The sequence below is a fragment of the Lingula anatina genome, chromosome 5 (genome assembly GCF_051362555.1).
Source record: "Lingula anatina isolate TDL-2025a chromosome 5, LinAna3.0, whole genome shotgun sequence".
In the NCBI taxonomy this organism is placed as follows: domain Eukaryota; kingdom Metazoa; phylum Brachiopoda; class Lingulata; order Lingulida; family Lingulidae; genus Lingula; species Lingula anatina.
In genome coordinates this window covers 11,869,034-11,936,055 of record NC_141771.1, presented here as the reverse complement: position 1 = coordinate 11,936,055, position 67,022 = coordinate 11,869,034, and the positions used below count along the sequence as shown (strand labels likewise).

General features: G+C 38.2%; 6 protein-coding genes and 1 non-coding gene across 12 annotated transcripts; 1 reads left to right on the top strand and 6 right to left on the bottom strand.

Annotated features, from left to right (window-relative positions):
* Positions 1 to 6,425: 6,425 nt before the first annotated feature.
* LOC106172891 (microfibril-associated glycoprotein 4) lies at positions 6,426 to 13,148 on the bottom strand. Its single transcript, XM_087014243.1, has 7 exons — positions 12,649 to 13,148; positions 12,280 to 12,313; positions 11,373 to 11,549; positions 10,934 to 11,095; positions 10,509 to 10,631; positions 8,976 to 9,059; positions 6,426 to 8,090 (listed from the first exon to the last, which is right to left on the bottom strand). Exons 1-7 carry the CDS (start codon positions 12,982 to 12,984, stop codon positions 7,990 to 7,992), a joined length of 1,017 nt encoding a protein of 338 aa, XP_086870369.1. The 5' UTR covers positions 12,985 to 13,148; the 3' UTR covers positions 6,426 to 7,989.
* A 4,452-nt stretch (positions 13,149 to 17,600) lies between these two features.
* On the top strand, positions 17,601 to 32,595 carry LOC106178971 (uncharacterized). Its single transcript, XM_013562406.2, has 16 exons — positions 17,601 to 18,313; positions 20,669 to 20,804; positions 22,305 to 22,399; positions 23,111 to 23,158; positions 23,607 to 23,645; positions 24,337 to 24,363; positions 24,743 to 24,763; positions 25,065 to 25,091; positions 26,044 to 26,067; positions 26,244 to 26,267; positions 26,469 to 26,522; positions 26,769 to 26,804; positions 28,872 to 28,886; positions 29,973 to 29,990; positions 30,268 to 30,362; positions 31,056 to 32,595. The coding sequence occupies exons 1-16, from the start codon at positions 18,235 to 18,237 to the stop codon at positions 31,176 to 31,178; spliced, it is 861 nt and encodes a 286-aa protein (XP_013417860.2). The 5' UTR covers positions 17,601 to 18,234; the 3' UTR covers positions 31,179 to 32,595.
* Positions 32,596 to 33,690: 1,095 nt separating this feature from the next.
* Positions 33,691 to 33,763, bottom strand: Trnat-cgu (transfer RNA threonine (anticodon CGU)). Its single transcript has one exon. It is a non-coding gene; the product is annotated as a tRNA-Thr (tRNA).
* Positions 33,764 to 34,299: 536 nt separating this feature from the next.
* On the bottom strand, positions 34,300 to 37,284 carry LOC106178989 (glycoprotein-N-acetylgalactosamine 3-beta-galactosyltransferase 1-like). The gene is made up of 3 exons (XM_013562433.3): positions 36,312 to 37,284; positions 34,904 to 35,859; positions 34,300 to 34,629 (listed from the first exon to the last, which is right to left on the bottom strand). Exons 1-3 carry the CDS (start codon positions 36,547 to 36,549, stop codon positions 34,501 to 34,503), a joined length of 1,323 nt encoding a protein of 440 aa, XP_013417887.2. The 5' UTR covers positions 36,550 to 37,284; the 3' UTR covers positions 34,300 to 34,500.
* An 896-nt stretch (positions 37,285 to 38,180) lies between these two features.
* LOC106163685 (uncharacterized) lies at positions 38,181 to 42,631 on the bottom strand. 5 transcript variants are annotated; one of them, XM_013541350.2, is made up of 2 exons: positions 42,508 to 42,631; positions 38,181 to 41,387 (listed from the first exon to the last, which is right to left on the bottom strand). In XM_013541350.2, exon 2 carries the CDS (start codon positions 41,373 to 41,375, stop codon positions 38,580 to 38,582), a length of 2,796 nt encoding a protein of 931 aa, XP_013396804.2. In that variant the 5' UTR covers positions 41,376 to 41,387; positions 42,508 to 42,631; the 3' UTR covers positions 38,181 to 38,579. The 5 variants fall into 5 exon arrangements, with proteins under 5 accessions (XP_013396804.2, XP_013396805.2, XP_013396802.2 ...); XM_013541351.2 differs by lacking the exon at positions 42,508 to 42,631 and adding an exon at positions 42,424 to 42,484; XM_013541348.2 differs by lacking the exon at positions 42,508 to 42,631 and adding an exon at positions 42,082 to 42,417.
* A 2,746-nt stretch (positions 42,632 to 45,377) lies between these two features.
* Positions 45,378 to 52,148, bottom strand: LOC106178968 (uncharacterized). The gene is made up of 2 exons (XM_013562398.2): positions 51,847 to 52,148; positions 45,378 to 49,045 (listed from the first exon to the last, which is right to left on the bottom strand). Exon 2 carries the CDS (start codon positions 48,931 to 48,933, stop codon positions 46,207 to 46,209), a length of 2,727 nt encoding a protein of 908 aa, XP_013417852.2. The 5' UTR covers positions 48,934 to 49,045; positions 51,847 to 52,148; the 3' UTR covers positions 45,378 to 46,206.
* Positions 52,149 to 56,652: 4,504 nt separating this feature from the next.
* Positions 56,653 to 63,007, bottom strand: LOC106178988 (uncharacterized). 2 transcript variants are annotated; one of them, XM_087014256.1, is made up of 13 exons: positions 62,859 to 63,007; positions 61,499 to 61,633; positions 60,843 to 60,980; positions 60,386 to 60,538; positions 59,743 to 59,781; positions 59,383 to 59,517; positions 58,995 to 59,039; positions 58,669 to 58,812; positions 58,339 to 58,480; positions 57,985 to 58,082; positions 57,546 to 57,711; positions 57,150 to 57,238; positions 56,653 to 56,939 (listed from the first exon to the last, which is right to left on the bottom strand). In XM_087014256.1, the coding sequence occupies exons 1-13, from the start codon at positions 62,938 to 62,940 to the stop codon at positions 56,887 to 56,889; spliced, it is 1,419 nt and encodes a 472-aa protein (XP_086870382.1). In that variant the 5' UTR covers positions 62,941 to 63,007; the 3' UTR covers positions 56,653 to 56,886. The 2 variants fall into 2 exon arrangements, with proteins under 2 accessions (XP_086870382.1, XP_086870383.1); XM_087014257.1 differs by lacking the exon at positions 58,995 to 59,039.
* Between the last annotated feature and the right edge of the window lie 4,015 nt (positions 63,008 to 67,022).

The window sequence follows — 67,022 nt, the reverse complement described above, 5'->3', positions numbered from 1 at the left end:
GTTATACTGGGGAATTCTGGATTGTCCCTTGGGGTTATAGTATCAGTATAATTCGGGTACATGAAAATAGGAACACAAGAATATAATAATTTAGACGACCGGATATCCCGAAGAATTTTACTATATGTAGATAGGGTACAATGCATTTACAGGGAAAGATGCTAACATTAAAGATTGCAATAGTAAAGTAGAATTCAAAGAGAGGGTGTTTCCAATTTATATCTTTGGCATTTACATAGACGTTCATTACTATTTTCTTTGAGTGCGATTGTGTTTATTCAGGGTGTTTTTTAATTTTTCCCTCAAGACTCTGCTTTTCAAAATGTCATGTTATTTATGGTGTCAGTACTTTCACGGCTGATTTTATTCATTCATTCATTCACCACACAATGCACAGTTTGTTGCGTAATCTTCTTTTTGTGCACCAAGCTACGACACTGATTGTATATGATATTTTACCTCAATGTCCATCGTGTTTATCATCAAACTAATGTCTGCTCTTCTAATGGAATAAAGATTTTTTTCTCAAATATGGTGTTTTGAACTAAAAAACACACACGTCTGTCTTCAGACGACCAGTGGTGACACGTTCAGACAAGAATTTTATTCGAACGAAAGTCGGACTCGCATTAAAAAAAACAGCAAACGGAGAAAAGAGCGCAGATCTTTTTTGCATTGGGGAGTTACATTCCCGGTGAAACGAAACTGAGGGCCCGCGTAACAGAAAGTCCGCCCTCCATTTAGTTATAATGGTCAGGTTAAGCCTAACCTAAGTGGGTCAAAATCTAGGGCGAGTCTTGCCTGTACAAATGAATGGGAAACGGACTCTCCATCATGGGGCACTCTGTCATGTTAAAATTATGGGAGGTGTATAGATTTTAAGCTCGATTTCGGTAACAGGAAGACCTCGTCTGAACACATAAATATAAACAGGAAGTGGGGTCACCTTTTTTTTTTTTTTTTTTTTGGGGGGGGGGGGGGTCAGATGTTCTAACTTGCCACAGTTCTGAACCTTAGAGAAACAATCCGTAACCAAGAGCCTCTCCTTTTCCTCACAGGGAAGAAGTTACCCGACTGAAGGACATTACAGTAACTGAAACCTGGGAAAAATTCTTAAAAGATCTCTGTTTTGGGCGGACTCCAAACATACACGGTTGTTTGGTTGTAAGGACAGGCCCCTTTAAACACAGGCGATGCGTTTCCCAACTTCGTATTTAAGCACCACTTTCAGATTAAATAAGTTTTAATCATGTTAGGGTTATAGATAGTCAAAACAACGGACAAAGACAAAAAGGATAAAAGACTGGCAAACAGACTGCATGTAACCGTCGGTAAGACGTAGGTAAGCAGGAAATGAATACCACCACTACATGTGCGTATTTCATAATTGCTTTCTTTCATGTTCACAATGAAAGTAACTCGTGTTCATCAAGGCAACATCTCATGATTAAGATGACATGTTCTAAAGGCCACTGGAACATGCAATAAATTATATTTTATCAAACAACACAATATAATGATGATGCAATGCAAAAACGTGTTTTAGCCCCGTTATTGTCGTTGTTGTAGGCGAATGTAGCATACCATATGCTCTTATCAGGCAATATTTAACGCTACGCTGATAGACATATTTTTGAGACCCTATACAGCCTTCGGCCCTTCACTGATACCAAGTATGTGATCATATAATCCCATACTGATACCCTGTTTTCCTAGAGTCCCAAACTGATATCCAGTCTTCCCAGAACCCGATACTAGCACCCCATTTCCATAGATTAGATCGACCTACTTTAGATCGACCTAACTCCCTGGGGGTTCACGCTAAATAGCTGTCAGCCGGGCGGACACGAAAGTTAATTACCCCTTACAGCTTGTAGTAGGCGGGGACGGACACTTAAGGGGGATTATCTGACAGTAATTTAGTGAGACTCCCCGCGGTGATAGATCGATCTAAAGTTGTGGGAATAGACCCTAGTACTGATATCCAGTATTTCTAGAATCCTATACTGGTGCCCTGTGATCCTAGACTCCCGTTCCGGTACCCGATGTCCCAGATTTCCACACTTATACCCAGTGTCTTGTACACAGTGCGATTGGCAACATGTTTAAGTTTTGTCACAGCAATGAAAGGGCAATCAGTCCCTTTGGTTTTAGGGCGTATTCCCAGACATTTAGATAGAGCTATCCCCGTGGGGAGTCTCACTAGATTACTGTCAGATAATCCGGCTTAAATGTCCGTCCCGTCTACTACAAGCTGTAAGGGGGTAATTAACTTTCGTGCCCGCTCGGCTGACAGCTACTTAGCATGAATCCCCAGGGAGTTAGGTCGATCTAGTTTGGATCGATCTAATCTCTGGGAATGGGGTCTTAGTGTCCTGAACGCCGGAACCACCTGACGCGCTAGATGGCATGTCCAGAACACAGTATCACACCGGGCACTCAGCAAAAGTCGAACCTGGATCCCTTTGATGCGAGGGGTGTAGAGGTACCTTAGCAAAACCCAATCAAGAAATTGATATTGTTAACAATCCATTACTAAAGACAATCTTTTTATTCAGCCTTTAGTGCCTTTTTAGTCGGCATACTCTGAAACAGGTTAAGGACCTTCAGGATCAATAAGCAATCTCAATAATCAACAACTATTGGTTTTATGGCATGCATTTAGATTAAAAGGAATAAGCATGCAATTTACGAGGCTTCCAGGGCATTTACCGGGTTATCAAGCACGTGAGGTTCGCATGTTTTGAGTGTGGAAACTATAGAACACGCAGCCTTTATAACATTAATTTGTTAACCAGGCTCCCGCATGTATCTTTAACAGTTATCAGTTCTATACATTTGTCTCCCGTTTCATCAAGACTCGTTTCCTAAAAGGCATGTCAGTTGGAAGCTAATGCCCCGTTTTCTGTTTAATAACCTGATGGTATCCTATGTGTTTAAAATTACGCCACTTTCGGGTACCAGACAGTCACCATTTGTAAGTACACACACACACATGCACACACACATACACACACACAGGCACACACACATACACACACGTACACACACACACACACACACACACACACAGAGGGTAAGAATGAATGGGATTGCATGAAGCTGCGTTCATAACCCAATAAAATTTTGTCGGAATGAGGCACCTGTCCTTCTGGGTATCTTTCTCCGATTTGATTATCCTTTGTACACAATGTGCATTGTTCAGTTTCTAGATATTTGATTGATAGTGCAGCATGTCACAGGAAACAGCAATGCGTTCGACTTCAACGGTTGCAACAGTGTACATTGTGTAATTCGTTACACTTTAATATATATCACTATAATTCAACAATGATTCAGATAAATGAAAGCAGTCTTATCTTCTTACTGGTGTAATGACGGCAACTTATCAGTTCCACAGCTCCATTTCCAAATGTTTGATAAATCGTGCAATTTACCAAACGTCGAAATGAGGGGTCTATTTTTTACTCCTGAAAAGCTGTACGGCGTCTCGTTTATAAATGATTTCTTTAGATGTGCAGCCATTACTTCGTTATGAGAGAGAGAGAGAGAGAGAGAGAAAGAGAGAGAGAGTAGATTATAGCAAATTAAGCTACATTTTGATTTAATTTATAATGAATTAATATACGGAGTTATGTCAAAGCAGCAAAGACAGTACACGCAGATAAAATGAATAAAAATATATATACTCATTAATGTAATGCAGTGTAATAAATATTAATGACTATTTATGTCAAAAGAGCCAGCAGGTCTGTTCAATTGCACAAATACGATAGCCAAGAGAATACTCTTAAAGTACGATGGAAAGGTCGCGAGACATCTTACCCAGCACTGAAACCATGGAATACATGTATCATAGGGGCGCATTCAGAACATGTTGATCCGCGGACTAACAGATCCGCGGATCAAATATGGCAGACCCACTTAAAAACTTGTCGCATAATTCCCTAATAGACACTGAATAGATTCCCCGTGGGGACTACGAGGTAAGCTTTCAACTGGGTCAGCTATATTTCATCCTCGGATCTAAGTCCATGGATCAACTTTGTTTGTGAATGCGGCCATAGCTTTTGTGTTCGTGCTTTCCTTATTAACTGATGAGAAATGAATTTCCTTTCAACCTGAGAGATGGCAGATTCCACTCAAACAAAGAGCTAAATAGCACTATTACTCTTTTAAATTGTTTGTGGCCTGACAGGTAGAAACATTGGATATGGGCATAACAAAGCAAGCACTATTACTCTTTTAAATTGTTTCGTGGCCTGACAGGTAGAAACATTGGATATGGGCATAACAAAGCAAGCACTATTACTCTTTTAAATTGTTTCGTGGCCTGACAGGTAGAAACATTGGAGATGGATATAACAAAGCTATAAACCAAGATATCACACAACTAAAGTAAAAAATATTTATACTCCGACAGATTTAGAAGATTTCGGAGAGGGTACCTTGCTGAGAGAGGTAGCTTGGGAATTGTGATGCATTTTTTTTTTTTTTGGGGGGGGGGGGGTAATATGAAATTGGCCTTATTCGATAGCTGTCGGTTTACTGTAGCCATAATATTCCCTTAACAACGAATGAAGTGATTACCCCAATAGAATGAAAAAAAATGGGGGGGGGGGGGGGGGGGGGGGGCTGAACGCCACCACCTTATCCGCCTATCTGTCTTTCAGTACCAGTGCTATTTATGTGCCACTTTTACTTTCAAGTACATTGTTAATCTAGTGGAAAGGGAGATTTGATGCAAACTAAGGAGCATCCAATTTGAGCAGCGCGTCCAAATTGGTTTTAACGGTGGTTTTAACGGATTAAATCCTAGCTCAAGGAAGTAAACGCTTGATTGCAATCAGACCTACGCAACTGTACTCTTCGTGATCCTTGCGAGGACTGCTTACCCCTGGAATTACAAAGGCAGTGCACAGCAGGTAGTGCAATCCAGCTAAGAATGGTTTTGGCCGACATGGTCTGATATGAAGACGAAATAATTATTCATGGCCTTTCAGTGTTAGACTGGGTTCCCATACCTACTGAGTAGATCGATCCAATAGGATCGATCCATCTCCAAATTGCTTTTAGCTTAAGCGGCTTAGATGTCTGACACGCCTATTGAAGCCGCTAAACGATAGTTAATTATCCCCATTACAGCTTCAGTGAGCGTGCGAAACATCTAAGCCGCTTAACTTGAAAGCAATTTAGTGAGAATCCTCTTGGAGATAGATTGATCCTAATTTAGTACGATAAGCTCTGGCAATAGTCTCTTACTCTCTCTCTCTGACCACAGGGTGCGCCAGTAGTCTGTTACAAAAAAAAAAAAAAAAAAAAAAAAATATATATATATATATATATATATATATATATATATATATGTTTTTTTTTAAATACTAATTTAGAAGGCCCCTATATCAGAGGGTGTTTAGGTGTTGTGCATTTACATATCTTGGGTGACTGTCTAGGGAATTATTCTCTCTGAATAAGGTACATGATGTATAATGTAGGGAAGGTTCCTTGAAAAATGGATGTCTAGAGGTCTGTTTACTAGATGGTGACAATCCTAAACCAAAAACGAACTACTCGTAAAATTGAGTATGCGTCAGAGTTTCTGAAGAACGATGGAGACTCTGTCCTTTTGTCAGATGGAAATTCAGCTTAAGGTGTAAAAAAGGAATACATCAAAGACTTAATGCAAATCCATGTCCTTTATTCAAGTAATTTAATGCGTTCATCTTAAAATGCTCAGGTAAAACGGTTTAACGAGATACAGGAGTTTCTTGGTAATGGAATATTTAATAGGCATTTTTTTGAATGATACAAACTTGTATATAGCTTTAAACTAAACTTGGGGGTCGATACATTAGGAACTATTTTCATATCCGCTTAAATAATACGGAAATAATCATTGTCATGTTATCAGATAATGTTGTCACATAAAAGGGCATCAAGGTGAATTTGCGAAGTTAAGCTGATAACGAAACAGCAGCGTTTTTGCTTTTGGATGAAAACCGTCATATCGATTTCAAACAGGTCTTCATCAACTGAACAGCTGTCAACGCCAATTTCATCACAATATTCCGGTGCCTGGCAATTTACTTGAAAGGTTTGATTTGATCAGTAAAGAGGCGGAATATTATAATGCATTTGTAAAATGAAACACCGTGATTAGGGCTTTTACATCAAGGAAACGAAAAATATAAAATCAAACGCTAGTGAACGTTTGTAGCTCACACCGTAGTTCACATCATGCCAATTTCTATGATAAAAGCTTAATTGGATACAGAGTTACATCGGAAACCGATCACAGCGTCTCACGCTTATTTATAAAGCAGCAAAATTGACGATGAACGCTTGACCACCTTAAGTGCAGAAGCGAGTTGGATGGTGAATACAACAACAGACAAGGGAGTTATTGGTCTAAAGTGTTCATTTATATGACACATATTCCCGGGATTAGATGAATATTTTACACAGAGAAATCAGGGGGAAAATTCAAATGCTGTTCTGCCAAATATAGGTCTGTATATCGCACCACTCCCCTTTAAACAACACAGTATCAATGAGAATTCCCCACAAGTCCATTAATTCAGACGTAAAAGCTTTTATTAGATCTATTATTGAACAATGCAGCATTAATGTTGTTACACATACCATGCCGTGCATGGAGAACGTTTATCAATATGATGTTCATAAATGGTGATTTCAATTACCATATCAACATGTGCTGCGGTCGGATATAGGGGAGACCGGGGCTAGTTGGACCCCGGGGTAAGATGACCCCCATCAATTTATGACAAAGTAACTATGGGGTAAAAAAATTGGTCACATCATTTTGTAAAGTGACCGTATCCAATAGTGCTAAGAAGGCGTCGGCTGTGAGTCAAAATGAAATAATTTAGCATCTTAAAGTAACTTTATTAAATAGACTTGATGGGGGCCATCTTACCCCGGGGTCCAACTAGCCCCGGTCTCCCCTACTAGAAGGGTAAGGAGATGGTAGCAACTTCAGTTATTTTATTCTTCGTTAAATTACAGATAACACTGACAACACTGGGTAATCAACACAAAGCTTCTTCAAGTACAACGCTGAAGTTTGAATCGTCGTGATTAGCAATGATATTTTCATAAAGTGAAATACAGCTATACATGTAATTGTGTGGATTTCAGAGCATAATTTTGGATTCCATCCAAGACACCATTAGTCTACGTATATAGATTGACCCAACTCTTGTTTCTAACCTACTCGTACAATCGCCCGTTTTTCTGTATTCTTCGCCTGGAGAAAGAGTGTCAGTCAGTTAAGCTCATTGCACTCAGCGAGAGTCCCCGTAGAGTTAGGTCGATCCACGTAGCCGATGTCGTCTAAGACTGCATTCCCACAGATTTTTAGATCGACCTATCCCTGTGGGGAGTCTCACTAGATTGGTGTCAGCTTAACCGGCTTAAATATCTGTCCCGCCTACTAGAAGCTGTAAGGGGGTAATTAACTATAGTGCGCGCTCGGCTGACAGCAATTTAGCGTGAACCCCCAGGGAGTTAGGTTGATCCAGATGGATCGATCTAAATCTGTGGGAATGCAGTCTAAGAGAATGGGGCCTTAGTCTACGGGTACTTTGACCCAAGATAAAACAGAAATGGTCTAGTGTTATTTAATGAAATCAGCCAATGTTTTAGAGCAACAGGGACTTTATTTCAGTGGAGTAGGTCTGGTATGGCTTAATCTTAAACTGGTGTAGACCAAGTAATAGTAAAAGTTCGAATGTTTAGACCATCTTTGGAGTGAGAGGATTTTGGTGAAATTGGGGTAAAATTGACATTTAAGTTTATATAAAAAACATGATTTAAATAATATAATTGCAAAATCAACGGCTTCAGGACGGGGACACAAGATCACAAGTAGTCAAAATCAATCATTTGAACACTGCCTTGAATGTTTGAATGTCAAGTCATAAGTAATTGTCTTGAGCCGACTAATTTCACCGGCAGGAAGTGACGTCATTACACATCTCTTCTTATTTTCATGGTACCGGCCTGCAGTCCCACGTAATTGTTGCCATAGAAACCTCTCCAATAGAAGTTTCCATCTACGGCATCAACACCTGGAGGCAAATATTTCAAAGATAATAACGTGCAAATCAAAGATACTTAAAAGTGAATTAAACGCAATGTTTTTGTATTATCATTATAAAAGACGAGTTGGATATGAAAATATAATAGACAGCTGTCATTTGAATGGATAACAACTCTTCAATTTGGCAGGAAAAGCGCCATTAAACGGATTTTTCGGGGTAAAAGACAATTTCACAATGGTTAAAGATTCCGTTTTTACAATTAAAGTTAGTAGATGTGTTTTTTTTTTAATTTGAAAAAGGTATGTTTCTGTAATAATGTCTTTTGATATCTTTACAGAAGGTAGGGGAGCCATCTATGAAGGTCCACGTGGTCCGATGGCGAGCTCAGATTTCAGAATGATTGCGATAACCGCCGTATTTCTAAGTGTTGTTTACACTGCATTTAATGTAGAATTCTGAATTTCATATGAGGAGTTGTTATCCGTTTAATAAATCTAGTAAATGCAGTGAACTATTTATATTGACACTGCCTCTGAATTAATCAATAAAATATGAAACAAAGGCTAGGAGAAAAATCAAAACACCATTCTCATATCCTGTAGTTTTTTTCATACAGTATATCACCACAGCATGGCACCTGATCATGTAGATTTACTTGTTCAGCATATTTAAGGATATTCAATCTGCCTCATTCTACAAATGAACTGGTACGCTGTCTGCCACATTATTCTTAAACAGGTCAGACGGGTAGATGCAATGGATACGAGTAACACAAAAGTTTTTAAAAAATGCACATTGCAGCCATCACAGTCTCCGTTTAGAATCTCAACTACCACAATCACTATATAAATAACGCAATCGCACATGTTCAACGGGAATCTCAACCGCCGCAATACACATTCCTTCGCTCACCTATATTAAATGGACCAAACATGTGCGCCCCGCCACATCCATTCCACCACCAACCTCCCTGTCGCTGGGTGGCACAGTTGCCCCCTAAAAAAGATAAAATGGTCGATACAATGATAAGCTACATGGAAGGGCATCATACATGTCAACTCTCCCGGATAATCTGGTAGTCTTCTGGGTACAGAACGAACCTCGTACGGGTAACCGAATCTCCCGGATAAAAGCGATTTGACAATTTATACCACTCTCAGCTAACGTCCTGTTGATATTTTATATGTAAAACTATTGAAAATCGATTTTTTTCAAAATGATTTTTCTTTTAAAAACGTCATAATTCTCTTCTAATTGTTTTTTTTTTTTTTTTGGGGGGGGGGGGGAGGGGGGAGGGGGGGGAGTGTTCGCTCCCCCAGCGAACAGCGGCAGCGGCCCCCCCTTCCCCCAATATATGTATAATTATACAAATATACAAAAATATAATAAACAATGTAATGTTCTTAGTTACAAATGAAGACGGTTATGTCACCGGTAGACGATATCAATCAGGACGTTGCGCTGTTCAAGGCAAGCAAACATTACGCAAAGTCATAGCCTCATGTTTCCATGGGAAGTTGAAAACATGCTCTGATTCTTTACCTGAAGTTGTCGATTCCATCAACTAATGGATTGCTATTTCTACATTATGACCTTCATTTCTTCGTTTATCACAACAGATAAAGGGCATAATTAATTAAAGTCATTGATTGGTAAAACAACACAAATACTTGACGTTTGGACTTCGTGTTGGTCGATCGGCCTGACAAATAACTGAAAACCCATAGTCAATAACCAGAACAATTCACGTGTTATTCATGATATGGATTATATAGATATATATATAGATCCAGGACACTTGCACTGTTTGATATTGAACATATAATGAATAAGTAAAAACTCACAAAAACAATGGCCTGGGTTGACTGCTAGCTTTATGAACACGTATTCATTGAATCAGAAAATATTTTTTAGAAATCATTTTCTGACGGTAAAAATTAATGTCCAAAAATAATTTTACAGTCATTGGGACAAACAAATATTAAAAATATAGTGGTTTATAAAATCGGAAGAAATATCTTAAATTTTGATCCCGAAGAAAAACAAAAATTTGCTGTTTAAATAAACGATTAAGGGTATTGTAACCCTTTGTTATCATCCGGATACCAAACTTGCAATTATGACGTCACCCATAAGATGACATGTGTGTAAATGTTAATTAATTTAGTCACTGAACACTGAAGATTTACCTACTACCCGAAATAATGTATGTAAGGCAGTAAATAAGAAGTTTTGGGCAAATGGTGACATATCCTTAAACAGGGGCGGATCCAGAATTATTTGAAGGGGGGGTCCGTGGATGCGAAGCCGCCCCTCCCAGTCAAAATTCTAATTTCAAGAGGGGACCATTGGTTTGATTTTTTTTCAGAAATCGAAGGGGGGGGGGTGTCAGGATCCCCTCGACACCCCCTCTAATTCCGCCATTGTTAAAGGACGGGTGCCTACCCCAATTGTCGTTATCACTGTCAGAGGTGGTCCAGCCCATGCCATTGGCCTCGTTCACCAGCTCGTCTTGGACGGTAGACGTGGCCTGATATCCCGAGATGGTCAGCAAGTAATTGGTGTTCTCTGTTAATAGATAAATAAATAAATAAATAAATAAATAAATAAATGTGAGTGTCCCTCTCACCCCCTACACTTTTCAAGCAATCTAATTTACCAATCTTCATATATGGAACATTAAACTCGCATATCATATCGCAGTATATAGTTTGTGATTAATATAAACTTTCAACCTTCAACTTTCAACCCCCTCCCCTTTAATCTTATTTACTCATCTTTTTACAGGGAACATTACACTAACATATCATATAGTAGTACATAGTTTATGATATAGGTTTATTGTCTATTTTATGGAAGTAACGTCTTACCTGCGCCCACGGCAAATGAGCTGTACTCCGCATACTTGAACGCGTTGTTGTTTCCCCACAAATCCACCTTAAGTGTAGTAGTGGCAAGCTGCGTGAGGCCGTGCAGCGTCTCCAAGCCGATGAAGTACTCACCGCTCGCGTCGCCGAAACCCGCTTTGTAGCCTAGACAACGGAACACAGAATATTGATGCTCTCTCTCTCTCTCTCTCTCTCTCTCTCTCACACACACACGCCCACACACAGACACACATATGAAAAACAAAGCAGACTCACCATATACAAAGGCCTATACAAAGAAACAGATGATTTATACATGCATATTTAAATGTGTGTGTGTGTGTGTGTGTGTGTGAGAGAGAGAGAGAGAGAGAGAGAGAGAGAGTTAGAGAGTGAAAAAGGGAAGGAAACTGTAAAGGTGACACAGCACGTTTGCACTCACCCGCCCAGTTGTGTGAGTGAAAATTCACAGAGTCATCGTAACGTTTAAAGAACACCGTCCAGCCTCCCGGGGAGTCTGTCATATCACACCAAACCTTCACCACAGGCTGCGAGGGGTCCGGGCGGATCAAGTATTGCCCGTCCGTGGTGAAACCGCGGGAGTACAACTCACTACAGTCTGAAATGGATTATATTGATAATAAGGTTAAAAGATTACACTCCATCAATGCTGTACGTCGGGTGTATGTTGTGTATGCTGTATGTTGTTAGTCGGGTGAGACAGGGGTGGGGGGTGGGGTATTGTCTGAAATTTTGGTTCAAAGGTCTTGAAAGAACTCTCCACTTTAGGTGTCTTCAATTTTTTGCATTTCCACAAGTGTACAAATTGTAGGCTTTTCCCAGACCTCTCCTCCACTCTTTAAGAGAGTACAAGGTGATATGCTAAAAACGATGACCTCTGACAGCAATTTGGATCATTATTTTTACTATTTTTCTAAAGGTTACGGAGGGCATTGACCCCCCCTCAGCGTGAGCTTTGTAAACTTGTGAAAACGATGATAAAATAGATGACCCCTTACCAACCTTATTATCAAACTGATACTTAATCTCAAATTTCAGTTGTAATCGTGACAAATCAGGATTCTTCTTCGTGCTGAAGAGTCCAAATTGTAATTTTCTTACTTAAAATTCCCGACAACAGGGGTGAATTGTAAATACAAACGCAGTTGAACAGTGATACTTTTCACGGACTAATTTTTTTTGGGGGTCAACAACATCAGATTAGGCCAATTTCAAACGAAATATCTTTGGTGGCCCTTCTGCCGGCCATGTCCAGTAATCATTTTTTGCCTCACCCACTAAAAATAAAAATTGGACGCAGGTTTTAACGAGCACTTGTCTTGACTTACCTAAAGCATAGGACCATTTTGTCAAGGCATCACCCTGGAAAATATTAAACATCGTTTTATGTTTGATGAAAAAGGTATTTGATGCTGTTACATCATAAAATTTAAAATGGTGTTTTGCAAAGTCTGACCAACCCAAAAGAGACTGCCACGGAGAAGTTATTTGTTTCAAACGATTCAATACATTTTAAAAAGTACATAAATACATGTACCTATATGTATACCTATACGTATACTTTGTTTCAACTTGACACATAGAATTATTTGGATGACTGTACCATACAGGTTTTTGTATATAAAGATACATGTATGTATATAGATATATACGTTTGTGTTTCTCTCTCTCTCTCTCTCTCTCTCTCTCTCTCTCACCACATCAGTGAAATTTTCTGCCACAGTCCAGTTTGCCGCCACCTCTCCCACTGTTCCAACCACTCGGGTGTTACTGTAGGTAATACACTGACGAACTCCCTGGCCGCTGGCGATCGCCGAAACCGAACACAGTTCATGGTTTTCAGAACATTGCCGGGTACAGTCAGTCAAACTGGATGCCTCGGAGTCCTTCAGAACAGACAGAGAGGTCCCGCTGGCTAATCCTGTTGCCGAGAAGAGAAAGCGGTTGCTTTTTGCGCTCGAATCGCCAGTTGAGACGACTCGATGAAGCGACAAACCGATGAAGCACACGAGGACGATGACTCGCGCATTCATTGTGCTTAGTTTTACAACAAATATTGGGCGCTGATATCTTGAATTTTTAAAGGTTTAAAATTGAGCACTGTCCAGCAAACATCCAAACGTTCACTCCTCAAGGACCTCACAGGGGAATAAAGCAACGATCGATATCTAACTGCAAATACACTTCGATCTCATTCGAACGCTCCTTAACGTTTTGTTGACATTAATGGAATGAACAGTAAAAAGACGCAATTAATATTCAGATATTACCCAACGCGAACCTAGCGTTCGATATAGAAAAATTGATCAACGCCTTACAATTTGGGGGGCATTTACCTTTAAGACAGACTGACCTCCCTTGGTAAAGTCTTAATGGTCTACCCACAAAGTTTACATGTATCTCGCAATATACAGTATATGCAAGCGAGGTAAATCCACTGAATTACTAGTAATTCCGTTTAAAATAAGGGCGTTGACATGAGTCTTTATAAGAAGGTGGAAAATGCAATTTTAAGGCGATGAGGAGTACATTTTTCTGCAAAACGCGTTTAGGGTCACGTCAGTTGGACGTCAGGCCTTATAAACGGATAAGGCGTTTACTAAGTGCGCATTCTCAACGAATTAAGCCAGGCTTTACAAAGCCGGTGACCTAAAAATGGCGGAGGTACATGAAAGAAAAACCGCCTAATCTTTTAATAGTCTCTCCGCCTCCCCACTTGTCGTCCCTGCGGGGTACAGTAATTAAATCTCGGCTCCGTTCGCCATGCGGAAGCTACCTGAGAAATATTAAGTGCGCATGCTCATCAGTTAAACTCGTGGTGAAGAAAGCATGGCGGCTGAAGGCGATCGAAGGAAAAAAGCTCTTCTGTTCTATTATCTTTGAAAACAGAGACGAAAAAGGAATAATTTGGCCCGTAGAGCAGCAATGAATCGACTATCTACGGAGATAATATCACCAGAGATATTCACGGAAATATTAATGTTCGGAGCCGAGATTTAATTACTGTACCCCGCAGGGACGACGTGTGGGGAGGCGTGTGAGAGGCGGAGAGACTATTAAAAGATTAGGCGGTTTTTCTTTCATGTACGTCCGCCATTTTTAGGTCACCGGCTTTGTAAAGCCTGGCTTAATTCGTTGAGAATGCGCTCTTAGTAACACTACCGCAGATATTTTAGCACCAACACCCATATTAAACAGCACTACCAGAGCGGATGAATGCTAGTTATCGCTTTGTTGGTGCTAAATAATTGAACGGTGTGTTGGTTAATCCGTGGGTTTGGTAGTTAATATGGGCGTTAGTGTTAAATATCTGCGTGTAGTGTTAGTAAACGCCTAATCTATTTATAAGGCCTGGACGTACTGTAAACAAACTTAGATTCTTCGAGCGTTCGAAATACTGTCTTGTAATCAAAAAGATTAAAAGGGTCTATTGACTTGTTTAAGCAAAGGGTAATTTATCCATTTCCACGGGTTCGAACTCACAGCTTTCCGTATGAACAGTATGTACCGGTGCGAGAAAGTAGGGTTGACGACGACCGCTAGTTTTTACTTGCATAGTTACCAGGTCTTGGGGGTAAAGGGTTGAAATATATTTTCTCTTTTTCCTGGATAGAATGAGGTTATACCGTTGTACGAAGCAACAAAAAGTTTTACGAATATACTAAGATAAGAAATATATATGACAAGGCAGATAATAAACACAGATATATTGTAATGGTCAATACCTCCTGGGCCAGCGCGAAGTCACGGGTTAGAAGCATGAGGGTTAGATCTTTATAAAGAAGGCCCTAAACAAAGTTTTTCACCTACGCTTATTTGATCTGTTAGTTCACGGTCATTTTTGATCTGTTAGTCCACGGATGAACTTGTTCTGAATGCGCCCTAATTGGCTAATTAGGTTAGTCCAATGATGAACTTGTTCTGAATGCGCCCTAATTGGCTAATTAGGTTAGTCCAATGATGAACTTGTTCTGAATGCGCCCTAATTGGCTAATTAGGTTAGTCCAATGATGAACTTGTTCTGAATGCGTCCTAATTGGCTAATTAGGTTAGTCCAATGATGAACTTGTTCTGAATGCGTCCTAATTGGCTAATTAGGTTAGTCCAATGATGAACTTGTTCTGAATGCGTCCTAATTGGCTAATTAGGTTAGTCCAATGATGAACTTGTTCTGATTGCGTCCTAATTGGCTAATTAGGTTATACACGTACATCAGGAGGACTGACCAGACTCAATTTTCAGAGATCAATCAAAACTTTGATAACTAAGAAGAAAATAATTTTTATCTTTTAAAGTATTTGACCTGATGCAGTGCATTCTCCGCTGACATGACTATTTCAGTTGTGAATACAACGACCTTGAACTTGAGAATTTGATCTTGTTTCACCGTCATAAAGACCCATATCGAAACTTTATCCATGCAAAGTGCTTATAAATGAGAAGTTAATATGTATTTACATTGTTTAATTAAAATTAACATTTTTCTAACCTGTGTATATTGTTAATGTGCCACTCGACGCTCCGTGATAAAAATTATAATTTTTTTACCGAGGCCGTTTCCGACCGCGCACCAAAGATTCATTATTCAGAACCCATTCCCTTGGGCCGCCGGGCCCTTTTAGACGGCCATAAAAGTCATTGGAATTTGTGAACAATTTAGACTATTTGTCATACAGTAAGGACATACTATGCATAATTCTAATACTTGGATTATCGAGCGGGAAGATGTGATGTCCAGTTAAAAAAAAAAAAAAAAAAAAAAAAAAAAAACCAACAGCACACCACTATGAAGACAGCGGGGTGAATTATTAATCTCCAGAGAATCGAAATAAAATCGCGTTTTGACAACATTACCTTATTGCCCGCCACAAATTTTATCTTCTTCATTCACGCAAACCACTGTACCTGGACTGGTTTACAAGAACCTTGACCATTTCAATGCCAGTGATCCCTGTAGGAATTACCATATTGCTCCATATTGAATTTGGATATCTTTTACAAGCAACGACAAAATAGCTGATTTGAACATTTTATGTTTTAGACACATGTATAATCAGTTGTGTCGGTTGGTTATCAGTTGTGAAGTGTGATTTATAAATTATTATGCTACCTCTTCATTGTGCGGCTGTCATGAGCTAGGATCCTATCTTGGACCCTAGTCATAAGTTTAAAAAAACGCTGTCCAAGATGCTTTTGCACCGGAAATTCACTTATATTGATAGCAGTAGCACACTAAAATACCCTCCGCGCATTTGTAGCAATTTTACTTTAGTGCCTGTTTAATTGCATCTATCAAATCTGTCTAGTAATTAAACACAAGTCATCCGTCTATACGCCGTATACACCATATTCATCTTCAGGCTACCCGAATCTTTAATATAACTAATTCATTAACTAATTTATTATTTATTATTATTATTATTATTACCAAATTTGCAACCCGAGGGTTGGATAATTACAATCATTGCATCACAGTCGGATAAAACCATTAGTAAGTAAGAACAAAGGGATATTAAAAGACATATGTAAGCAAATTTAAAACAAAATATCTAAAATGCAAGGTTAAAAAAAAGAATAAAGGTCTATCAGTTAATTCTGAAACTTGTATATGGCACTTGTTAAAAAGTCACTCATTGATCGTTTGGTTTATTTTTGGTCTTTTAAAAGTTTCCTGTTCCCTCAATGATTAATTTAGCATTGTGTTTTGGTTGCAAGAGATAATACAGTCTATGATCCGGTTCATTTGATATACTAATAAACAATTTTTTGCATGCATTGATCCGTCTTTCACTCAGTAGTTCAAGTTTACTATGTTCACAAGCAGCGTCATATTCAAGTTCAGGATAAATTATCTTAAGAGCTCTTTCTTGAGACTTTTCTACTAAGGCATTCAATTCATTTGTTAATCCAAAGTGCCAGACAGGGGCAGCATATTCCAAAACTGGCCTTATGACCGTCTGGTAATAAGTTACTAGGTCATCAGTTGTAAGGCCTGCACGCTTAAGGTGCTGAAGGAATATAATCATAAGTTAACAATGTAAACCTAAAATTCTGCAGTTTACAAATGTAATTAGATGGATTCGATTTCGACTGACAAAAGGCGTCCGACATCTGGTCATGACGCAGGCGGACATTTCCTGTTTCCTGCGACATGTATGTGAATTAAGTCCAAAGGTGACATGCGTGACCTCTGCGTCTTTTAACTGGTCGAATCGATAAACGAAAATATGAATAAACTTTTCCCCAGATAAATCCAACGGTAAGGTATCTTTACTATAGAATTGTGCTGAGATCACTGCCACGCACATAAAAAGGTAACCAATGTTTATAATGTTTCCCATCAAAATGCAGTACACGTGACTCAAAAGCGTTGTCTTTTTTATGTTGACACTTAAGTCCCCTGAGAGTCACCATAGGCAGAAAAATGAACGAAGAAACACATAGATTCCTATAATAATAATAATAATAATAATAATAATAATTAGGTAAAAGAAAAAGCCATTGGACAAGACACCTAGTGAAAGCTTCTTTTAACATGCCACTGTTTAAAAGATATGTCTTTAAGTCAAATTTGTGACTGGAAACGTAACTAACAGCTAGCTATTTTTAAAATAAACATTCTAAACAAAATAGTATGCTCCAATTGATCCATACGTTGAAGTAACGCATAACCAAGTTGACTTCGACACCTTGTAACAAATACATGTTTGTAGAAGTCGGCCCATAAGCTTTATAAGAAAACCATTAACTTTTTATGAGCTAGTGATTGAAAATGCAAGTCTTGGGTCGCTTCCGTAATTAAAATTTAAGTGTCACCCTGGGCAACTAAGACGTCCTTTTCCATTTACATAGAAAGGAAATAGAACGTGTTACAGTGGACAGAAGTATTGCCCTGAGGTAGCAAAGCAATAACGAAGGGCCTACGACGCTGCCAAGGAACCATAAAAAGAGGCAGAGCTCAAAGGTTTGCAATTAAAAATGGGTAGATATCACCTTAATCAGAAGCATATCCATTACCGGGGCCACACCGTTTTATTATACTAGCCCCGAAATTGAAACGTGAAACTGCATAAAAGTGGGATCGTATCACTTCAAAACACTTTGGGTGCAACGCGAAGATCAGAAGGTTCTTTAGTGTCTGGACCTGCAAGACACAGTCGAACGCTCTCGCGGAGGCCGAGAGGGAACTAAAGGATTAAGAGAAAGAAAGAGACAAAAGGCACATTGTTGTGATTAAGGTGTTTTACCTTCGGTTTTTTGAAGTTTCGGTGATATCTGTGAACATGGCTGCTTATCGTAATTCACTTTGGGCTTTACTTAGCGTCGGGTTGTTGCTCGCTGTGAGGGATGTGACGTCACAAGGTAGGTACAGCGCATTTTTCATGGAATGATGAGAAAGAGAGAGATATTTTAATTGAACAGAGATGTGCGAAGTCAACGAAGAAATAAAACCTTTTAAATGTAAAAATATGGGAAGTAGGGTCGAATAAAAAAAATGAAAGTGTTGTAAAACAAAAAATCATTGATACCAAAATTGAAAGGATTAAGTATAATAGTCAAAAAAGAAAAGTTATGCATCATGAACAGTAAAATAAAAAGTTATTCATGAAAAAATTTAAGTACTTGAAGGATGGCATGAAGTGAATACATAAAAAAAGACAAATGAACATGCCGCCGGAATGTCCCCTTACCAAATGGCCGTATGGTTTCCCAACCCTGCCCCATATGGTCGAACAATAGAGGCCATATGATAATTACAGGGTAGGGAATCCCCAAGCAATCCTTATCGGACACCCAAATTAGTCGGTTCAACGAACACGGTCTGCCCCTTCTTAATTGCCTCACGTAAGGTTTCTATTATAGCTGATGCAAAGAGACTGCTATCGACACGAGCAAACAATACCGGGTTATGTATCAACTGCAACAGAAGACTCGAGTAAAGGCAAGTCGAATATTAGAACAAAACTCTGAAGAACAAATCAGGCTTAGTTTTAAAACACGTATAACAATTTTATTTGATGATAGTAAGTCACGATCAACAAAAGCGTAGTTAAAATGGAAAATTATAAATAGCTAATACATCAAATAAATATCAATGTCTCATTACCTTTATTACATGTGTTGCTAGTTTAGTAGCCTGATGCACGACCTTCTCTTCGTCGTATTTCTTTAACACATAGTAAATGGCTTGTCGCGACACTTTATGGTCTTCATTTTCCATTTGTGCGGTTATGTTTTTAATTCGCACCCCTTGTTCTCGGAGGGCGATGAAACGCAGACGCACGTAATCGCTAAGAGGCATCTTGGAATTCTGGAAAATCTGAGTGTCGATTTATACCGTTCACTTGGCAGGTGGCAGGTGACACGATGGCACAGAAATCAGTGACATAAACATGTCATATTATACAAAACATTTATTGGCCATTTAGGAAGACCAGATACACAAACAATCCTGTTGACACGTGTCAGTTGATTTAGAATTATGTGCAATTGATTAGTTTGGATTGAAGAGCGTCATCGCAATGTTAACATTAATTTTAGACGACGCGTGTCACACAGTAGTGATTATGTAATAGTCAGGGCTTAATCACTGTGTTTACCCAGCATGAATAAAGCTAACCTGAACTGATTGTTAATTAATGTGAAATGACACGTGCCAACCAGTGAAGTTAGCCCGAGAGATTGTAATCCAGCTTTATAAATTAATTTCTTTCGATGCTTTTTGTCCTACAGAATCAAGGAATCAGTCTTTCGGCCGGCCACCCGTCGCCTTGTCAAATAAAGAAATATTCGAAATTCGACAACGGGCCAGTTCCCCAGGCAACTTTTGCGTTCAGTTGATGGGAAGGTTGTTTACGATTGATGAACGAATACGAAAGGACAGAAATGTTACGGGTGTAGATGGGAGAGATCCTATATGCAAATATAGACAGAACTATATTAAAGATATGGCTAACAAAATATTTATCACTGAAACAACTGACAAGTCTTTTTGGAAAAAATGCATTTCGTCTATGAACAAAGCTAATAGAAATATAAGGACATACTATAAAAATAAATTTCAATCTTGTTAATAATATATATATAGCAAAGACAGTTTGAAGCCTAATAAATCAGTGTATTACATGTTCAAGTACGAGTAGTGTTTTATTTGAACTTTAATAAATTCATAAATTCATTTATTAAACTCTATGTAAATTCAATCAATTCATAGCTACAATGTACACGAAAATTGCTGTCACCACCGAATCTTTTTGGTAAAGCAAAATCACTGTTGGCAAGTTCTTATACTTAAAATCTCCGTATCAGAGTAGAGTGATCAAAGTAGAGTGAAGCCACCGCGCATTAAAGGTCAATTAACGCTTGGACGAACACTTAATTGCGACCACGCTCACCTTCGATCTTTATCTCAGCGAGCTAGGGTTAGGCTCTTTTGTTAGCAGAAAGTTTGTCACGATAATTGCACGACGGGCAGGGTATGGAACTATTGTTAACAGAAACCAAACAGCGTATGGATGACAATGTTATTTCCATAGTTACCGAGCCAGGCCGTCCGTACAACCCGCAGCGACCCGGAGGGTAAGTAAGGGGACATTCCGGCGGCACTGTATATAGGAAAGTAAATCGATTCGAAGAAATATGTGTTTCTATCAGTAAATAAAACAGTAAAATTACTAAATAAACCGTCTTTAATCGCTTTTTAAAAATCACAAACAGGTACTGCGGTGGTCTCTACAAACAACGGTATGCAAATATTGGGAGGAACTGAACAACCGGGAGTGACGACTCAGGCGATGTGCACCATGAACTGTGGCGGGAATGGTAACTGTTTTGCCATTGACTTCGACACTGCGTAAGTAAAGTTATAACTTAGTGAAGTATTGTCTTATTGATGATTATAGTGTGGTTTGGAACAATCGATTCCATTAACACTGCGATGTTGCCGTGATTTGTTGATCTGCATGTATAAAGACTGCAGACATAATTTTTTATGGTTGATGTGCCCGTGTAGCACAACGGCGTGGGTTCATATCATAATGCGAGTATCTGTTTGACAAAGAGAACAGTTTTTTCAGCAACATTCTGATACTCACTTAATGTTGTGTTCAATTTGCACCACGATGGGTCAACAAATTCCTTGAATTGTCAAATTGCAAGATCAAGTATATAAATACAGATGTGCTATTCTTTCACCACGTACCCAGCCTCAAGGTATATTTTCAGGCCCGTAGCCGGAGGGAGGGGGGGGGTTCGAAAGAACCGCCCTTTTCGTCAGGAAAAGATCTAATCTGGGTAAATTTTGATCTGTGTGCACTAAGGATTCATTGTAAAAGGTCCACTTTTTCGGAAAAAGAACCCCCCTTTTGAAATTGCAATTGTTGGCTACGGGCCTGATTTTTCTACTTTCAATCGGCAAACCAATTATACCATTTGTCAAATTAGATTATTAGAACAAATAAAGCATTCAATACCTAGGCGGCCGTGGAAAATGCCGTTGTTTGAATCAGTGTTAGGCCGTTGTCTGTTTTGTGGAAACACATCTATTCTTAATCCACCATTTTCTTGTAGAATTGGGGTGGAGTGGGGAAGGGGAGGCGGGTTCCGATTCTTTACCCTTATTTCACCTTTGGCTTGTTTATTCATTCCTCCAATGCATACCGGAAAACAAGACGTATTAATCATATTGTCACCCTTATTTACTGCCTTACATACATTCTTTTGGGTAATAGATAAATCTCCAGTGTTCAGTGACTAAATTAATTAACATTTACACATATTTCATCTTCGTTTCAACGCCTGTTTAATGACACCTTTTACTACCCCAAAACCCTGTCAGCGATTTTTCTTAAAAGTCTTAGTTCAGATTTTATCGTTGATAAAGCAGAATAATGCCTTTGTTTAGCGAAAATCTGTAATTAGGGGCTCATAACTCCATAATAAAAAAATTTAAGCCAAACTGATGGCACGGGATAGTAGCCCATACAACTCTGCTACATTTCGTGATAAAATCTTGTTTAGGGATGCAATTACGCCCCATACCGATTGCTATCTCACCTCAAAATAGAAAGATGTTAAATTGACGATTAAAGCTTTCAATTCCCCACGCTTATACACTGCAATGAGAAATTTAAACGACGATATTTTATATTTTAGAGGGTTTTTTATTGTTTTAAATCAGCACAAAGATGGATGCATTATTCAATAATCAGATGCAGGAAAAACCTATTTTCGGCATCTGGGTGATGATAAAGGGTTAAAATACCCCTTAGGCATTATTTTCGAGCACGGGTCTGTCTCGTCGCTTCTTCATTCATTTCTCATAGATATTATATTTAATCTTATATCCTTTCAGAACGACTACCTGTTACTTCCATACGGCAGCAACTGCGTGTGGCATGCTCGTTGCGAACGCTAATGTCAACCATGTCAAGCTGACCACATGTCCAGGTACGTAAGGATAGCGTTAAGAGGGTTGACTATTTATGCGGAAATAAACACGTGCTTGATAGCACGTGGTTTCATGGATGTGATTCATATCCGGAAAAGCCTATAGAACCTTTTTCATGATCTAAATCCACCTATCTTTTAATACATAATTTATTCAAATAACATAATTCTAGTTATGTCTGTAGGTAGCATAATGTAGGGGATAAGTGTTAGGCTCCTTAGGGAACATTTAGGTAGGTTGTACATGACCTAGTTTATTTAATTGGCTTGTTTTAGTTTTTTAATTACGTAGTTAACTTCCGTGTGCGCTCGGCATAAATACCCCCTGGCTGCAAGAGGAAGCACGTTAGACAATTAAGCTGATTCCACTGATTGCACCTAGCAAAAATCCCCCTCAGAGTTGGAGGGACCCAACTAATACGATATGTCTATCTGAATGGGGTCTTAGGTGCTGGGAATTCTATTCTTCTCGCCCAATCATCGCATAAGCAATTTTATTACAAGTAATGAATTCCGTAGTGAGGTTGTGAAATGGCTTCCAGCTCACTTATGTGTCAGTCTTATACTTTGAAGAAAAATTGAAGCCTCTATGTGTAAATGAGAATGATATAAATAGGCGATGGACGTAAAAGATAACTATTACTAGTTTATATTATTTAATTTTCTTAGCCTAAGAAAATAGTTGATCGAATGTTTTTTTTTTCGTTTAAGTTCCAGGAACTGGAACTGGCGGAACTGTTCTGACAGCCGCTTTGCAAGGTAAGACAAACTATGCTACTGTTATTAAGCTGCATTAGTAAATCCTATTAATATCGGATTAAAATATAACATTTATCGTGAGATATTTCATTAACTTGTATTGTATTTTGAAATACCGGTTTTTCCTTTTAATTTGACAGATAAGACTACGCGTTAATGTATGTGTGTATGTCTATAATTAGGCCTTGCAATAAATCTTTCAGAAGAAATATAACATTTACCATCATATATCATTATCACATATCGCCCTTTGATTTGTACGAGTTCATTAAGACCAATGCTATATTTTTATGTTACCGTTGTAATATTCTATGGGCCATGCTAAGGTTATTCGACCTACTTCATAATTCGAATTTGACATCATATTATTGTAGCCTGCCATTACGATCATCGCCTTGTTATAAAGATTAGGCACTTATTTCTATTTTTTACTTATATTACATTTCAGCCATCCTCAGCCAATTGTTGCAGGCTGCTATTGCTATGCGTATGTATCACTACTCTCTCTCTCTCTCACACACACACACACAAACACAGAAGAATACACTGAATTGTCTCCCCTTTGCACAGGGGTTTTTATCTATCTTTTGCTTCTATTTTCCGGAAAACAATATTGCGTTTTTATGCCTTGATACTTTAAACTGGTTATTTAGTATTTGTTCTTGCATTCGAATGTCTGTTATCGGCGTACACTGAGGAACCGTTGTCAGGTGGTTTTGTTCACAAAAACTGACCCCGACTCTTCTGCTAAACCTTAATCATGTGGACCCTCCGTGATATATGTACGAGAGATTACCCTGTGATATAGCTTGATATGGGGTAGGTTTCCCGTTGATATTGTACAGGTGAGCCTCGTCCTAGATTTCGACCCACCCTCGTTACTCTAACCGTGACCTGTGTGAATCTAATGAAGCTCGAACTCGGTACTCGGTCTCTTTTCACCGGGCTCCTATTCCTGTGACGACCTTTCCGATCACACCTCTTTCACAAAATGCATTGAGAAAATCGAGAGTTGATTTAAAGGCCAAAAAATTGAATCAGTACAGTATATGTACAACAGAATGTTCAAATGAGAACCAAGACTCCATTTTACAATTTTGGATTATGAACATTTTTTAGTCTTATATTTCTTTGGTTTTTATGTCAAATATAATTACTTTTTATTAATTTATTTTCAGCCAACAATCCCATAATAGCGCCTCTCAGTAAGTTGTCCACGTTTTTAAAAATATTATTAGTAAATTCATCAGTTAATACGTTTTTAGAATGGCAAGAAATTTTGTCAGATTCCGTTTCTGTAGTCTTTAGTATTTTGTTTGTATTCAATTATTGGGAATTATTAAAGTACAAGCATATCTCAGCTGAAAGTTTGTTTCAACCCCTTGATTCTTGTGACAAACATTTATAACATATGAAATATTGATGTGGGTATGCTCGCATCAGGGAAAGTGGTGCCCTCCCTTGCTATTCAACATTCGTAATGTACATGTAAGTCATTTAAAGGATTATTACAGCTAGGTCGGTTTCAGTCATTTTTGTGGTTGCCTGATCTGATTTCAAGTGAGTTTTTCCCCTTTATTTCAGTCAACTTGGTGCAAGCGTTGCGTAAGTAGAAACAACGTACAAACCAAGATTATGTTTATTAATGTTAGATAGTGTAATTTATTCTGTTCATGTCTTTTATGTGATAAAATGTATTTTTAATCAAAATTTTCGCTGATATTTCTGTCTCCATTATTCCCGTTTTACGTCCTTCTGGTCGTTTTGATTGTTTTTGAAAATTATCGTTTTATCGCACAATTCAACCGCTTTCATTTGCATTGAGACAGATGAAATATAGGTAGGGCCTACGATCTGCCGAAAAAAATACGTGTTCAATTTGTAACCATAAAACTTTCTTTTCCAGTCACTGGCGGTAACGTAATTGCTCCACGTAAGTAATGATTCAATCAACTTATTATGTTGTATTCAGTCTCACGGGCGCACTGCTCAAGTACTCATCGAAATACTAACTTTTTGAATAGAAAGTTTCTTTAATTTGCACTTTCCTAGTCCAGTTATATTGTTGAGTATCTGTTTTATCATCCAATATATAGAAGGAAGGTTAAAAAACTGAGAGTTTTATTTTTTTTTTGTTGTGGACATCAGTGTCATACCAGCTGGCATAAAATTGTAGATTAAATGTTGAATCAGTGCCCAATTTATCAGACATGGGGAAACTGCCTGTCCGACATTTCATGGCTGTTTGAAATGCCAGAGGACCAGAAAAAAATAGATATCGCTGGTCTTTTGGACCAGCAAGGTTTAGGTGAAATACAATACATAAAAATGAATCACATGTAAACATAGACTAAGGGAACCCTCCAGACCTTCATTATCTCCAAAAGTTTTTCCTTATCTCTACCAGGGCCACAGATAGATTTTGCGCTAGATATTCACACATATGTCTCTAGTTAACTTGTGGACATTTCTCCATTCTTAAAGAGAAAAGTGGACATCATTAATCTGAGGTCTTGGAAGAGGGTATGTTTTTTCCCATGTCTGAATTTATGCTCATTTACGACAGAGGAAACATCTTTTTGGAGCACGTAAAGCAAAATTTTGCCATTCTGCTGGTTTGATGCAAGGTTATGGAATTTAACTCCAGCTTTTGATTATATGTCGGTACTTCAACTTAGTCCCTCTTCAACATTAAATCAACAAAATCTTTTTAATATAAGCTGATCGTGAAATCAGTGTTGGCGCTTTGTGATCTACGTCAGATTTTAGCAAATTAATATGCAACGTTTGGTCAACGTTTTTTGCAACGTTATTGGACAACGCACATTATAATTCCACGTGCAACCATTGTTATTCTTATTTCAATTTTTATTTTCTATTTACAGTAACTGCATTGTCGCAGGCAATAAGTAAGTATCACAATTTCATTAAAATCTGGTAAAACATTAAACAAAAAATAATGATTTCAATATTGTATTTTCTTTAAAAATTAACTTACTCAATAAAGAGGGGTAAATGCTCCAATTTCACGAGACGTTTGTATAACGCATAATTTTAATGCTTTCTGCCTTTCGTTACCTTTTAGTTAACCTCAATATGACGCAACCAGGTAAGTTGAAATAAAAGAACCGATAGCATCGAGTAAGTATTATTGTAAAATGATCGTAGATGTACACTGTAATATACCTCATCTAGTACTTAACGAATTTGAAGTGGGTGTAACATGAAATTGAAAAAAAAAAAGATAAAAAAAAGAAAAAGTGCATTTTGAAACATATTAGTGATGTTGTATTATTTATGATAAATCCAGCGCTTCCCGTCATCCCTGGTCTCCCCGGCTTCCCTGGCATCCCTGGCTTCCCTGGTGAGTGCAAGGCAAATGCAAAAAAACTTGTAAAAACGTTTTTGGTACACAATTTTCGAGTATTTGTAATATTAATATTCTTACTCCTAAAAGTATTTTGAAGTATCTTTTTAACGGTCATTTGTAGAATCTGCGTTATTACTGTATTTCAAGCAGTTGTTTAGTTGCCACATTCGGGCTCTCCGTTTAACTGAGAATACACTTGAATTGAATTAAGTTATCTAAAATGTTCTTTTTTCTTAAAAGTCCTGCCACCAGTACCTTTTCCTGTTCCACCTGGAGGTAAGTTTATTTTTGCAATTTTGGTATGTAGGCTATGTATGTATGTAGGCTATGTATGTAGGCTATGTATGTATGTATGTATGTATGTTTGTATGTATGTATTTATGTATGTATGTATGTAGGCTATGTATGTATGTATGTATGTATGTTTGTATGTATGTATTTATGTATGTATGTATGTAGGCTATGTGTGTGTGTATGTATATACACTCTTGTTCCAGGTTGTCCCACCGTTAGTCCTATGTACTTTTGTTTACAAATGATTGCATGACAGCTCTTAACCGTTTCGAATAGCGTTTTACTATTCCAAGTACCAAATTTAACATGACTTAACGGTTAACAAAAGCTAAAATACCGGTGCAAATAACTATATTCTATACATATCCAGAACTTGCATCCCCTCAAGTGTAAAAAGACGCCACGGAATGTCATCAAATCTTTACACAACAATCATCAGAAGGTATTCTATATAATCCACGTGTCTATTAGCCTGTTTTACGGAGTACTGCACTTACATGTGTATCCCCTGTAGACGGCGCCACATGCCTCCAGCAATGGCTACGGGTCTGTTTTGTGGGATATTGCCCCATTTCTCCTGAAGAGAAGTTGTTTCAGATAATAAGGGGAATGGTTCTTTGCATCGCACAATCCAAATCATCGCTCAGGTACTGACCCAGCAAACACATAGGGTTTTATAACGTTACCATAATGTTGGCGTTACATTTTTCGGTCATGTAAAAGGTTATAGAAGTGTATATATTGATGCACCTTGAAAGATCTACACTATAGTTGTTATATACAATCCGAGCTTTCGGCCCCTGGGTAATCCCCGAAGAAGGCCCAGGGGCCGAAAGCTCGGATTGTATTTAACAACTATAATGTAGATCTTTCAAGGTGCATCAATATATACACTTCTATTTTTATCAAGATCTATATGGTGAACCAACATGAATCCTCAAAGCGTAAAACGTTATAGTAACCTTATAATAATGTTCTGTGTTTGCTGGGCAATGGGGTTTGCATTCAAGCTCAAATATGGTTGTTCCCTCCTCAGAATATTGCGTTTCTGCAAAAAATCAATCACCAGACGAGAAAAGGGAGCAAACGCGTTATCATGGGGTGGTCTGTAATCGTTTATGAAGTCACATCTTGCAAATGGAGTGAGATGTCGGGTAAATAGGTCACGACCACAGGTCTCAGAGAGAGCCCCAAGGCATGTTGTGAGATTTCTCTTGGAAGATTGTTTGTAAGGGTCTGGGTCCATCCACGTTTGAGGTGTATTTCATACCCATGTTTTTTTTTAATTGTTCATTCAGTCTAAAGAGCACAAACTGCTAATGGTGGATAAGATTGATGACATTCGGTGGCGTCTTCTGAATTTTTTGGCCATTTTTACTTCAATGTAAATCATTGTGGAAAACCATATTTGAGGAGGTGCAAGTTCTTAATTGGAATAAATGATGCAAAATATGGATAATTTCACCGGTATTTTAGCTTTTCTCAACCTGTGGAATTCAAAAACCTTATTTAAAACGGTCAATAGCTGCCACATGGTCATTTGTAACCAAGAGTACTTAGGACTAAAGGTCGGATCTTTTTGACCAAGTATGTATGTATGTATGTATGTATGTGTGTATGTATGTAAAAACATAGTAATGTGTGTGCATATCATAGTCATGCTTGTGTTATCATCTTTTATTTTTTCATGACCTTTCGTTTCATCGTTCCTTCCCTTAACCCACATCAACATATCCTTTGATGTATTATTATTCACAGCATTTAGGTATTAGGTATGTAAGTGTGTATAGACAGTTTTAACCTTGGTGCGCAGGCCAAATACATTTTCATACCATTTAAATCAAGAGAAATACTAAAGTTTGTATATTGCCATAATAGAAAATTGTGAAATGTGTATTGCAGGTATCAATCAGTATCATCAAAAGGTGTTACTTTATTCGTCCAACGATTTGTGACTCTAGTTTACTGCAAAATATGAATGTTATTTGTTAATTTTATTCGAAACAAAAAAGTACTCACTAAAACTATTTGTATAATTTTTATTTTCAGTCCCTCCGTTTTTCGGTAAGTACTTGCACACTTTCTGAGATATCAGCACAAAATACCACAGTTTCTGTGTTGAATACGAATAAACTGAAGGAAAAATTGAACGTAACGCTTCATGTGAACAACAAGTAACATCCAGTTATAAATCCAATGATTAAAGGGACACTCCATGGGATTTTTCCGACAAAGTTAATATTTAGAGGTTCTCTGCACGTATGGTAAATCCCACACAGTCATATGCATGTCTTGTAAAGCTTCTTATATTGCCAAATTCAGACTCTAAAGACAAAAAACCGTGTAGATAATGTTTATCTGAAGCGTAGCTTGTGTCGTTAGTACCTTATGTTCCCCCATGCTGTAGCCATTGCCAGCTTGCAATGTCTGTATTATACAAGACAATGGGGCACGATACAAAACATTTTCTTGTGTGAAAACGAGGCATTGCGCGTGATGGCAGATGTCGTTATAATGGCTGGTCAGTCAAATTAAAAGTGGATTAAAACATCGAATCCAAATACAGGGACGGGTCAAGTAATAGTTTGTGAGTAGAGAAAAATGGCCCTTTTCCCCATGAAAATCTATTTTAGCGGAAAAGTCCCATGGAGGTGACCTTGAACCTATTCAGGTTACCTGCAAAATATACGACATTTGTAAATATTTCTATATGTCTGATATTGCTAATTGGAAGTTTTGATTCAATTTTGAAGAAAATACTAATCGCCGGAAAAGAACAATATTTTACAAGAAAAGTATTACGAGAACTTTTGCTGCATTGATGTATTACACAATATAATCTCAGAACGCTTTTAGTGTTTGTTATTAGTGTTTGTTTTCTCTTTTAAACATTTTATTTTATGTTACTACTAGTTCAGTAAGAGTGCATCAGTACAAATTTCTGGCGGTGGCTTGGACAATCATTTGTCATTGTTTTGAACATTAACTTGTTGAAAAAAAAATAACAGACCTAGCCGTCTTAAAAACGGTGTCACAGTGTCTGTTCTACATGTGCATGGAACAATCTTCAGGGTATTTTTTTTATCATAGTCTTAGTGATATTCTGTATACCTTATACGGTAATCAATTGATTGTTTTGTCTTTGCACAGGTGGTAACCCAAATGTCCGTGAGTATTAATTTTATTATTATTATTATTATTATTTTCTCATCGTAAATGCTCAGAGCAGTGAACCTCGTATTACAGGTCTTTTTATTCATATATCACTACAGTGAATTTCAACTTAAAATGAATTTTTGTATAATTCTTCCAATGACAATACAAGAAAAATAATTTAAATTATAATTAATGCCAATAAATAAATAAATGAATAAATAAAAAAAAAAAGAAAATTCAACATATTGCAATAGTATTTATTTCTGTACCTTATATATTTTAATTTTAGCGTTCCGGCCCACTCAGGCGCCCATCACGGCGCCAAGTACGCCATCCACCGCGACCACTACTACTACCCCGGCCACGACCACCACAACTGCTTCGGTAAGAGCTACGTACCGTTACACCATTATGCCGTCTGAAGACTAAACTGTAACGTGTATAGATAAAACTATTGAAATCATCATTACATGACAGAACATGTAGCCTAGCAATTCTGGTAGACTATTTTTGTAAATCTTGCCACGTTTCGTCCGAATTGCAAAAGAGATGATTAATGAGACTGTGGCCGCATTCACATCGAGTTGAGCCATGGCTCTACAAAGCCACGATCTAAATATGGCGGACGTACATGAAAGGAAAACCGCCTTATCTTTTAATAGTCTCTACGCCTCTCACACGCCTCCCCGTGCGTCGTCCCTGCGGGGGTACAGTCATTAAATCTCGGCTCCATTGGGACGACACATGGGGAGGCGTGTGAAAGGCGGAGAGACTATTAAAAGGTTAGGCGGTTTTCCTTTCATGTACGTCCGCCATATTTAGGTCGTGGCTTTGTAGAGCCATGGCTCAACTCGATGTGAATGCGGCCTATGATGTCATTAGTCAAATTGTTGCGAAATTCTTGCGAATTTATAGAATTGAACAACCCCTTTTCGATACAATTTACTTATGGATACTTTGGTTTGACGTATACAACAGGTCAATAAAAATCTATTTTATCTTTTTGACTTCAACGAAGTAAATCATTACCACATATAAATGGAAATTTAGATCGAGTGTTACTTTTTTCCCTTTCAGACATTGCCCATGTTCGTTTTCACGGACAATCCACAGCCTTTATCATGCCTGAGCAACTGCCGTCGACTACCAACGTCGTTCCAGAGCAGGTGTCAGGAACTGTGCATGAGGAAACGAAAATAATACGGATCTATGGCAAAATACGGACAGCGACGGGCCATGTGGCAGATTTCATGAAAACACTTTTGGAAACTTAAAGCTACAAAAGAATTGCCATCACGAAACAAGCAAGACTTAAGTGGCCTGAGGGCCCACTGTATTCTATTTAGACTAACTTTGCACTTTATCATTGGAACTGATAGATTATTTGTATGACAAATTTAATTTTTGATCACTAACAATGGTGGTGGTGCGTTTATTATCAAGAAACATGTCAGACTTTCCTAAATTTTATCATTGTTTAATATACACAAAAGTCGTACACTAGTTAGTTAACTCGTTCTACTAAATTCAACATAAACAAAAAGGTAAATGTGACAAACGCGTAATTTTCATGTCAGAGACGTGGTCGACATTGACAAATATGCCCTCGATATGCTCTCTACTAGGTCCTTTTTGTCATTAAGAGCTCCGGGGAAGACCAAAAAGCAAAGGGTCCATTTTACTCAAGGCGGTTGTTTTTATTTTGGGAATTTACTGTAACCATTTTTCACGCGTCACACTTGATATCCTCTCTGCCTTAGATCGCACTTAGGGAGGGTAATGAGAGTTTTAGTGATAAAAGTCTGAGAGAAAAATAATTAGATATGCTCGAACTTTAGTTCATCTATACGGATTTTGATATACCTTTCATTTTAACCGATAGAAGAGTATTTTAATGATGTTGTTTATTTATAAAAATAACCTCTTGTAAGGGGTCCAATGTTGGAGCGTTGTTTATACGTTGAAAAGCTCAGGTTAGAGGGCACTAGTTGCAAGGGGCGGATTCAGGCTATCCAATTCATCACGAATAAAACAAGGAAACATTTTCATGACATCAAAAAAGAAAAAAAAAACCGCAGCAGATTCTTTTCATTGTCCCTCTCTGCATTTAATGTAAAAATTCACGTGGAGGTATAATCTGCCTCTCAAACGTAACCACCTCAAATGTCATGTGATCAGGAAGCGTCTCCCTTTGATCAGAAAGGGCAAATCATCGCCGTAGTCATGTTTTCTGCTGAACTATCTTAAATTGGATTGTCCCCAGACCCCCTTCATGGGACAAGTTCATGACTCTAAGATTAAAAATATATATACATACAGCCTGAATCAGCCCCTTGTGTTGCGGTTCAAGACAGTTTAATACGCCATTTATATTTTAAACTATTACCTGTAACTTAATTAGGGTAGGGGTCATGTATCATTTACTAACACAATGGTAAAATGGGTGTCTTGTAATTATTTATTGATATGCACAATTTTATCTATTATAAAGAAATTTTTATTTTGAATGAACGACTGATATTTGTCGTTGTTCTTTTTTGTCATGGGTGTTTTTATGATTAATCGCGTTGTAATGGCCTTAATGAGAACAGCAATTAAAAGGGTGATTAGAGATTTCTAAATTCTTCCTAGTTCCATTTTCTGTACTTGAATATGAATGTTTTTTTAACACACCATATATGATTAAATGCAACTACGATGTCAATTCTAAAGGAATAAATACAAATGCAAAAAGCAAAGTTAAATGCAAAAATGTATTGAGTGCAAAAAGCAAAGACCATAGAAATTGAATTATTTTTTTCTTTTTGAAATTAAAGATTGTATGTTCCCTCAGAGCACTGTGGTCACTAGAAAACATATTGTGAAAGATTTGACGATAAAAATGGAGCAACTATTCTTGTTTTTTTAATGCCGAAAAAAAAGGTACAATAACAAATTTACAAAGTCGTTCTTTAAGTTAACAATTATGGCTAATGTTTGGTATTGTTTTACATTTCAAAACTAAATGAGTTCTCAAAGAGTGGTGCTTCCTTCTTCTTATGCCGATGTTTTTCCGTGAAACAATATATCCACAACAAATCTCCATAATCTCCATTCCTGCAAAGTTTTGTATTTCTCTCGCCTCCGTAATATGTGATCGTGGATTTTAACCCTGATATTTATTCATGTAGCATGAGGTCTTCTTTGAACAGTTATCTTGTTTACCTCATCCTGCAAGCTGCACGACCAATGCAAAGTTAATTCGCTGCACGGTTTAACAGCATAAAATACACCTGTCGTCCCTAACACAAGTCTTATGCGGGCCTCCACTTCGTGGTAATTTATAGGCGGCATCACTAGTGTCATCCATCCTTCTGTAACTCGGTCTAACGAGATGCGCCATACCTGGCGGCTATCTGGGGCACATTTGTATCTCCTCTCGGAGTAGCAATTTGTTTTCTTTCTTCATTTGTGAACTACCGTACCACACCATGGTAGTAACTTGACAGCCAAAAGGGCGCGGGACTCTTTATGTACATAGATGAAAAATAATCGCATGAGTGAAATGTAGTAGTTGCGACAAGTTTGTGTTTGTTGACAGCAATACAACAGTGCAGTGCTTTTTCATTTGTAGCACGCTGCCACACACTGAAAAAATTGGAGATTTACATGCCCAAATTAATAAATTTCATTCGAAAAGGCTACAATTCAACGTTACAAAGGCAAAACAAAAAGCCTCGGGTGAGATTCGAACTCACGACCCCTGGTTTACGAGACCAGTGCTCTAACCACTGAGCTACAGAGGCGATGAAACGCAGGGAAACTGTCATTCAACAAAGCCGCATCGGGGGAGCTCTCCCTCTCTCTCTCCCCTCCCCTCCCCACTCCTCCGTTCTACACCAGGAATGACTGACTCATCAGTCCGTTCCTTCACAGAAGGATTTACATAATGCACTGCAGACCAAAGAAGTGAGTTCATATACGTGATGCAAACGACCCTAGGCAAGTTGCACCATTCCTTTTTCTTTTTTTCTTTTCTGCTTGAGAGGGAAAGAAAGGGGAGGGCGAGGGACCATGTGCAAGGACTTTCAATTTAACATCTTAATAATAGCCTGGATTAGACAGTGTGTTCCCCCATTAAAGGAGTTCCCGCCCCATTTTAATAGACGTCACCTACATACTGCTTGCCCGTGGCAATACTCCAGGTCCATGCGAGCTGGGTGGATTACAGCGGGCCAGTGCCCCTACCTTTACTTCGGAGGTACCCACATCACCTCTCTTCTCCACTTCTTCCTCCACCCCCCCCCCGCCCCCCCCCCCAAAAAAAAAAAACAAAAAAACAAAAAAAAAAAAACAGCATAACAATCGAAACGACAGAAGAAAACTGTCGTTTTTTCTATACACTATATATTCATATCATCGTCTACTTTCCTCGTTCACTGACTAATTCTTGGCAACCCTAGACAAATTTTGGTCCTCTGTGCCCTCCGCTTAGCAACATCCTTGATCTGACAGTGAAATTAATGTCTGTTATGTCTGCACTTTATTCTCTTTTGAATAAAGCCACTATTCCATATGGCCTAAGGTGATATAGGTAGTATTCCATTGCCCACATGTTGTTTGGACTCATGGTATTGAAACTGACAGCATGGTCGCTAATTGAATCGATTCCCTGTAAATGAAAATTAATATTATTGATATGAAATAGATGAACGATATACCTAAAAAAATGATCGATAGGAAACTTACAGTATCGCACCTGGGTTAAATTTACGAGGGAATCGATATTTATTTATCAATTTATTGATTTACTGATTGATTAACAAATCTTTTTATTTATTTTGTGGATGATCTAAAGTAAGGGCAAATGAAACACAAAATGTAATAAAATAAAGTAAATAAATCAGCATGAAAAGTGAGACAGAGAACATAAGATGTCAACCAACTTTTCTCTGTTTTTCCCGGCTGAGCTTTCTGTACCACGCAGGATAAATCCCGCTAAAATGCATGTGGGGCGGGAAGTAGTGGAACCTGGTTCTGCCTAACTCATCCCTAGAGTCGCCGGAGTCGACACCTAACTGTGAGAGGCACATTTCAAACTCCATTTCTCCGCCATTCTGGTGGCAACTTTGTTGTTGTTTCCCGCCAATTATTACCAGCCTGCGCAACGTTTCCTTGCTAAAAATATAACCACCTTCTCCGCTGAAATATCCCTGTTCTAAAAACGCTTTCGAATGGTACCCAAAATACACAGGGTGACTAGAGTTTTTGGATGACAGGAAGTGACGTAGGTTTTCTACGATGACGTAAGTGTCGTCATCAGTGTTGATAAACCAGTCGGCATCTTTGAAATAGTTCTTATAGATGAAAGCATACGCATGGTATAGTTTGGGGACCAGTTGTCCTCCTTTTTCTGACACACTGACAGCTACACCTTCTGGTTTGCCCTTCTGACCATCATATCGATGCCTTCGCTCTACTTGGCCAGTGTTTCGGTTTTTCTTTTGTACATTTGAATAACCATTTTGTTTTCTGTCCATTATAGTGTTTCCACCTTTAACAGCTACAGCAGGGTTAAGCAGTTTTAATTTATATTCCATTTGATTCATACGAACAGAAGAATCATTGTCTAGTGTTCCTGCTAACCTCCTCTTAAAGACACGATCACCGTGTATCCCCTTTGTCTCTGGAATACGATTCCTGCCTGGTTTACTGACGTCAATGACAGACACAGACATCGTTCCGTTGACGTCAGCGACATTAAGGATAAGGAACACGTTACATCTTTTCCCCCACGTATCCCTAGCCACCCTGATTTTAGTGTCCATCTCCCCCGTGGATGTTTTCACCCAGCATAATACACGAACTTTTTGATAGAGTTCTCTGGCTACTGTGTCATCATCTGAAAGAGATATGAATTCCATGACGTGATGCTGGTGTTGAGCATACGCAAGCGATGGTTGAGGGTGTGTGCTTACAACACAGCGCCCACATGTAGTTCCTTTCATTAAGTGTTGCGACCCTGACAGGAACATTAGGTACTAAAAACTTGGAAAAAATTAATCGGTGACACGTTTTTAAGAGCCCCCGGTACAAACGCCATACTTGCCAAACCCTAAACACACATGGGCCTACATGTACGCCACTTACTGTTAAACATCGGACATTCACTAGTATTCAAGCTCGTAGAAAGCTTATTTTCAGTAGTGAGCTAAGCATTTACAAAAAATATCATCCGACCCAGGGGTGCTCCCACAAAATCGCTGTCATTGTCCCCATGCTTACTACACTATACTTTAAACACAATAATATCAGTGACAAACACGCCGTAAAACCTTCGAACACGTGGCTTACCGTCATGGTGTTGCTCGTCATTGAAATCCACCCTATCGGCTAGTGGCGCCACGTAGTGGCTGTCATCTGACATCCGTTTGAAAAGCCTGTCTTCAGAGTTTCGATTCAACACATATTCCTCATAATTCCGGTTCCTCTTTGATGGATTTAGATTGTGCGGTACAGCCGAGAAGAACGTGAAGACCATCAGACCAACATAAAACCCCAAAGCAAACATAAACATTTGTGAAAGACGCATATTATAGGCCTATGGTTTTCATGAATAGACTCTGTTTACATGTACCTCACATTCTAGAGCTTACTTACTGCGTTCCCCAGCGAACGTAAAATGTAGGTTTCGAGTCCATAATTATCTTATGTATTATTTAATGTATCTGCAGAGGGTGCCTCGTCCACTGAAATCCTCCATCTTGCAAATGTGTGAAACACGTGTGAATCATCCAAGTAAAGCTACGGTCTCACTTGATATCATTTGCGAATCCTCCATGCCTCTTGATTTAAATGCGTGATGTCAAATACGGTTAATTTTCTTCGACTAGTACAGTAAGCAGTTCCAGGGTGCGAAATCAATGATTCTTCACTCTGTGTCTGTGCCAACCACACTCAAAAACTGATTTGATAGCTATTGTGCAACTCTTCATACGTCAGATCATTTCCTCGTGGCTGGCATGCTTTGGAATCACTCGGTTCCCTTAGATACACTTAAAATACGAGGTTCTGTTACCGGCGGGCGAACATATTGGGATGTCGAATTAAGTTCATGAAACTTTTAACGCCGCCATCTTGGTTAAATATTGTATCACCTGCCCACATAATGTTTTCACCAAAGAGAATTAACGAGCGCTCAAGCATCCATTAACCGTGTGCAAATCTGCTTTGGTAAGGAAATGCTTAAAGAGACAGTGCACACCTTTCATTTTTTTTCAAAGTGTCTTCTTTTTTTAATCACGCAGTTCACTTGCATTAATAATTCTTTCTACAAATATCCCACTGCAAGCATTAAAGTACCACCTCTGAGTAAAAAAATCACCTATAAGGAGAAAACGTACATCGCTTCAATTTATTTGATTTGATCTATGGAGCAATATGGGCTCTCGTATTGTAAATGTTTAAAATAATGATTCAGTTTACCGGTCAACATGTGTGATGTACATGAACTTTTATGTGTAGCAGCGACTCACTTTGCTTTTTATCATTCGATTCATTCATGGAGTGTCTCTTTAAAAAAAGGGTGGACATTTAAAATGCGCAAAGTACTTTCACGCGTTAAGATGCACATTTACCGCTATGGTCTGATGGTTTTTAATGAAATACACCAAGTTTAGCATCAAAGAACCTGGAATGGATTTTGAATTCATAACACGTTTATCCCTGCACTAATAAATATGATCATCCTTTATTAATTTTATTCATACTTTTTTGGTTTTTATTTTGCCATTCTACTCGTTTGCCCTATTCATCCGCTTATGCTTTTAGTATTCCATCAAACCTCCTCAAATAAACTTTATTATTTAGTTTTTTATCACAAAATTTGCTAAGATATTTTTTTTTCCTTTTGGATATTTTATGCAAAATATTTGCGTGAATATTTATAAAATAAAAGCAAAATTAGGAAACACTGCATACCAGTCTTTTGGCAATCAAATTTGTGCAAATGTTATGGGAGGCAAGCAGATGTGTGTGTGTGTGTGGGGAAGGGGGGGGCGTACCCGAAATACAGTTCGATAAATGTAAAACAATTATTGAAAGTTTGAATTAATTATTGAAAAATCAAATGTGTGAAGATGACGTGTGGAAAGTCAGATGTGCGTGTGCGTGGTCGCACACATGCAATTTTCAATTAAATGAGGTCCGAAAAATTTCAAACCGTAAAAGGCATCTATGCTTTATTTTAAACACTATTTTAAAGTACAATACATGCATACAATGATAAAAGAAAAAAAATGTTCAGAACGTAAATTGTATAAAAAACGAACAGTTCCTCTGCATTAAGCCACAAAATTTCTTATGACAGTATTCCAGTATTTTCGAACATTCTATGGCCTGATTTACTAAATATACATTCAATATTTCCATTTTTACTTAATGTAAACCCCTCCTCTTTCCCTTAAGCTCTCAAAATAAAACTTCGCCTATGGGTATAAAATGCATTGCTTCGTCAACATCGTTCAGATTATCTCACTATATATCGAGTTTGCCAACACGTTAAATTTGTTCGACAGACGAACGAGGTAAACTGTTTGTCTAATGACTTATGTGGTATCTCAGTCAAACTTGACTTATTTCTGTGCCACAGTTAGTTGAAGATCGCAGGGTCTCTGCCGTACTTGAAGATGTTGGGGTTGCGGAACAGGTATACGCGCTGCTGGAGCTCTGCGTCACTTTAGGCGTGCTTAATCTCGTGGCACACGTCCAGTGTCGAAGTTCCTCCCAAACCCGCCTAGAGCAGACGACGGCTATGAAAATAAACAAGCCATCCAGGGTTGTTAGAATCACGAAGATATATTCCAAAGCAAGAATGCCAAGTCCTCCAGACAGAAATCCGAATATCCAGGTCGTCCCCATCAGCGCAAAGAGCCTCAGATAAGTTACAAAAGAGTGTTTGTTCTTTCTCATATTGAGTTTTAGAGACGTAGATAAAGCAGCGTGTATGGACTTTGCAATCATCGCATAAAGGATGATATTTACAATAAGTACGACGCCGATTGGGGCCACTAAAAACAAGACGAGTGGGTAGATATTACTTATGTAGCAGGCGGGGCCTTGGTAGTTCGGCTTAAACTGGGGATCTATGTCAATGTAATCCAGAACAAGACAAACTGCAACAATTCCGCCCGGGAGGAAAGTCGCGTAGCAGGCATAACCGAGGATAGTCTTGTTGGCCTCTGCCGAAACTTTCAAAGCCGCGGTGCTTCTGAAAGTCTTCCACAAGTCAACAGCGATGACGTTCATCCAGAAAAATGAGGTCAGCAAGCTCCAGTGGAATAACACAGCCACCGCGATGCACACGCTGGCGTTACCACTTGATCTGGCAAATGGTCGAGCTAAGAAGAACATTTTCCACATGACCAAAGAGCAACAAAGGCACAGTTGAAGTTTTCCTGGGAAAGTTTGAAACGGGCGTGCAAACGGTTGCAAAGCTATGCGTATGAGCAAGCAAAGAAGGGAAATAACAGTACAGACGATCGTCAAGATTCCCAGCGCCTTCTTTGAATCGTCTGCGACAGTTTCGTCCTCCCAATTTGAACCGACCACCGTAAAATTAAGCACATCTAGGCAGACAAGAATCGATCCATCCGTTTCGTAGTATGCATCGGATTCATTAATCATTGTCATTGAGGGTAAGAGGACAATACTTCCATTTTCTGTCGTGTTGTAACTATCGAAACGTATGCGCTCACAATCTGTTTCAGCAATGATCAACACTTCGTCGATGGCTTTTTCCCTAGTCAAAGCTTCATCTAACAAATACGGATCGTAATAGAGCGATAGAGAAATTGTGGAGTTGACAAAATCCACGTAGTATGCAAGAATATTTCTGAATGATTCATTTCGTGTTTCTTTTCTCCATTCCTCCTCAGTCTTTCTAAGATCGACAGTTTCGTCAAACTGCAGTTTAAATCCGTTTTGCACCTGAAACGAACCCCACCCTTTACGAACCACTTCAAAAGTGACTGCACCTCGCACTTTTTCTCCATAAAGACCGGCTACGAAATAACTAAGCGTATGTCCAAAATAATTCAGTTCAGTATTAGATGGAAAATCTTGAAAACCAACATTTGTTTTCCAGTAGGTGTAAATATCCACGTCGTACAATACGACACCTAGGACGCACGTGCCGTCAATAAGAACATAGTCCTTCCGGCACTGGGATGGAATGCAAGATGAAGTCATCCCGTCCAGTGTGCATTTTGTGACTTCATCTGTCCCTTCGGCACGGACTCCAACTTGCACCTCCGAATCTTTACTGAAGTCCATGACAATCGAGAACGAGAAAGAACCAAAAGACGGCCTGTTACTCCCTGTCAAATCCTCAGAGTTACCGGGACTAATAATTTCATAGGTAATGTCAGGTAAAAAATCGCCGCCCCGTGGACAATGCATACTTATTAAGTTTTCATCATTGCATGTAGCGCAGTATTCGTTCTGGTATGCCTTATCATGGGACTGAACGATGTTTTTGTACGTCTTGCATGCATCTCGTATCTGTGTTGAACAACTGCTTTCTGGTTGACAGTCAACAACTACTTCGCTGGAAATACAGCGTCTCATTTCAGATACATGTAGGACTAAGTCACACAAATTATGTTCGAACGCCAGTAAAGGGTCTGTGACGTTGGCAACAAAATCACTGTCGTTCTGACAAATAAAGGAGGCGCTCCAAAAAGTATAATTTGTGACGTCATTACACCTTGCGCAGAACATGTTTGCGTAGTGGAGTTGGTTTGTGAGGTCAGTGACGGGAATAACGTGTGTTACGACACTGCTGTTTGCAAAGCATTTTTTCTCCATCTCAGTCCCCTTCCACTGTGCCGAGCACCCTTTCCCCAAGACTAACCCGAACTCATATTCCGATGTCCTAACGCAGACTGGAACGGCCGCAATCGCTGGGATAATCCTGGTCACATTAGAATTAGACTGGCACTGGTCGCCGTAGTCGTAACAACAGTCACCGTAAACTAAGCAGTTGGAGTCACAAGAACAGTCGTCACCACCATGAGCTGCCTCCCCGCATCGTTGAGAACAGGAGTCCAATCGCGAGCATTTCCGTGCATTCCTTATGACCGCCTCCGCTTCTACAGAGCCGTTGCATAGGTCAATACTGCTCGGGTAGATATCATCCACATATCCAGGCTGACGTGGGTCGAGATCTGGAACAGAGGACCAGTCCTGTTCAGGCGGGAACATCGAGTGTGAAGATGAAACTGGTCTCCAAACTAGGCACACTTGAACCAGTAAGTAAATTGCATTCATTGTATTTCTGTTTTTGTATTGCGCTAACCAAAAGAGTTTTGAACAGCGTGACAGGTGCCCGGATATGCTGGTAGTGCTAAAAAGCCTCATCGTTGAATGTTTCTGAAATAGAAAAAACAACAGGACGCTGTGATAAATAGTCGATGGTAGATTGCTTCAAAAATGGAGGCGTGTGTGTGACATATGGTTTACCCCCCCCCCCCCCCAACACACACCTTACTGAATGTACCGCTTATCATTTTATTGTGGCACTTATCGCACTTATCGTCTCACGGGCTGTTGAGCCACTAATTAGGTGAAAATGAAGCGGATGCAAATGCGTCTATGTCGCCTTTGTTCTCAGTGATACGTCGCCTGATCGTTATCGCAACCGGTGTATGGCTTGACATCAACATTCTTATATTAGACTGTTCAGACTATTCTCATAGGGTCTTCCAATATACACAAAAAGTGTAGTGAAAACTACACTTCTTGTGTATTAGAAGACTAAAATAAAATCATCATTATCATTAATGACAATTTAATAAATACCCGGTAAGTAGTCGAGACTAGATTGTGCAGAATCTTTCGTGGCACAAATATTTTCTGAAATTCAAAATTCAACCTTGCTCATATGTCTTGAATAGATTGATATTCACTATTCCTTACGACTGAGACAAAATTTAGAAAAAAATATGACATTAGTACAATGAATTTTTCTGAGGCAGGTTCAGACAAAAAAAAAAGATGTCCACAGTATCCTGAACTGCGTATCCTACCTTTGCATGTCATGATCAGTATATACATAGATACGTACATGTTGTTTGATGTGCCATGTGGTCGGCTTCTTGTCCAATGTTCATGTAACTGTAAGCTACATGTGGGCTTGTAACTGTAAGCTACATTTGGGGGGGGGGGGGCATATGCATTAGTCCATCAGTGGATGATGAGGATACAACTTACGGTGTTCTTTTCGATACGCGTGAGCAGTCTCCAAACCAAAGTTAAATCCAATCAAGTTATCCGATAGGTATCTTTGCCTCAATCGGCCGTCCAGATTATCGTTCCCTCTATATCTGTGTAGTTGTATCGCTACCTGCTGGCAACACCCGCACTGGTACACTCTCACTACCCATGCAAAAGCCTTTCGTGTACTTACCTATATGTTGCGTATTTCACATAAACGTTGCCTTTTGTATAGCCAGATAATAGTCACCAAGCCAAACAATGGGTTCATACTAACCTTTGTTCCTATTGGAGAACTAGTCGGCCCTATTATATACACCAGAACTTCTTGTTAGCAACAGGTTTGTTGCATAATAACATGTAAATGACGCTTAGAGGTCAGGTAAGGGCACCTCTGACCAGATTCGTCTTGACCTAGTTTATTGGGCCAGAAAGAACCCCCCCCCCCCCCCCCTTTTTAAGAAAAAGGTCCATTCTGGGTACAATTTGATCTATGTACACAACTGTTTCATTATAGCAGGTCCACTTTTTCAGAAAAATTTGCTGGCTACGGGCCTGGATGTAGAGGCTTGTTTCAAGTTATCTCTTAAGCTCAGGGTGGATTAGCGTTGTAGTTGGAGCACCATTATGTACATTGCACGGTGTATAACATGACAGCTTAAAAATATACACACTTCCTATTAACCTTTTTCATCTTTTGCGGAAATACGAAGTGCGCATGACAGGAACCGCGCGCCACAGGGGTCATGGTGGTCCTCTGCTGTTTCCAGCATGGCAATGCTAGGTGTAGATGATGTACAAGGTGCGCATATAAAAAGGTCGTATGAAGCGTGCATTGCTTTCTGTCAAACTAAAAAGGTGGCTGAAGCACAGAAATGCGTAAACTGTAGGCAAGAAACAGCTATTTGGACGGAGAATCAAGCAATTAAATATTTTCTTTCTCAGTTTAAATACGATGCGCTTTACAACTAGACTTCACCTAAGCGTCCGAGCCTTGGCTGCACTTTCAATAGTGATGACGAACTAAAGCTACGGAGTTCTTTTAAATGCTTCCGATAATAAAGAGACTCGTTATTTTTTTATATATAAAATCAAAATAGCCAGTAGACTCGTACACAGCTTTCAAGAGTGTGGACAGGTGCGCAGGCCTACGTCTTCACAATTTTGTACATGTTGTATGCAAGCTGTGGCGATATCACCTCATGTACCGGCAGTGTCAATTCATTACGATTTTTATGTCTTGTTTGAAGGATATCTTAAGAGATTTTTAAAGTGATAAAATGAAAAGATTTCCTGCATTATTTGACTCGTAACTACTGTGTATACAGGTAAAACTGACACGCAGATCGTTCGTCGGTGAACTGATTAAATCGTTTGGTACCTGATAAGGCATCGGGTGTTACTTGTTCAATTGTTCGGTAAGGCGGGCGGCCACAACTACGACCTTTCCTCTGTAATTAAAACCTTTTAAGTGTTAAATAGGTGAGACAGGAATTCTCGACTCTTTCCCAGACGATAATTAAAGTTTACCGTGTCTTACTCTAGTATATGCACAAAATTTACGACAGGTAAAAAATGTCAGCCTTTCGGTCTGACAAGTATGAAAATTTTGTCAATCTGAAACAAAAACAAAATTACAGCAAGAGCCCAAATTATTTGATTTTTAAATGTTTTTATGCGTATTTTCATCGTTTTCAATCACAGACAATTAAAACATTCAAATAAAGTGTTTCCCACACATTTCATACTTTTCAACTATCTAAGACAGTTAAATATACGTAGGCCTACTTTAATACTAAGCATATTTGTATTACTTTACAAATACGTTGTTGGATTATGTTTATTATCCATTTTGTCTTTACCATACATTTATTATGTACATGTAGCTTACAGAAAGGCTTTTCTGCATTTTTTGTAAAAATATGCCCATTGAATTTTCCAATTCTCTTGTCATTGAGTTCAGAAATAAATAACTTTTTATTTCGCCGATAACGCGTTCAACAAGAGCCGATGTACTTTCTTCTTCGTATGTCTCTGTTGATCTTGATAATATAAGCCCCGTTTGTACAAATCAGTAATACGTATACGGGACTGAATACATAATAATAAAAATTTTATTAACGTCTCACGTTAAAAAAAATAGAACCCACCCTGCTAAGGGTTATTAGAGACTAAAACCTGTGATGGGCCTACACCATTTAAAATGATCACTTATCAATAAAACACACACAAAAAGGATATTACATACAAAACTTTTCAAACCTTCTCTTTGTTGTTACACAAAAAGTCGTGAAAGTTCTTGAATTTTTTGTAAGTAGAATCCCCGTGTAAAACTTCAAAGCTTTTACTTTCTTTTTCCATAATCTCATGCTTGAAGTCTTTTCTTAATTTTTAGGCCCCGACCTATTCTTCAATTTTTTCTTCAAATCTTTACAATTTTTTTTTTACCCCGAGTTCTATTTGCCGATAGTTCGTTTTATCCGTTGTTTAACTAAGCATTTCTGTTTTTTATTAAAGCACCGTTGATCTCCTAATATTATAGTTTTTCTTCCCGCCTTCGAAATGTTCAGCGCAAACGCGGTGCCCTGCTTTTGATCCAAACTTGCTATATTTTCCTTTCTTTCTACCATATTATTCATTCTAACGGGTTTGTTGGGAACTTATTAAACCTCATGTGTCGATCTCGCTTACTGTTATTGTAGTAGCAGGACAAAAAGCACGTAAACCCAGCCATGGTTTTAAGTACCGCTGTAAGTGTTTCGACGTAGCAGGGCTCCCCTACCCACAATGCAATTTCCATTTCCGGAAAAAGATGAAAAAGCGCTCTTCCTCCAGGGGCGACTCCCGTTGGCACTGCTCTGGCATTTAGGCATACTATCAAATGTTTGTACTCCGAAAAGTCGACTATACTGGGAACGGTATCATTTCTGAGTTTTCTCCTTACTTTTCCGCCACACAATTCTGCTCGACAAGGCTAAGATATATTATCTTTTAACCATCAGATTTTATTCATCTATTTGACTTTTGAAAACTGATTTTGCAGCAATTGTATTTATTTATTTGCTTAGTAATTTTATCAAATAGTTTTATCTAGATAATTATTGATTTGTAACAGACGACAGTAAGGGGAGAAAGCACATTTTATTAAAAGTAAGGCCAATGCAATGGACATTACGTAACAAACAATTAAAGGCCCTCTTCTAAAATAATAATAATAATAATAATAATAATAATAATAATAATAAAAAAGATTGGAGAGAAAAACAAAGACTTATGATCATTCAGTACTTTATTCATTATATACATTTTTTGGTTTAGTAACACCAATAATTAAAAACTACATGGATTAAGATACATAAACGGTATACTGTAAAATAACAGAGCACGGCACACACACTATTGTCGGGCGCAGAAGTCCATTATCCATGTTACGCAATTGGATTTGGCACTTTTTAAATGAATTTACATTTGTTCTACATTGTTAGACTATGTAGCATTGGTCAGGTTTCACCAACAACCGCTGTGTTAAAATGTTTATGTTGCGTTAAGCTTTCAAAGCTTAGTTGGCAAAAAAGGTCAAACATATGACTGGTAATAGTAAATGCACATATCGGTATACTAACACTCGACTGCGGTCGATATGATGATGATACTAGTGCTGTCATTCATGTACATATTTACGGAATACGTGTACACGGAGAAATACATGAGATATCACCGGAAATGTAAAATAAAATGTTATAAGGTATAAATATCCATATAGAGCTGTATACAAAAATATCCCCCCCCCCAGTACAAAGAGCAATTGTTCAGTTTTAAAAGAAAGTACCTGTATGTTATCTCAATTAAAAGATTAATAATAATAATAATAATAATAATAATAATAATAATAATAATAATCATCATCATCATAAACATCATTTTCTGTAGAGCTTAAAACTGATAGAAAAACAGCATATTTTGAGCAATGTTACATTTAAAGCCGACTTAAACTTGTGTCTTGTTTTAGTGAGAATTTCAAGGAATTGCTCTCCGATGGAGTGGGAGATTTTGGTGTCGGCGGAAGCTTATTACTTGAGCTAAGTGTCAAAGTGCGCGTGCTCGACCTAGTTATTATCTTCCGGTCTCGAAGATCCCGCCACACCCGCCTTGAGCAGACGACGGCTATGAATATAAATAAGCCGTCCAAAGTTGTTAAAATAACGAAGATAAAGTTCAACGCGATGACACCGAGTCCTCCGGAAAGGAAGCCAAATAGCCACGTTGTTCCCATCAGAGCAAAAAGTCTCACATAAATAAGAAAAGTGTGTTTGTTTCTTTTTGCCTTCAGTTTTCCCGCCTCAGAAATGGCGATGTGTATTGACCTTGCGATCATGGCAAAAAGAACGATATTCACAATAAGAATAACTCCGATAGGGGCCACGAGAAACAAGACAAGCGGGTAGATATTGCTAATGTAACAGGCAGGCCCCGAGTAATGCGGTTGAAACTGAGAATCTATGTCGACGTAGTCCAAAACCAGACAAAGAGCAACAATTCCGCCTGGCAATAATGTTGCATAGCAGACATACCCAAAGATAGTTTTGTTGGATTCTGCCGAGATTTGTAACGATGACGTACGCCTAAAGGTCTTCCACAAATCAATAGCAATGACGTTCATCCAGAAAAATGAGGCCAGTAGGCTCCAGTGGAATAACGCAGCCACCGCGATGCACGCGCTGACGTCGCCACTTAAACTGGCAAATGGTCGAGCTAGGAAGAAAACTTTCCACAATACTAGAGAGAGACAGAGAGATAGTTGAAGTTTTCCTGGGAAAGTTTGAAATAATGCAACAAACGGCTGTAGTGCAATTCGTATGAGTAAACAGACGAGAGAAATGGCAATGCAGACGATCGTCAGAATTCCTAGTGCTTCCTTTGAATCGTCTCCTCTTAGGTTATCCTGTGAATTTGAACCGACCGTGAAATTGAGCAAATTTCGACAGACTAGAATAGATCCATTATTATCGTACAATACATCGGATTCATTTACAATCGTCATTGAAGGCAGCAGTATAATATTCCCATTTTCGGTCGTGTCGTAGCTATCGAAACGTACGCGTTCACAATCAGTTTCGGCAATGTGCAACACCTGGTCACTTGTGTTGGTGACATTCATCATATCACCTAATTCATAAGGATCATGATAGAGCGACAACGAAATTGTTGAGTTAACTAATGTCACAAATTGTCCAAGAACAGATCTAAATCTTTCAGTTCGCGTCACATTGATCCATTCTTCCTTAATTTCATCGGCTTCAACGGTTTTGTTAAATTGCAATTTAAAGTCATTATGAATCAGGAAGGATTCTTTCTGTTTGCGAGCAGCCCCGAAAGTGACGAAACCATATACTGCCTCCCCATACATTTCACCTATTAAATTCGTGAGTATCTGTCCATAATTCTTTAGCTGAAAATCGTCCGTTATAAATATCGAAAGCGGATCGCTCGTTGCTTTCGGTTCCCACAGTGTATTCACATGCACGTCGTAGACTAAGACACCAAGGACGCATGCGCCATCCTTAAGAATATAATCCTTTCGGCATTGGGATGGGATACATGATGACGTCACCTCGTCCAACGTACACATTGTGACGTCGTCATCTCTGCCTGAGCCGACTCCGACTTGAACTTCTGCATCTTGAGTAAAATCCATGACTATTGAGAACGAGAAAGAACCGAGTGAGGGCCTGTTGTTGCTTCCAGAGATTTCTACATCAGTACTTCCGGATACAACAGAATGTATTGGGGGTATGAAAGGGAACAAAATTTTTGCAGGGCAGGTCATGTCTGTCACGTTTTTACCATGGCAAATAGCGCAGTATTCATTTTGGTACTCCTTCCCCTGCACATCGACGACATTTTTGTACTTTTTGCACGCCTCTTGTATCTGTGTCGTACACGTGTTATTTGGGGGACATCTGTTCTCTGTTCCCCCAGCCTGACAATGTCTCTTAGTCACATCCGGTGGAAAATGCAGTTTAAAATAACACGATCGCTGTTTCAATATCTCTAAGGGATCTGTGATGTTTTTAAGAACTTCAAGTTCTTTTGAACATTCGTAAGACGCATTCCAGAATCGGTAGTCTGTGACGTCATTACACTTGGCACAGAAAATGTTGGTGTAGTGCAGTTGGTTTGTGACGTCAGTGACGGGGATCTTATTCGATAAGGTAGTGCTGTGTGAGAGACACTTTGCCTCCATGTCAGTGCCTTGCCAATGCGGCAAACAGCCCTCACCCAGAAATAACACAAATTCATCTTGTGAAGTTTCAACACAAATGGGCACCGCGGAAATGACCGGCATGATTCTGATCACGCGGGAGTTGGACTGACAGATGCTGTCGTAGTCGTAGCAACAGTCACCATATGTTTTGCACACTTCGTCACAAGAGCAGTCTTCTCCCTGTGATGCAACCGCCCCGCATCGTCTCTGACAGGAGTACGACCGGTCGCATTTTAGGGCATTTGTCATGACGATGTTCTTTTGCAAGGCACCGCTACAAACGTCCGTGGCGTTGTAAAATTCAACAGGATCCCCCAAATTTGGCGGAGGCGGAGGAAGTAAATCCCATGAATTCAAGGAGGAAACTAACTTCCATGAAATGCATAACGGAATGAGAAAATACAACGAATTCATTTTGCCGAGGTAACTGGTGTGCATCTGTTGTGGCGGTTTTCGAAATTGCGACAGTTGAGACGGTTGTGCAGTATATCAGTTGTGCTGCATTGCAGTATGTTGTGGTTTCACTTTTGTCATTGATTCATCTCAGTGCCTGAAAAGAACAAAATGTGCTGTGAGAAAACCTGCTCATAAACAACGTATTTAATATATATACATAATTAAATGCAAATACAAAACAAAATACATAACAACCGATAAAAGAAAGGAATAAAATAGGACTAAAAAATCAGAGGACCATTTTTTCTCTCACATCAGTATGTGGACGGAATTAGGCGAAACGCCTACATCTTGCTTAATATACCACATCATCTTAACCCCATTCATTAAAATTTCGATTAAAATCTCCATAATGGGGTATTTTGCGACAATGATTCGCCCACTTAATATGCTCTCTAAAGCACTACGGAATGACTCATGTTAGATTGCTCGAAGCATGTTGCTGTTACGGTAACTTACATAGTTTAAGTCACGTATTCATCACTAGACCATATCGTTATAACTCAGCGACTTTGTTTTTGAAGTTTACAGTCTTAAAAATGCTGCAGTTGCCAACTGCAGCTGGTATATGCTTTGGCGTTCACTTGATTTCATTGTCAGTCTTTAATATTTACTACAACAGCAGCATGCACACTTTGAGGTCGTCACATTTTGAGAAATACTACTTACAGTAAATCTGTAATAAATCAACGCCCAAGTGTCCAAATGCAATTTAAAATGAAATATTTTCCGTAGACTCACTCAAATACCGCATAAATCACACTGTACTCAATTTCTTCTTTTTTCCCCTTTTTTTGACATTGTCATTTTTTTTTCTTTTAGCCTACCACGCCCGTGTTTTATGCAGACATTTATGACTTGCCTTTGTCAGACCAATATTTTTGCCCTGCGGTTAGATTTTGTTCGATTAACATTTCACACATATCAATGAGGACTGACGGCATTTCTATTAGTATGCATGTTCCTAATAGCCCACTTTTATACGCCATAAGCACTGTAATTATAATTGCAAACGGTAAATTACGATTACGAGAAGCATTCCTGAGGTTTCTTAAAATGATCTAAGCGGTACATAATCGAGACGCACCTGATGTACTTTGTGGGACGTGTATCTGCGACATGCTAACAGTTTATAATTTTATTACATCTGCACCGTACTCTAAGCTGACGTTTTTTTTCTTAATTTCACGATTCCTCAGTATTACTCAATTTGTATGGTATACTAGAAAATAAGATGATATTAGTCTGTAAATTTATGTAACTAAAAATCGGGTTTTTCATCTTGTAATCACAGTCATCATTCTGCGTTGTGATCTTTAAACTAATGATGTTAGTATCTAAATATTATATTATTTAGAAATACTGTCGTAGCAATGAAAGTAATGCTGTACACGACAACTCATCGTTAGCCTTAAGTTAGTTTATCAGACACCATTTTTTAAGCTGAATGGCGGCATTGCGAGGTTTTAATGGAGTTAAATGTTCAGATATCTTTATTAAAATCCCCGAGATCTTAATTTAAATAAAATAATACATGTTATGCCTGGTAATCATGTATCTAATTATCTGTCATGTAACACATGAGTTAGTAATTATCTTCACAGTGTGAATAAAACTCATATAAGATTAAAGAATGAGCATAGATTTTTTCATTACACGATGATGATGGTGGACACATTTTATAAGTAGAGCTATCTATTTTATAAATGAATCTATTCCACAATCCCCTTTTCATATTTCATTACCGGCATCGACTTAGTTGAATCCTTTTTTGTCACAGCTGTGATATCGGTTTCTCTAAGGTCCTCTTAAGATCAATTTACTTAAAGGCGATCGATAAAACCTACACCATTGCACCTTGACAACGTAAGACCCTGTCCAGTATGTAAGAGAATCACCTAAACGCACCCCCTCCTCGCACTCGACACGGGTAATTAATCAACATACACCCAAACAGAGGGCAACGAAATTGTGAAAGCGAATTAAAAAAATGTCGCAATAACATTAACTGACACGAGCCTTATCCGCTTTAACGTCAAATTCCGTGATTTTTAATACAGTTTTGATCCTGAGTTAAGTCGGCCAGCCGTCTTAAAAACGGATGTAGATGTACAGTAAAGGGATGTTGCCAAAGACCACAACTAATTTTTTTGATAAAAAAAGCTGTGTAATGAAAAAAAAAAAAAAAAAAAAACACAAATTCATATATAAAGTATATAAAAAGAAAAAAATTAAATTTCTTTTGATCCTGGAGCTGTTTACGTTTAGTGTTTTTAAAGGCTCCATTTGTTTTGTGGTAGATTTCTAAGTGTTATGGAAAGCTCCCTCTCCCACTCAATCATACCATAAATGATTTAATTTTGGACGGCCCATTTTGAAATCCCAACATTCTTATGGATCCTGAGATTGTCTGATGCTGCCAAGCTTATCAAACTTTTTCAAAAACACAGGCTCATGTCTGACCTTAGGACCTCTCAATGACCAGATAAGAGTATGTTGTTACTGTGTAGCGCTAAACTGGGTATGTAAAATTAGTTTATTGTCGTTTCTACACTTAGAAGGGAGGGGGTGTCTTCAGACATTTACCCAGCAGACCTTAGCTAGCAGTGACATCTTGTAAATATAAGTAGTATGACATAGCCTTACTGGTAGTGTCATTTGTAATTCACATTGTAGTTTGACAATAGGGGGCTAGCCTAGAAAGGCAATGAATATTAACGCATTTTTAAATGCGTTAATATTCATTGCCTTTAAAATGGCCAATCAATTATTATTTTTTTTATTAAATATGTATAAATAAATAATAATAACTGCCTTTAAACCTTCCACCGACGTCCTGTAAAACAGTCCGTTAATGTTTCAGAACGTGGGTGACAGCTTTGCTAGAGAACTTACCAACAAACGGTCACCATTCATGCGTCCTTCTTTAATATGTTTTCATATCCGCTTCATATGTATCTATACTCCCGTTTTACATTAACATGGTCACTTGATCCACTGTGGTTTTGTCTAGATTATAAACTTCAACTATGTCAGAAAGTCCTGGCTCTTCTTTTCTTGTGATTTTTTCCTGTGCGGTTATAAAATCCCTTGGCCCATATGTGCCTGTGCAATCTTCAATGCTCTTCTTTGATAGAAAAAAATACTCTCTGTCATAAGTCACTGGTGAATGTCACCTTTGAGTTTATTTCCTCCTTTTTGGTTAACCTATTGCGCACCCATGCGGGTTAATACGTCCGGCGCACACGGCGAGATATCAGCTGAACCACTGGACCTTTAGGGTTTCGGGCCATTAGCTTTGTTGATTCTTGACCTTGGGTACAAATTAAAATTTATATGTTACCCCCTTTCTTTCACGTCCAGAAATGCGAGCACAAAGCTTTTACTGCGTCCACGCAACCCTGGAAGCTGAGCACGTGCTTTGTCGTGTGTGTCGGGCCATGACTTGGCCTGTCATTTAATTTGCATTATTTTCCCATTTAATATAGGTCAACCGCATATCTTTTTTGAATCACTCTTACTCATGCTATAAGTTAGCTTCTGTCTCCACTCCTATTTTAGTGTGTGACTACGCGTTTATGGTGTAGAAATATAAGGACGCTGCATTCGTCGAGAGCTGGTACGGGCTTGGACCCAGTGATACACTATAGTCCCATGTAGGGCCTACTGTGTAACACATCAATAAACACCAGATGTCCCCCAGTGAAATATTATCACCTTACATATACCCTTAGGTTCACTCAAAGTTTAGTTGGAAACTGACGTTCTCAAATCTGCCAGTCAACGTATGCTAGTATACAAATACAGTAAGAAACAGGGTTTTGCGGAGGATGGGGGGGGGGGGGGGGGTCGAGGAAAGGGGTGTGGGGAGATGATAATTGTGTTTTGCTACGGTTACCAGAGATTTTTTTACTGATATAGGTAAGCCATAGTGATGAAAAAATGCTTGTCATGTTTCGCTTCTATCCTTCTATCATTTTAACTTGTTTCCTTTTGTTTCTTTTTTAAGACGCAGAAGGGAGAACTTTCGAAGTCAGGTGGGGCTTACGTGTCCCCTGGATACCCACCCCCTGCCCCCACCCCCGCCGCCCTTCTGCCCGTTGCACGATACATGTACTCTCTGGCAACAGGGTGCGCTAGTAGTCTGTCACAAAATTATTGGTACTTCAATTTTTATGCTATTTTAGAATCCCCAGATATTAGAGGGCACACGATATGCAGGGTATACACAGTGGCAGCTACTATAGCGACGCTGGTATCTTTGTTTAGAGGAACTGAGAAAAAGACAAGTGCCGAGTAATTGGACAGATAAGGATGGCAGCTTGATTAAGAAATCAAAGCGCATTCCACTGCCCTTTTTATCTTATCATGGCAGTTGGAGATACACACGTGGTTAAAGAATGTCCAAACACAAGGGCAGTTTTTTCGTTCTAAAAATTGGTCTTAAATTGTAAACGTCAAATTTAGTCTACTTCAGTTCAAGGTTTACTTACAGTACTGGCTAGTCTACAAAGCTTAAGTAAGTAATGGTCTTAGTTATAAGCTAAGTTTCTTCTGTTCTTGGACATAACGTCATTATATCCAAGTTCTGATATAGAACCTGTAAAGCAGGCGCAGGGTTCCATTTTATTGTACTCCTACCGATTTATTGCGTGTCAAAGTGAACAGAATATCTGATATAAAACTTCAAGCTAGTTTCCTGGCTCTTTTGTGAAACAACCCCTATTGACAACATTTTTTTATCTACAATGATACAAAGCAGTGACGGATTGAGGGGGTGGGGGTGGGGGTGGGTGTGGGGAGGGGGGATGGTGTTAGGGGGCCTCTAAAATGCCAAATATTTTCGGGCCCTTCACCAGATCCTGAACCCTGAAGAAGGGGGGGGGGAGGAGGGTCGGGTACGCATCCACGACACCCCTTCAAATAATCCTGGATCCGCCCCTGCAAAGTGACTTCTGAATAAAAGAACTCACACTCTTAAGAATTCATAAGAAAAAAAATGTGCCCCTGTTTTCTTTGATTTTGTTCAATCAGGCTAGTCTAAACAGAGGCCTTAGTTTTATTTCCTTACAGCGTTTTCAACAAATTAAACCCATTTTATGGTCAGCTTTAGGCTGATTTATGGCAATGCATTATTGCCGTGTGGCGCAGTCGTTAAGCGCGTACAGATAGAATCTAATCACAAAATTTGATGTTACTGTACACGTTCAGCCCGAGTTATCCCAATTCGTGTGCACCTTTAACTTGTAAACAACTATTTATATTTATAGTTACTTCCGTGTGAGATAGAAAGTTCAAAATGATGACGCACAATGTACAGTAAAAACACTTTAATGGCACTTCATTCGTCTGGCAAATCATAGTTTACATTTTGCAGCGCACGTTATCTATATTTTCTCAAAGCGAAATACCAACTGAAAAAACAAATATTTACAACAGTGTTCCTCTTAAGATCCGCTGGGGTTGGCGTGACTTCGATTATTAACCGCAGAGACTAAGATAAAGCAGAGGCTTTCATATGAAGAATCTAGCCACTAAAATATCTAGATACATAATTGGAATTGTTCACGCACCCTTTTCTCGTAGCAGCCGTAACGCTCCTGAGTGAGAGAAAAAAAAAATGCTGCGCTGCGTCTTTTTCTCACTAAGATACATGTACGAAAAGTGATCTTACACGATATATAAAGTAACAAATTAACGTGACTCACACAATTGTTTTATTGTTTTATTTTTTGCCGAGTACGTTTACCTAGTGAAAGAAACGTACGGGTGTTTTGTCTTCAGTCTGCCCAAATGCAGATCCGAGGTACATGTACATCAGGCGACTACCAACTTGTTATATTACAGACCAACCGAAGTACCAGCAACCAGAAGTACCACCAACTTGTTATATTACAGACCAACCGAAGTACCAGCAACCAGAAGTACCACCAACTTGTTATTTTACAGACAGACCGATCAAAGATAAACGCACTTATAATGTTTTAAAGAAGCCCTCACTCTTAAAAAGAGAGCCAAGTCTACAAGTCTAATAAAACATCCATCATATGTGTAATATTCTCAGTTACAATATAAGTATCTTTACGCCAACAGCTAAAGTCAAAGTTGGAGAAAGATATCCGAACCCACAGCGGAAATAAGTCCAATCTAAGCTTATGTTGTGAAAAAACTTTTACTATAACAGAGATGCAAAGTAACTTTGAAACAACCGAAAAGAAAACACGGCCCCTTCTGATAAATGTATAATGAAATAAATGACGAAGACCATCTCAAAACTAAAAAAAAAATTTCAAAAGATGAAAAGGAACGGTCAATATTACACGAAACGTTGGAGCCACTCATCAAAAATATACAGGGAAATCTCGTGTGTGGAACTAAGTGGAATATTTTGCTTCGTAAAAGTCTTCTTGCTTTTGATTTAGCATTAATCAGTGTTCACACTTACGTTTAAAATAAGGAATACAGCTCTGACTTCATTAGAAAGTGAACATAGAAGCTAGTTTACCATGTTCACATCTATATCAGTGTACCTTATCGCTTTAATGAGTGCATCATTTTAAGGAGGCTCTCTCAAGCAATTGTTCTTTGATATTTTACGTGTAGGACCAGACTGTAAATATCAAGACTTCATCTCCTTTTGATAACGGATTGTGAGTTGGAGGACTGCACTTAAATAAGCACTACATTTGATTGACTAGAAAGGTTGACTCATACGTAAGTGACGCAGGGCCGGTTTCACAAATTATCCCCTGTAACTTAAGAGTTAAAGTTGGTTTTATAGGGCAAATATAAGCCTAGGCATACAGCCTTCAGTCCACATTTTTTGGTACAAAAGTTAAGACCCATTTTCATGCTATGGCTCTTTTTATGAAACCGGCCCCTGTTATCAGACATTGCTTTTAAGGCGAGCAATATTTTCGCTGAACTGAGACCACAAATTATACTCATAGCGTCACTGCAATCATATCATAGCATGTGTCATGTTTATAACGTATTTACTATTGGTCAGTTATACATTTTATGGGATCTTCGAAGAAATTAAGATGAGTCTTTTATTTTATTAATAAGTATTGGAATTAAAAACCTGTCACTGCGTTTATTAATTATGATATATATAATAATCTCTTATCAGCGCTCCAATTACATTTGACTGATGTAATGAAATACCTCTCTCAGCTTCCCAAGATTCTCTTTTTTAAATAATTTTTGATTCATTTACACAAGGATTAAGATTACTTGCACCACAATTCTCTGTGTTTGTTTTTTGATGCAGGTGGGAAAAATATTTTATGTCAATTTTTTATGGCCTACAACGTTATTCTAAGAGCGTATCTACAAATATCTACTACATGACCTGCTAATGTAGACATTCAGAGAACGTAACTTCTTGTTACACAAGGCTTCGGGGCAATGGGACTTTAATGACACACATGGAAATGTCAATGATGAAAAAAAAAAAAAATTCACTAACGCACAGAACACGCACAAATACCGAGAAATTTTGAATTACGCTTGTTATCAAACTCGAGCTTTATCTTTGGTCCTAAGGGTAAACTTTTTTACGATTTAGAATAAAAAGTAGTATAGTTTTCCTTTGATGTTGGTATCGAGGAAAGTATACATGATGGCACTAAGGGTGATTAATGACGCTGGCGATGGCTATATGCCCAGACACAGTGTTTGCTAGTAAAATAAGAAAGAATTAAATCAGTCATTTAATGTCCCTGTTTAGTAAATAAGATCGGTTCAATTAATTTTGACCGTAATACCATTTGAGACACAAACACTACATTAAGAAGAAATTCTCGGCATACAAAACACGCTGTTTTTAAATCCACGTCCAAAATAGTAACAGAAATATTACATATTAACTTGTGATGGTGGGACACGAGGCGTTTGGATCAAGGTTGACGTCATAATTCTGATATGGACGACCTATTTGCCATAGTGTAGGCCCCAACCATCATTCTGTGACAAACTGTGAAAACCTACAAAATATAAGCAATATAAAAATGATAGGTATAATTCATTAACAATGCATTCCTCTACAGGCAGCCAGATAATCGCATTTATATTGTTTAAAAGATTAAAAGAGATTGATGTTGTAATATATATTTTGATTGTTTATTCAAGAACAGATGTGATAAAATAGTCGCTAAATCTGTAAACAATTTACTTTGTATGGACTGATTTCTTACCGTTGGGACATCTTTTAAAACCAGAGTTGGTTCCTGGTTTGTCCGTGACACGGCTAGGCAAACCAGTAGCAGAGCGCTTTCTAAAGCATCTTGAAGAAAGGAGAAAATGTTCTTTATTATTTTTAATTTGCCATAATATACAACAGTCAATTTTGCCCAGAAGTCACTGAGCAGAAATCAGATATGCCCTTTGTATTGACAGTCAATCGCTAGATAGATATATAGACAATCTGAATTCATGTAGGTTAGAAAATCAAAAGAAAGGAAAGAAAATAGGGAAACATCAAAAAATTATAGATAAGGTACAAATAAATATAACGTGTTAATTTATATCCAGTCATCCATAGTATTCATTACTTTATTTGATTCAACGTATTGACATTACTGATGCATTACCTTCGACTTCCAGAGACGTAGGAAAGACTCCAAAATTGGCACTCGGCAGTCTCGGCACAGAGTCTTTGACATTCTTCGTTACCTAATGAGTAACTCGCGTAATCTACGGGTACGCCCATAATGTCCAAATCATTGCCAGGGAAGTCTGTGTCTCTGAACTCACAGTCTGTAAAACATCCATTTACATTTTTACTATATTGTATGCTTCGAAAATTACAGATATGTGTATATTTATTTGTATATTCTATCAGATTGACATTTTCCAAGAATGGGCGCCATTTCTATTACAATCCAGATGTTAAATTAGAATGTTCCATGCAATTTAAGGAGTATTTCTGTTCTTTCGAAATTCGGACCCTGGATTCGTAAAGTGTGCTCAACTTAAGAAATTGAAAATACCGTCTAGAAAAAAAGGTAACAAAAAGAAGATATTGCCTACCGCCAGGGCATTTTTTGAATCCAGAATCCACGGACCAATTATTTTCTATGCGTCCCGGAAGTTCTGAATTTTGATTGCTTGAGCTCTTAGTCCAGCATCTGAGAATATAATCAACACAATTTGATTTATATCTCTTTGATCTAAACCGACTTAAAAAATAAGACAGTAAAAGATTAGAACAAACTCAAGCTTTATGGTGAAAAATATTGTCGTTACTTGACATCAAAAGTACATGTAGTTACACATGGATTTGACATTTATCAATTAAAACGACGAACTCATACATTCCAATATTGGCAAATAGTCCAAGTTACACGTGGGATTGGCAGTTATCAACTAAAATAACGAACTCACACATTCCAATAGTGGTGGTAAGTCCAATATTGGCAGCGACCGTCTGCAGAACAGTACTGTTGGCACATGGTTTCTGTGACGTTCTCAAACTTGTCCAAGTCGTCCCACTTGAGATCAATGTACCGCAACTTGCATGGCGGCTCTGAAATATAATAATAATAATAATAATAATAATAATAATAAAAATAATAATAATAATAATTTGGTTTTGGATATGGCAGACCTTGTTAATTAAGGAAAGCTACTGAAATCCCAACTCACTATTTTTCAGTAATCTTTATTTATTTATTGGTCATGTGGTTATCTATTGCTTTTTGTGTCTTTCAATACCTTGGACACTTGAAAGCTGACACCTCCGTCCGCTGGCGTACGAGGGACAAGCACAGTAGTAATCTGAGTAGCCGTACGAGTAGGTTCTACAGGTTCCCCCATTCAGACACGGATTTGATACACATGGGTCATATCGTGGTGTGGCTGGCGATATAAAAAAATGCGAAATATAATCAACATATAAACGATAAAATTAAAACGCTAGGTATCTCTCTACCTTTGCGTCATACACATTCTCTGATTATTATTTTTTTTTAAAGTAAATAAATAAATAAATAAATAAAAAATTTAAAAAATGAAAATAAAATGCGGTGATTTTAACTTACATTTGTAAAAAGACGCCACAGTTGTTGTCTTTTGACCATCGGGTCCTGTAAAAAATGTGTTGTAAATTGCAATCTGCAAATAATTAAGCTGGCCTCATTGAACTAGTCATATCCTTACTTAATTTGTTATTGAGATTTACAGGGGGGTGGGGGGTGGGTTGCAAACACGTGTCCACCGGCAATAAAAATTCTTTAAAAAAATGAGAGAGAGAGGGGGGTTTGTGTATGTTTGTGGCAGAGAAAGAAAGACAGAATCGGGACTATAGCCTACTGTAAATATTTAAAGGAAGTAGAAATCACTTATCTCGGCTTATACCGTACAGAGAGAGAGGGGGAAGAGAATTGGGGCTAAAGTAACTATATAAGTGGAATAGGGATATATTCATACCATAATAATATTCACAGTATTTCCCTGTGGTCGAAGGTTGACAAACACAGTATCCGTATCCGCTATCACTGTTATAACACGTGCCCCCATTCTGACACCAGATGGAGGCACAGTAGTTGGGATATTTGGTGGGTGCTGGATAAAAAAAACATGGGACTTAAGATTGTATCCGTTACTGCAGCAACTGTAGCAACTGTGAAAGAAAAAATTTTTCACGTTTGGGCCTACTATTACAAGTTTACGTTCATCAGTTTGGATGCTTGTTGTTCAAAACGAACATTTTTTACAAATGAAAAAGAAACCACATAAAACGATCCGTTAGAGTAGAGTAATCTATTGCATTGCTTAGATAAAACTTACCCGTACTCCAGGTCGTCGTCTCTGCGTAATTGACTGAGGCTTGAATATAATATAATATAATATAATATAATAAAATAAAATATAATATAATATAATATAATATAATATAATATAATATAATATAATATAATATAATATAATATAATATAATATAATTATGGAAATGGCGATTGTGCATATAAAATTTATAAATACTTTTCAAATTATGCAAACAACAGTGAAGTCCTTAACAATGCATGCTGCAATATACTCAAAAGTGAAGGTGAAAATACTGTCAGGACAAATAAATTATTATTTAAAAAATGAAAACAAAGAGACGAAAAAGTATGTATAAATGTGTTTATTTGGCTTAAAAATAAACAATTGCACAGGCGCAAATTAAGAAGTAACAAAGTCGTCCAGTGACGTCATCTAGTTTTTCCGTTTCTTATTATTATTATTATTATTATTATTATTATTATTATTATTATTATCGAAACAATATTTATTAATAAAGTATTTTTTTTAATTACTATTTCATAATTCTTTTTTATCATTTAGTGGTAGTAAAAGCAATTTTCCACTGTTTTCTTCTTATCATCATCATTATTATTATCACTATTTGGTAAGCCTATATCGGGAACACTTCACCTACTGTATCTACCTTTGTTTTCACACAATCTCCCGTTATAAGGTATCTGACATATGCAATAGGCATATCCCGAGTCTGTCACTTGACATGAGCCCCCGTTTTTACACTGAATACCGCCACAGATCGCCGGGGACAGCGTCGCCACTGTCGTCTCTTTGGGCTTGTCTATAGCAAAATGGGATCGAAGGAGTTTATTTGGGTAACATGTAAAAGAGCTTATTGAAACGTTTGAAATACTTGGTAGTGCCTGTAAGGAGGGGTGTTATTTAAATCACATTTTCAAGATCCGATCAGAAAGTTGACGATCGACCTCCTTGCCCTATTAATAACCCCCGCGATTTGTTTAGTGTTTATTCGATAAATGTATGTTAAAAAGGAAGGGGTAAATAGGGGCAATAACAATTTGATTTTTTAAGCAAAAGATAAAAACGGGTCTGAAGGGGAAATGAGTAGGAAAGGAGCTACATACCGATTTTATATTCGCAGTACTTTCCACTAGTGAATGGTTGGCACACGCAATACCAGAATCCGCTGTCACTGTTCATGCAGGACCCGCCATTTTGACAACGGATGCGTGCACAATAGTTCGGATACGTTGTCCTCCTGCCTGCGGATAAAAAAAGACTTGTTTAACTTCAAACTTATGCTGCCATGTTACCTCATTTACTAATATTACCTTATAATGGTCTACAGTTAGGTCTGTCGTAACGAGATTTTTTTCTACTTGCACAATATTGGCGCGTCGAAAGTAGTTTCGAACGACACTGTTGTCGATTCTGATAAATTTGTGAAATAAGTCCCTGTCCTTTCTCTGTGGTAAACAAACCCCTCTACATACAGTTGAAAATGATTGTTGGGAGTATTTTCACCAGCACTTGTGTTTACTATAAAAACCTTTGGTAGCCCTGAAACTACTGACACCGGTACACTTATTTTGAAAACAATGAAGTTGCTGTTGATACTGAAACGAAATTTTGAACATTCTAGACCCCCCAAAACAAATAGAATAAAAGAATATATAAAAGTAATAAATAAAAATAACATGATTCCTATTATATTTTAATGAACTCGTTTGCACTTCAATCGAAAACTTTTAATATTGGTAAAATATGCGCGTTCTCTTACTTGACGGAGTCGTGTTATACATGGAGTATTGACAGTTTGTACCGGTGTAACCGCCTTTACAGACACAGGTTGCATAACTTTCCCAACGCCGAACGCATGTCCCTCCGTTATAGCATGTTAACTTGGAGCATGGGTCTATAAAGGAATGAAATAATAGTTATTATTATAAAATAAAGCGTATGTTTTCAAAAGAATATCGTGATAGATGTTGTTCAAGTGCTGCTGTTTCAAATGTTACAAGTAAACTAGTCCCTTGACATAATTGACAGTGGCAGGCACATATGAGTGGCAGACATAAATGACTGGCAGGCACACTCGAATGATCTAGACACTCCTACTTCATTGGTCATCCCAAGCCCGTCCTTCTGATAACAGTGCCCCGATTTCTCAGGTCACCCTTGCCACTAGCTCCCTCTGCCCTTCGATCCCCGGGAGAAAGCCAGATGTTATACAGATAGCCTATATTTTGATCGTGAAGAGTGGTTCAGGATTTATTAGGATTGGTTGGGCAGGTTTAATAAATAAGTACTTCAGTCAAAAATATGACGTTAAATTTTAGACCAAAAAATAAGTTTATTTTGGCCCAAGACAAATCAGAAGCAGTCCACGTGTACACGATAAAACACAAAACAGAATTTTTTCAAAGCAGATCTAGAGATTGATGACAATGTGCGTTGATATTATTTTCATAATTGATATACATCAAATCATTTAAATATCAATGCTATTACTTTAAAAATGATCGAATGACGTAGTAGTTAAGAGAGATTACAGTGACGAGGAATAACGAAATGATAGCATAGATATGGCAATAAGCATTCGTTTTTACGGATGAAAAGTGAAATAATACCTCGGGGTATCGAAAGCGTTTGGAAGAGTGTTTCAATGGAACATTCCCCACCAAAAGTTCGCCTCCTTTACAATTCAACGTTTGAACAAATAATTAACTGCTTGGGTTTGAACTAGTAATCCTGCTTACTTTGAATCTGATAGGTTTGTATATTGTTTGTAGGTCGAAGTGAAAACACTTTAAGTGATGGCGAATTTTGGCGCTCACTGATTGGTGCAAAGGCAATCACGAGCGAATATTAGTGAGTTTACCACTTGGTCAAATCATCGATCCTTTCTGCATGAACCAGAAACGTAATCAGTAAGTCCTCAATGTGTGTTTATTATTTTCAATTATCTAAATAATTCGTGATCATGTTACAAAGCAGTTATCACATTTGTGTTTCAGTCACTTTTTAGCTAGGTTTAACATTCATCTGTGCTAAAACAACCATGCCAAAGTCAAAACTTGTATATATAGTTGCACGCAAGTCTCTTAGCAAAAAATTACACTGATATTTCCAAAACTTACCGCTAACTGTAGCATTTGGCTGTGACCAGCAGGACCCAATTCCAGCAAGCACTAAAACAGTGAGATACCAGTTCCTTGCCATCTTTATTACACAATAACTTGGTGACACTTCCTTGTGGTTATATACTGTGTATAAGGAATTATCGAGGTGCGTCTTTCTTATCACATCACTTGACATATGGAATAGTTTACACCTACCCTGAGAATCCAACCAAAGTTTTAAGTATTGGCATTAAAAGGGATTTGCAATTTGCAAATAACACCCTGTTCTGGTAATTTCGTCCATTTTTTATCTTTTAATTATTTCGTCAGCCTTTCGTTCGCCATCTTCTGCCAACCTTACTGCGGCTACAGCATTCAGTTGGTGTATTCTGTAGTACAGTCCTTGAGTACACATACACACCGAAATCTTGGGTGTTTTTACATTCTGTACCTTTAAAAGTTGGTGTTTATTAACGAAAATTAGACTTAATTTGTAAAACTATAAAAGTCAAGATGGTAATTAAGATAACATATTACAGCATTTTAGTAGTAATCAACATATCCGTCACATGAAGCAATCCTAGCGCCGTGGGTACAAGATATTGCGCAATATTTGAGACGTGCATTGAACTCTATCTATTAAACAATCCAGCTTATAGGCTGACATATGAACAGGCAAAATTTTCATAGGGTAAGCCCATGAAAGTGAAGAATAATACAGCAATTGCCACATTGTAGGCCTTGACACTCAGTACTAGACTGTCAATACGGGGACGAACTTGTTGGAAAAAATACAGGTATTATAAAAATATCCAGTGTGGCTGCTTTTGTAATTTGAGCTTTATTTTAGAGAGATCGATATATATGTTAAGATTTTTTTGCTTATTCTCTTATATAATGTGGATTAAATATTGCCATGTTATGAAATGAAGTTTTCGCACCAAACGTAAATCAGATAACGTTGCCAATTCGAGGAGGTGGCTACTTTTGGGGTGGTTTTTGGAAGTGAAAAATATCACTTTCAAATAGATTTCCCTCACCTGATCAGCTAACAATACCGTTTTAGAGTATGCTCGATCACAACAATAAATACAACAATCTGGTGCCAGTGAATTTACTTGCATGGTTTACATACTTTAGTAAAATTTATTCAGTAAAGAGTCAAAATATCTTTTTACAATGAAACATCGTAATTAGAGGCTCGTATTTCCTGTACAGACAATTTTAATCAAATGCTGGCAAAGATTGTGGATCCCACCCTAGTCGTAAGCCGTTCCATTGTTCATTATATTATCATATTTAATTACGAAGTCACTATCTCACAGCAATTTACTAATTAGCGATTATCGCTGTCAACCTTCAGCGTTAAAGTCAGGGGCAAATCCAGAGTTATTTTCTGACAGTCTTCCAAATTATCATTGTTGATCCATCCTCCATTTTTACCGTCTTCCGACAGAAAAAATTAGATACCCGTCAATGTAAACTTGAAAATCTCACCGTCTTCCGGAAGACCCAGTTCACGCCTTAATTTCGCCCCTGCTAAAGTTAGGGAGTGTAGTCAAGGGTGGTTAGCAAAGCGGCAAAAAGAGATTGTGCTCTACCAGTTGTTATTTATGTTATTGCAATAATATCAAGATAAGTGTTTCACATTAAAAAACGCAGAAAAACTGTGTTTGGGTCCTTCGGATCATTATTGTACGTTTGAAAATAATACGTTTGCTTTAATGCTGTTATCAAGAGAAGTGCGCTGCGACGCTCAAGGCCGCGGCTGAGTCAGAGGGTGGCTATAGGTATATGACCAGATGCATTACAGACACATAGATAATATACTGAGCAGAATTTGTCGGCATATTAAACATGTTGTTTTGATCTTCACGTTCAAAATGGTTATAGAAATGTTACATATCCGTTTGTGCTGCTGCCATTTGGGATTCAAGACGTCGGGATCAGTGAATGACGTCATACTTCTGATATGGGCGACCTATTTGCCAATTAGTGGACCAGATCCGTTCTGGGACAAAACTTGAAAACCTACGAAATGAAAAGTAATAATAGAAAATGTTTTATAATTATACATAGTTAGCATTTAATATGGAATATTTTCTTAGCCTTTTTCTATTATTTGCTTTTGTTTTTCTGATTACTGTAAATAAACTTCTAGTTACTATGATATCCGTTCCTTAAATGAATTCATCAATAGTGCATTAGGAAAATGCAGTTCTTTCCGCCAGGACAATTCTTAAAACCAGAGACCAAGCCCCCGCGATAATTTATTCGTCCAGGAAGTCCGGACAATTTTAAGGTGATTTTTTTTTAAACATCTTTATTCTCAAGAGGGTTAAATATTGATACAGTATAAATGAAGGTGGCAATTCGCCTAGGCATTATATGCTCACATTTGAAATTTAATAATAATAATAACAATAATATTCAAGGAAAAGACAGTGACGAGGACATGAGTGGCATTCGAGGGGAGTGAGGGACAGGGCATGGGGGAAAGGTAATAATGGGGGGGGGGGGGGGGGGGGGGGGGCAAGAGGCCATCAGGAGAGAGTGGTAGGCGCCAGAACAGAAATGGAAGAAGATTCAGACATTTTTGATTAAGAAATCCGACACTATTTCGAAAATTTTGTCGTTTTGTCCAGATGTTAGTGTTTTATGGCCATGTAAGGTGATATTAGAATATATTATGAAAATCACTCAAAATCACCCAAAATCGACCCATCTCCGATTTTTCCAAAATGTGACGAAAATCAATCTACCAAACCTGTCATTCATAAAAAATGTGGAAACGCGCCCGGATCACTTCATTAAAGTCCCTAATTTCAGCTTTAAAGATTGCCAAAAAGCACACCTGAGAACAGGATTTGGAAAGAGGGGGATGGAAAGAGTATTTTACCCTCACTACAAATGACCAAACACACCTACCTGACACAATATTGAAGAAATAAATTTTTCATCCCTACCTGGCCAAAATTGAAGAAAACTGCCATATCCGGACCTTACGAAAATCACTCAAAATCACCCAAAAATGACCCGTCACCAATTTTTCCAAAAAGTGATGAAAATCAATTTACCACACCTGTCATTCAAAAAAATGCTGAAACGCGCCCTGATCACTTCATTAAAGCCCCCAATTTCAGCTTTAAAGATTGCCAGAAAACACACCTGAGAACGAGATTTGAAGAGGGGGGGGGGGGGTGGAGAGAGTTTTTGCTCTATTTCTTCCTTAATAATGACACAACCACTCTTCCAGTACTTTACCCTCACTACAAATGACCAAACACACCTACCTGACACAATATTGAAGAAAAATATTTTTCATCCCTACCTGGCCAAAATTGAAGAAAACTGCCATATTCGGACCTTACGAAAATCACTCAAAATCACCCAAAAATGACCCGTCACCAATTTTTCCAAAAAGTGATGAACATCAATTTACCACACCTGTCATTCATAAAAAATGTGGAAATGTGGTTGGTTTTTGTGACAAAAATTGACTTTGTATGCATCATTAAAGCCCCCAATTTCAGCTTTAAAGATTGCCAGAAAGCACACCTGAGAACAGGATTTGGAAAAAAGGGGTGATGGAAAGAGTTTTTGCTCTATTTCTTCCTTAATAATGACACAACCACTCTTCCAGTACTTTACCCTTACTATAAATGACCAAACACACCTACCTGACACAATATTGAAGAAAACATTTTTTTCATCCCTTCCTGGCCAAAATTGAAGAAAACTGCCATATCTGGATCTTACAAAAATCACTCAAAATCACACAAAAATGACCCATCACCAATTTTTCCAAAAAGTGATGAAAATCAATTTACCACACCTGTCATTCATAAAAAATCTGGTAATGCGCCTGGATCACTTCATTAAAGCTCCCAATTTCAGCTTTAAAGATTGCCAGAAAGCACACATGAGAACAGGATTTGGAGAGAGGGGGGGGTTGGAGCGAGATTTAGCTCTATTTCTTCCTTAATGATGACACAACCACTCTTCCAGTACTTTACCCTTACTATAAATGACCAAACACACCTACCTGACACAATATTGAAGAAAAATATTTTTCATCCCTACCTGGCCAAAATTGAAGAAAACTGCCATATCCAGACCTTACTAAAATCACTCAAAATCACCCAAAAATGACCTGTCACTAATTTTTCCAAAAAGTCATGA

Excerpts from the sequence above, each read along its gene's own strand:
- LOC106178971 (XM_013562406.2), top strand. The coding sequence starts at position 18,235 with ATGGCTGCTTATCGTAATTCACTTTGGGCTTTACTTAGCGTCGGGTTG. Across the intron at positions 25,092-26,043 it reads CGGTAACGTAATTGCTCCAC|TAACTGCATTGTCGCAGGCA; the intron begins GTAAGTAATGAT and ends TTCTATTTACAG. Across the intron at positions 26,068-26,243 it reads TGCATTGTCGCAGGCAATAA|TTAACCTCAATATGACGCAA; the intron begins GTAAGTATCACA and ends GTTACCTTTTAG.
- LOC106178988 (XM_087014256.1), bottom strand. The coding sequence starts at position 62,940 with ATGGCAAGGAACTGGTATCTCACTGTTTTAGTGCTTGCTGGAATTGGG. Across the intron at positions 58,813-58,994 it reads TGTGGCGTCTTTTTACAAAT|CCACACCACGATATGACCCA; the intron begins GTAAGTTAAAAT and ends TTATATCGCCAG. Across the intron at positions 57,712-57,984 it reads ATTCAAAAAATGCCCTGGCG|ACTGTGAGTTCAGAGACACA; the intron begins GTAGGCAATATC and ends GATGTTTTACAG.
- LOC106163685 (XM_013541350.2), bottom strand. The coding sequence starts at position 41,375 with ATGAGGCTTTTTAGCACTACCAGCATATCCGGGCACCTGTCACGCTGT.
- LOC106172891 (XM_087014243.1), bottom strand. The coding sequence starts at position 12,984 with ATGAATGCGCGAGTCATCGTCCTCGTGTGCTTCATCGGTTTGTCGCTT. Across the intron at positions 11,550-12,279 it reads AAAATGGTCCTATGCTTTAG|ACTGTAGTGAGTTGTACTCC; the intron begins GTAAGTCAAGAC and ends AATCCATTTCAG. Across the intron at positions 11,096-11,372 it reads TCACTCACACAACTGGGCGG|GCTACAAAGCGGGTTTCGGC; the intron begins GTGAGTGCAAAC and ends TCCGTTGTCTAG.
- LOC106178989 (XM_013562433.3), bottom strand. The coding sequence starts at position 36,549 with ATGCGTCTTTCACAAATGTTTATGTTTGCTTTGGGGTTTTATGTTGGT. Across the intron at positions 35,860-36,311 it reads TGACGAGCAACACCATGACG|ATGATGACACAGTAGCCAGA; the intron begins GTAAGCCACGTG and ends TATCTCTTTCAG. Across the intron at positions 34,630-34,903 it reads GCCGGGAAAAACAGAGAAAA|GGAATCGATTCAATTAGCGA; the intron begins GTTGGTTGACAT and ends TTTCATTTACAG.
- LOC106178968 (XM_013562398.2), bottom strand. The coding sequence starts at position 48,933 with ATGCACACCAGTTACCTCGGCAAAATGAATTCGTTGTATTTTCTCATT.